The sequence below is a fragment of the Amblyomma americanum genome, chromosome 4 (assembly GCF_052857255.1).
Source record: "Amblyomma americanum isolate KBUSLIRL-KWMA chromosome 4, ASM5285725v1, whole genome shotgun sequence".
Taxonomy (NCBI): Eukaryota; Metazoa; Arthropoda; class Arachnida; order Ixodida; family Ixodidae; genus Amblyomma; species Amblyomma americanum.
The window spans coordinates 109745832-109806779 of record NC_135500.1 but is presented as its reverse complement, the minus strand read 5'-3'; the positions used below and the strand labels follow the sequence as shown (position 1 = coordinate 109806779).

The following is a 60948-nucleotide window of genomic DNA, read 5'->3' as shown; positions in this document are numbered from 1 at the left end:
GCCGCCCCCTGCTACGCATGCCTCCTCTTGGATTCTCAGCTTTTTTAAGGTGATCTTAATAGCATCGCCTACTTTTTAGATAATCATGCAAAGCTATATCGCAAGTATCTAAGGTTTTTTTTTTTACATTGGTCAGAAGATGTGTAACATGCATGATTTTATTGGCTGTATCAGAAAATTGGCACGAAGATGTGATTATTCATACTGTCTCCATATGCATGCATTTTATTGCGAAAGCAATACGAGACTCGTTACTAGAAAAACCAGCGACGATTGTATGCGTGTGTGAGTGTGTACTCAGATTGTACAGAAAATCCCAGCGATGGCAAAAAAAAATAGTAGGACGTCATCAAGCGGCCGCGTGACGCACACAGAAGGCCGAGAACCAGCAATTCAGACAATCCTATACATGTCGTTCATCTTATGTACTCGCCACTGGCCGACCTCCATGTGGCGCTGGTTTTCGCGACATTCGTATGAAAGTCAAGTGATTTCTAGTTGCATAGAGCTTACATGTGCTAGTGAAATTGGAGACTATCTTGCGATCGGGATTCTAGCCGATGACATATGCACTTTCAATTCTATGCTTTCCCAGACTTTCGCATCAAAATTGTGATGCAACCGTTCATTGTACCGAGTTCTGGGTGGTGTCATACGCGTGTGTGTGCCATCTCAAAGGGAAAGGCGTCTCCCACATCATCCTATAAATAACTCGACTCCCGCTCCCAGAAGCGAGTGCAATCACCATGTACAAATCTCAAGGAGGAACCTACGATTCCGTCATATGATTCAAACAACTCTAATGCATGTAGAAACATTGCGCGGGTAAAAAATGCATCCAGGTACAATAATGCTTTCACATTACCACGTGCAATGAGTCTTAAGTGTCTACGCATTTATTGGGGTCTACAGAAGGCGGTGCATACTACATGAAGCAACCGGAATTATCATTTCATTTTTCATATTAGTACACAACTAGTAAGCAGTAAGCCAAGCCATTTGCTCTTTGTCCCAACAGAAATGCATCTAGCCGCCCAAATCACACCCTTCGTGAAGGCACACTTCAAATTGCAGGGAAAGTCTAATTGTGCATTTAAAAAATGACTCAACTCGGTAAGGAAATGAAAATTGCGAAACAGGACCACCAATGAAATCAGTCTACAACCTTTTTTTATTACGTGTTCAGCTGTTTGCAGCCGCTGCAGTCCTCTTCACGTAGGCTTCGGAGAGCTGCCGGCGCAAAGGCTTCCCAGTCTCTGTAGCCGGAAGTGTACTGAGAAATTCAATGCCGCCGTGTAGCTGCTTGTGGAATGCTACCAGCCCTGTATATTTAAAGCCAGAGAAAAGATAGTTTTATTTAAATCCCTAACGTTCTACACGCTCTTTTTATTCAACATTATTAACGTGGTGTTAGTTATTACTCTCACATATTACTTGTGGACTGCTCGATTAAGAGAAAATATGACAGCCTGTAGCCATCTACAAGGAGAATTCATGCTACAGATCTGCTGTGCTCAGTTATAGGCGCTTGGATAAATTAGTATTAAAAAAAGGCCGGCACTGTCTGGAAGACGTTGAAGTAACGAGCGTTAGATGTTTCGTTTACTACATAAAGAAAGCGAAGAAGAACACGCCGCTCGTGTTGAGAGGAGGAGGAGGGGGAAAAACTTTATTAAAGCGAAGGGGTGTTGTGCGAGCTTATGGGTGGGGCCCTCATTCCAGGGCTCCACTGGCTTGAGCTGCCCTGCGAACCTGTTGTATGGGGGCCCGTTGTTCCTCCAGGTTATCGCTGGTCAGCAGCACCTCCCACCGCTCAAAAAACGTGTTTTCCGTCTGTAGTGTTTGGTTTGGCCCACATCTCCACGAAATGTGGAAGAGTGTAGGGCGGGCCTGGCACCAGGGACAGGTGTCGCAGTATAATGTTGGGTGTATGAGATGTAGTCTATAGAGGTTTGTAAATGTGTTCGTCTGTATCTGCCGCCAAGAGACGGCATCTGGGGTGCCTAATTTACTACAAGGCGGAGGGAAGTGTCTCCTTTGAAGACGCTGAAACTCGAGGCGTTCGTTATACCCAGAAGGTAGAGGGGTAAAAGCGAGCACGGTTTATGGCCCCGATCGGTTGATGATGCCTCGAGCTAGAGCATGTGCCTTCTCATTTCCCTCCACTCCCTCGTGGCCTAGGGTTCAGGTGATTTGGTGGTGCTTTGGTGAGGGGTGTAGTGCCCATGAGCGCGGTCTCTCAGGAAGTTTCGACACGCGTGTTGCCAGTCTGTGATCACATGAGCGCTTTGCCCTTGGGACTCGTCATGCCTAATGGCAATGGACACGGCGGTGGTCTCCGCGGCCGCTGGTGTTTCGGCTCTTGCAGAAGCAGTGAACAGAGTGGAGAAGCGGCGAGCCACTGCCGCCACTGCGTACTTGTCATGATCCGGGTATGCGGCGGCGTCAACATAAACTACGTTCGGGGAATTGGCTAGGTGTTGGCGTAGGTAGGATACTCGCGCTCGTCGCCTGCCTGTGTCAACGTCTTTAAGCATATGTTTCGGTATCGGGGCCACGCTGATGCATTTCCCATGTTGTTTTTCTAGAGAGGATTGAGCACCTAGTGCGCGGATGTCCGCAACTGTGCCTACGCTGCGTAGGATAGCTCGTCCGGCTTGGGTGGTCTGAAGTCTTAGTGTTTGAGATGCACGGATGGCTTCCATTAGTTCCGCAAAGGTGTTGAAGCCTCCTAGTACGGTCGAACGCTCCGTCGAGGTGTTTTTAGGAAGGTTAAGGGCCGCATTATATACTTCCCTATGATGGTGTCAACTTGCTGCTCCTCTCCCTTTGTTAGCGTGTGAAAGGGTACTCCGTATGTGATTCGGCTAAGTACAACTGCTTGCATCAACCGAATAGTGTCTTCTCGCATTCCTTGGCGGTGCTTGGTAATGCGGCTGATCATGCGAGCTATCTGGCTTGCGGTGGTTTTGAGAGTCTGGATTGTGTGGGTAACACGGAGGTTGCTCTCTATCCAAAGACCAAGAATGCGGATCAGGTTAACTTTCCTGATGGCTTAACCCTCGATCGTGAGGGTGATGGGACCTGGAGAGACGTATCTCGGGCCATGTACTCGTATACCTTCGATTTCTTCAGTGCAAAAGTGGGAGCCGCTTTGTGGGGCAAAGTCGTCGACGATCTGGGCTGCTGATTGTAGAGTGGTTTGTTTTTGGCCCAGGGAACTCTTTGTGGCCCATATAGTTATATCATCTGCGTACATGGTAAAGCCGGCATGTGGAAGTGCTTGTAGTGCACGCCATAGCCTGAGCATAGCAATGCTGAAAAGCAGGGGAGAAATAATAGATCCCTGAGGTGTCTTTGTGTGACATATATTGGACGTCGGAGCGGGTCTGTCCGATGCATATCGTGGCCGTGGGGCCCGTGAGGAACGCACGCACGTAAGCAAAAACCTTTTCTCCGCCGTTAAGGTCATTTATGGCTTGAAGGATCGCCTCGTGGGATATGTTGTCGAAGGCGCCCTTTAAATCTAAGGTCAAGGTGAGATGTTCTTGACCTGTGGGGATACTGGTAAGCACTTCTCGCAGAAGCAGGAAGGCATCTTGGGCCGAAAGCCCTGGCCTGAACCAAACCATAGTAGGGGGGAAGAGATCATTGTCTTCAATATAATTTTGGAGGCGGGTGTGGATAACCCGTCCATAGAGTTTTCCTAAACATGATGTTAGGGAGATGGTCCGGAGGGAACTAAGTAATGGCCGCTAGCCGGGCTTGGGAATGGTAATAATTTCGGAATGACGCCAATTCTGAGGTAAAATTTCGTTCTCCCAGAGTTCATCATTGAATTAGGCAGTGGTGGCTCTGATATGCGCATGACTTAGGTTACGAATAATAGCGTTTGTGATTTTATCCGCTCCAGGAGCGTTGCTGCGCTGTGATCTACGGGTTGCGGCTTGCACCTCGGCTATTGTTAATGGGGCATCAAGTGTGGGGTTTGGAAGGCCGCTGTAGGTCGTTGGACAAGGTGGTACTGGAGTGTCGACAATGTAACGCGCTCACAAAGCGTCCCTGAGTTCCTTGTCGGTCCCATGGAATTGTTGAGCTATTGTTTAGAGTGTACAACTTGTGGCCGATTTGGCTTTGTCGGGTTCAAAGAGACTGCGGAGGATTAAGCAAGTTTGAGCAGTACTGAGGGTTCCTTTCAAGGCGGCACTGAACTGTACCGAATTTTGTTGAGCAAGTTGGGTAAAATATTGCTGAGCTTCCTCCGTGATGGAGGCAATACGTAGGCGGAGTTTATTGAGTTGCTGCTGTTTCCAATGTCTTATATGAGTTTCTTTCTCGTCTCCCACAACTGTAGTAGATGTCGATCGACTTCCGGAGTAGCGGCCGTGCGTGTTACGGTTTGATAGCAAAAATATGAGTATCTTTTATGTGTCGTGTCCACTCTGTTATGCACGTGATCCTTCCTTCGATAAGGGGGGAATTCACTAAACGCTTCCCAATTAGTGAACTTCGTATCCCAAATGAAACGTCTGAGCTTGGGAGTGGAGATTGCTGAACTCAGGATGTAATGATCACTCCCTAGGGTCTCACCGAGATTGGGCCATGTGACGTTAGTAGCGTTCTTTGTAAAAGATCGATCAAGAGTGGTGTCTCTGCATACGCTGTTGCCGATTTTTGTAGGTGTCGTAAAGTCCGTGGCACCCTGAGGCCTTCCTTGTCTGCTGCTTCCAGCAGGTATGTGTTTTTTCTAGTGTCCTTTGTATACCCCTTGGCCGTATGGGGCGCGTTCAGGCCGCCAAATACTACAAGCTGGTTTTTGCCTGCCATTCGAGCACATTCCTGGAGTATGTTTCCAAACTCTTCTTGTTGCGCACGAGGTGGGCTATATAGGTTCAATATAAAGGTGCTGTGTCTCCCCTGGTTTTGTGGAAGGGCTTCTAGTAATATGTAGTTAATCCCGGTAACTGAGGTGGAGTGCGCCACAGAGGCTATGAATTTTGGTACATACGCAGCGACACGTGGTGAATCCGAATTGAAAATTCTGTAGTAGCCTCTTAGGGTGACGGATTGCGTTCCTATTTCTTGAAGGGAGATGACGTCTGGTGGAGTACGGGAGGTCTGAGTTAAGAGTTGTAAAGAGGGTCGTTTTTTATGGAACGAGCGACAGTTCCACTGCCATATTTTCAATTGATTTGGGATGTCTCGAGAGGTATTAGTAGTTGCTGCCATCGAGGCTGCTTTCTGCGTCACTGACGCAGTTTATGTTGTTGATGCGCTTGTGTACCTTGGCTCATGGGTTGTTTATGTCGTCCACTCTCTTGCGTGGGCCGTGTTCCAGGACGCGGACGCTGCGTTGGAGCTCAGCTACGGTCTTACTTCACTAGTTTGAGTCCCTGGTGTCTGCTGTGGCGCTGACATCGCGGGTAGTTTTCGTTGTGCTTCTAGGCACTGAAGGCGCCGATTTAGGTCATTGACTTGTCCCTTTCTAGTTGGGAACATTTAGAGCAGGTGTTTAAGGGGTGAGAGACGCTTAAAGCTGGCAAGCTCACCTGATCATTAATGTTGGGCAATGTCTTTTTCACTTATTTCTTGTGGTTCTTCCCGGTAGACTTTGACGTGATGGACGATCGGTCCTCTGCATGGTGCAGGTCCGCCCTAGATCTCTGGTGGGAACGTGATCTCGCGCGGGAGCGCGATTGGGTTTCTTGATCCGAGCTGATCCACCTGACTCGTTGGGGGGATTGTCAGCTCTGCTTAGATGTTGAGATGATTTGGTCTGTTCTGGTGGATTCTGCTGATTTTCTTACAAGTTCCCCGTTTTATTGGAGAGGAAGGGATTCTTTTGGCGGCGCCGAGTGTCGGGTTTAAGGCGCCTTTGGTACTCCTGGGACCCCGTGTTGTGAACCTCTCCGTAGGCTGCGCAGCGTGGGGAGTAGGTATGAAGTTCATCTGGATCCCTCGGCCACAGTTGCGGCAGATCTTGATGTCTGGTGTTGGGCACACGTCTGACCGGAGTCCGATGCTTTGGCATACCTGGCAGACTTTTCGGGTGGGTTTTTAGGGGTAGCATGCCATTTCTTCCCAGTAGTAATAGACCCAACGGGGAGGTGTCGGCGAGCTGAACGTGATGACGGCTGTCGTTGATTTGCCGAGCATGCGGGCTTGCAGGATTTAAAATCCTTGGCTTCGAACTCTGACATGGGCCATGAGATCGTCCGTCGGGGTGTTGGGACCCAGTCCGTGTACGACTCCTCTCGATACTGCGTCTGGTGCCGCCACGTATGTGTTGACGAGGTATTTCACGCCTTCAAGCGTTATCTGAGTGATTTTCCTTAGTATTTCGGCTACCTCTTGGTGAGGGGTGCTCATTATAATGATGTTAGAGCCCGGCCACACAAGAACCAGGGATTTAAAATCTTCTACTTGATTTTTACAGGCTTGAGATAAAGCTCGGGATTTTTGGTCGTTGGTAAACGTCTTGACCAGGAGGCCTTTCTTCGGCCGTATTACGATTTTGAAGTTGCTCTTCGGAAGAGGCGGAAGCTTGCCTCGTTTTATAGACGGTGGGTTCGGCTTCTGCTTGATGAGCGAAGGCGACGCTAGGGTGTTAGTAGGCGCGAGAGGGGTACCCGCAACCACGACTTGCTGACCTTTTTACGAGACGGCGTTTCGTGCGCTTGTAGAGGTTTAGCGTCCAGTTGGAGTAAGGGTCCTCCGGCGGCGTACCCAGCGTTGGTCTCTCCTCCTTCGAGCGTTGCTCGGAACGCCCGGGTGGAATGTCCTAGACTTTTATTTCGGCTGAGTCTTGACTTCTTTCGGCAGCGGCAGGCAGCGAGCACAGCCCGCTGGGGCCTGGCTGGGAAGCGATGCAGTTGTCCATATGCTGCGTTGCATTACGCGTGGCCTCGCCGTGCGCCGCCAGAGCGGCGTTAGGCTTCGCGCATCGGCGCCGCCTCGGATGTCTTCAAAGGCAGCTTCAAAGGGAATAAAGGGATAAGAGGGCACAACCAATTTAATGGCCGCCATCTTGGCTACGAGAAACCGAAACTATGCCGCCATTTCGTCCCCTGATGTGATACTCACATAGTTCCACCTCTATCCACGATATTGTACGGTGGCGTCATCATAAGCACGTAGCAGGTGGCTGTTTCTGCATGTTATTGTAGATGGCGTTACAAGCCTCAGTGCGAGATGCGCTGTTTTCTAGATGCAGCCACAGGTGGCGCTTTGATTTCAGGGTGGTAGGAGACCTCACGAAATCTCGAAACGTGATGAGTAGTTGCTGCCACAGATGGCACTGTGATCAAGGGTGGTAGCAGACGCCACGAAATCTCGAAACGTGATTAGTAAGAGCTAACGGTCTTAAAAGAAAAAGAAAAAATTGACTAGTGACCTGTGGTCAACACATTTGGACAATATGGACAATTGAATAAAAGCAGTGGCAAGTTTGTTCCCCGTTCAGAGCGCGTCTGTTTCAAGAGCTATTCACAAATTACTTGCAGAAAGTTGGGCATTTTATCTTTTAGCGAATCGCATATGTTTAAGTGTTCGCACTGCGGCCTCTACAAACTATCTCGCCGTAAACAGTTTCTTTTCAAACTGTTTTTTATTCCCTTCAGCCGTTGTAATCCTCCTCGTGTGCCAACGGACAGCTGCATCTAACTTACCTCGGACAAACTCCTCCAGGCTCTCCTGCATGGCACTGTCTCCGCGTCGTCCGTCACGCAGCACAGCAAAAGCCCTGGCTGCTTCTCCAAACTCTGCGTGAGGCACCCCAGCCACTGCCACCTCCCTGACGTCGGGGTGCGAGAGGAGCAACGTTTCCAGCTCCACAGGAGCAACTTGCAGGTCCATGCACTTGATGAGATCCTTGATTCGGCCCACGACGTGGAAGTGGCCGTCTTCCGTGTAGTAACCCGTGTCCCCTGCGTTAAAGCGAGCAAGGTTCCACGCGGAGAATTCTTAGCGTATGCTTCTCAAGTTTTTTAAGCAACAACACATACGCGCAAGACCCCCTTCCACACGAGTCTGTGATGCTGAAAAAAATGCGGGACGTTTACTTTTGAGCCAAAGCAAAATTCCGTGCCAGCTGGGCCGATGCGAAGATTCTGATGCTAGTTGGAGCGCGTCGTAACACTGGGCAAATGTACGGGATTTCTGTTTCGTTATGCCGCTGCGCTCGTTTTATTATCATCACCAGCCTGACTACGTCCACTCCAGGGCAAACGCCTCTCCCATGTATCTCCGTTTAACCCTGTCCTAGTTGCCAGCGGCGGCCACCGTATCCTTGCAGACTTCTTAATACCATCCGCCCACCTAACTTTCTGCCACCCTCTGCTACGCTTGCCTTCTCTTGGAATCCACTCTGTTATCCTTCAGGACGAGCAGTTATCTTGAGTTCGCATTACATGCCGTGTCCAAGCCCATTCCTTCCTCTTGATTTCGACTAGGATTTCATTAAACCGCGCATGTTCCCTCACCCATTTTGCCCGCTTCCGCTCTCTTAACATTTTTTAAGTGAGAGCTTCACTACACTAGCTAAAGCCGATTCGCCGTGTTTTACTGGTTGACCTTCAAGTGAGCCAGAAGTGTGCCTATTGGCCTTACCATATGGGCCCACTATGGTGTCGCACCACTTGAATTTGGCCTTTCGATTAGCCGGTAGAGGGTGGAGGCGCAGTGACCGTTATGATCGTGTGGAGCTGTACGGGGAGGGGCGTAAAGTGCCGCGCACGGTGTGACACATGGTCGCGCATCCGTCCATACGGCGCAGGAGTCCGGTGTAGCAGGGCTTATGAGGGAAATGGGTAGACGTAAAGGGGAGGAAGCTGGCATGGTGCCAAATGCTGATGCCAAACAGAGTGGGGTGTTAGAGGGTCAGCGAGGCGTGTATCACGCTTGCAACCATTTGTCGCCCACTGACGCCAATCCATTCGTAATCCGTCCATATACTGGCCCGTTCACACTGGGGCAGTCGGCGGCGAGAGCAAGCGGAATCCGCCAACGCGGCAGAGATTCCGCCTAATGCCCAGTGGAAAGCTCGATCGGTCCAGGAGCGATTTCCGCCGGAACATATCTACCGATTCTTATTGGCTAATAGGACGGCGAGTAGTAAGTTGCGTTCCCGTGGCGAGAAACAAGGCGGCGCCTTTCGATGAACGATCCCTCACCGCGGACTCCAATTCGTCATTATTACTGCCCTTTTCAGTGCGTTCACAGGCCAGAAATGGGGCACCGGTCTTTCGCTCCGTCTCTTTTCGCCTACCAGAAAGAGTACGAGCGATAACTTTTCTTTATATTTTTTTTTGTATATTGAAGATTCTGCACCTTCTAGGCTTCTAGGCTCAAGAGGGCAGTGGGTTTTATGACAAAAATGGTTTCCGTTTCAACAACTAGATAGCGCCACTACGCCGCAAAAAAATTTCACCCTTCATGTTGTAACATTACTGACAGCCCCCTTCCAAACTCTTATTTTTTCTTGTTCTTTTAGGACGCACTCAGCCTGTTAGCACCGGTAAAGCACCCACGCACTCTTCAAAGCGTACACGTGCAAAGGTGCGGCGGCAACTCATTCCGGTGCAAGGGTGCGTAAGGGCGTACAGGCGTTCTGTTACTTTTTGTATAACTTTGCTGTAGTTCAATCAACCGTTCTTTTAAAATTATGTGATCTATTCGAGCTTCCTATTAAAGGAACGTTGAAGCATTGAGGCGTGGACCTAATCACTGCGATTTGTGCCCTCAATATGCGATAATTAAGTTAAATACTTTAGCTGAAATGCTAAGCATCGCTGACCCCAACTGAGGGCTCGCTGAAATGGCATATAGAAACCTGTAGTCTCCTGTTTTGAACTCTGTAACATCAGTAGCTTTTATGACTCATTCCACTGACGCGTATACCTGTTTATGTTCCTCTGGAAAAATTACGTGGCGCATGCTAGTAATGCGTTATTGTGCGAGCGGGTTTGCTGAAGGTTGGCCTCGTTGAGCAGCTCTTTTTTTCTTTTTAAAATTAGACAAAAATTATGTCATAGACAATATGCAGGCATCATAAATGTGACTGCACCGGAAACACGTTCAGACACACCATTAAAGAGAAATCTTGATAAGATAATTATAGTTGGGAATGCAGTAATTTGAGTGTGAAGTTATACATGTCGTCGGCAGCTTTTCGTAGGGAATGTTAAGCTTCTCTCAAAGAGTTCACGCAGAAAAAAAGTTTACCAGCCTCTTTTAAACCAATCAAAAATTATGAAACTCTAAAGCAGCCAGAAAAAGGTGCAACTGTAACCATCACACCGAATATACGACGACCAAATACCACTGGCCAATAGGCTCTAAGTCCTTGAACTCTATATAAAGGACACTTTTCATGCAACCCCACTCTACTACTCAATTTAATTCAATTTATTTCCCCATGTACACATGATGAGGGTCGAGGGAAAAAAGCCAGAAATTGGAGCTTAACATGCCCCTCGGCCTCTACATTGCAGGGCAGCAGGCAACATGCAAATTACATATACAAGTAGCGAGCAAAAATGCAAAACAATAGTTGTCAAGAACGGTTGGCGCATCATTAGAAAAAAATAAGGAATGAAGCGTACACAAAAAATGATAACAAGAAAAGCAATGGAAAAATATACTTCATAGAAAAACATGTCTTTGGTTATTCAAAACAGGTGAACACTTTATGGAACGAAAGAGATAAGAAGCAGTGAGAGCATGGCGAAATCTAAAAAGTAGCGCATACATTCTGTATATCTTGGCGCCATGCTCGTGATACATCAACTTTTGCAGCATGAAACTTATTTAAAAGACGGGGCAACGTGTTTGCTAGGCTGTATGTACCATATAGTGTGCGGCATGTTGGAATATGCCACAGTTCGCTGTGTCTGCTAGGATAAACTTGTACATTTAACGAAAGGTGTGCCGTGTCACTCAAGTAAGTCACATTTTGTTTTATGTCCTTATATCATTCAACCAGCCTAGCATTATACATTTGTGATACATTTACGACATTGAAGTAGCAGAATAAGTCGCATGTGTTTATATCAGAACCAACGTTGAGTATTCACGTAGAGCCTTCTGTAAACCGTAAATCTTATTTTTTTATTGGTACCTGTAGTTGTTCTCCAAACTAAGTGCGCATAGTTTACTTGGGACATAAAGAGCGAATTATAGAGGAGAAGTTTAACTTTGCATGGAAGTAAGTGACGATGCCTGTTAATGATACCTGTGACACGAGAAAGCTTACTGACGACAGCGTTAACATGATTGTCCCAGCTTAGCTAGCTGTTGAAATGTACCCCTAATATCTTAATATTGTCTACAACCTGTATCGTTTCCAAAAATAGCTTAATATCGCATGGTAGAAAATTTTTTTTATTTTTTGTTTGAATATAATAGCCTTAGTTTTGGTTACAGTAATTTTCAACTGATTATTAAGGGATCACTGATGGAGTGTACTTAGTGTCCTATTTGCCTCCTTGATCACATCTTCACATACGCTTGATGAGAAGAACAGTGGGACGTCATCTGCATACATAACACACTTCGCGTGCAGGCATTGGTGAACGATATCATTTTGTATATAAGCTAAAAAGAAGCGGTCCAAGGATACTTCCCTGAGGCACGCCAGCAGTTACTTTTTTTACTGAGGATCGACATACAGCTATTAATACTTACAAACTGAAGGCGGTGTGTAAGATATGACGAAAGAAGCGCATGAGCACGACCCCTAAAGCTGTAGTCGAACAGTTTTGCCAAAAGTATATAATGACTGATGCAGTTCAAAGCCTGCGAAAAATCTATAAAAACTCCATGGGCAAGTTTCTTTTCCTCGAAACACTGTAAGATATACTCTTTTTGGCTTAGTAATGCTGTCTCGGTAGATTTATGTGTGATAAAACCAAACTACGAGTCTGTTAATATGGCAGACGTCCCCATAAACAGCCACTTGATTATAACCTTCCTTATCAATTGCTCAAAAAGCGCTACAAGACAAAGCTGATATTCTTATTAGAAAGGCGGCCACCTCAGCGCTCCGCCTGCCACAGTCCGTAAGCTCGAATCACTTACTCGCAATGGGCACTAACAATACACTCTGGGAACTACTTGTAAACCAATGAAGCAACAAGATACTTCGACAATCCCGCACAGAAACCGGCCAAATTTTCTCCTCAGCAAAGGGCACCCACGCTATCTAGTAATATTTACTTTTCTGAAAATAGAAGCATCTTTTCGCACGCAAAAGCTGGAATAATCGAATAGAAACACCGCGCTTTATTGAAATTGTCCTTCCACTACCCATAGCAAAGTTACGGAGTAAGCATGTTCTTGCTTCCGCTCACGCTGTGGCGGCAGTCACGACGTGTTAAGTGGTAACTCTTACCCGTGAGAAAGAATCCGTCTTTATCGAAGGCCTTCTCTGTCTCTTCAGGCATGTCCAAATAACCCTTGAAGGTGATTGGTCCCCGGATGCAGATCTCGCCGCACTCATCTGGGCCCAATTTTTTCTTCGTGATCACGTCCACCACCTCCGGGAAAGAGTAAAGCACCTTAATCACATCAGTTACTTTTGTACCAGCCTTGTCTAGCGGCGAGAACATTGGTAAGTCGGTGGATACTCAGAAAAGATAATCGCCAAGATTTTCACAAAAGACGTGATGCAAGATTGGTGAGAGCAGGGGTGCTCAATCAGAAACTAGGTATGTGTACTGGTAACGACTGCAGTGCTATAGTCCATAAATGTTTATTGCTTTGAATTAAGAATTTTCTGCATGGCAGATAACGCTTCCTCTATCAGTAAGTCAATTTGGATCTTCGAAGTAGCGGAGTCGTTTCTTTCCGAAATATAACATGTCACAGAGGATGGCAAGCATGGTTGGTTTTCTTTCAGAAATTGCTCAACTTTCGCGACTATGCATAACAAAATTTAGCACACGTTCGTAAATTATTCTTTGTTGAGTATTGCTAACTACAATTTCGCTCCCTCAAGGAAGCGTTATATTTTGATGTGTATCAAAATAAACAATTTGCATTCCTCTTTTCAGACTCAGGCATCTCCAATATGGGTACCTTTCATCCCTCTGAATTCAGCATATTTTTTTCCCGGAACTGCAGTAAAAGGGACAGTTGAGCTAGTCGGTATAGTTTTCCTGTGAAATTTCGCTTTTTAGCTTAGTTGAAAATACGCACAGATAAAGCAATAAATCTATACTAGAAACTTAGGGTCATTTAAAATATGCACACTAGCCGCTACTGCGCTAAAAGACCCCAAGAAATTACTCAGCGCTCATTTACTTATTTTTGGCGTCTGTTATAAGTGCATGTTCCTCGCACGAGAAAACTTACAGGTAATGCTGATTTTTTTTTTGCTACTGTTGTCTGAAACATCTCGAAGAAGAAACAGTTCCGGACCTAAATTGTTTCTTGAGGTTAGTTGCTTTCTTGCTGACGCAGAATCAGGTAAACCTCATTTGTACGCAGACTTTAATCAGCGTCACTCACTCTGCTATATCCAAGTAATTTTAGATGCGTACTCTTCACTGCGTTGAATGGTAAAAGACAAATTAAAAAGAGAATGAGCAAAATCCAGCAGCGGGCTGCGCAACAGCGTCGTTATTATTGCAGCTTTGTAACAGCTGACTCGTGTCTCACATGAACGAGTTCGTTCCACTTCTCAAGTACGCAGGACTGCTAAGTTGGCTGTTTTAGGCTATCGAGAGCACACGCCGTCAGATCTCCCAGAAGGCGCTCCACATCGGCTCGGTTTTTTGCGTTACCGCTGAAGACGACGTTTTAAGTCTCATAAAAACCGTTGGAAAAGGGCCTTAATTTTATTGCTCGACCTTGGTGTGGCTTGGTCTCCGCAAAACGTATTTCTTGTCTACGAGAAACACCATCGGAGAGCAGCATATTTGGAACAACGCAGTAAACAGGCACTTTTATTGTTTTTCTTCTCTATAGAAGCGCGGGCAGTGGGCCATGATTCAATCGCAAAATGGAGCACATAAAAAATGCACTGTCATTGCTACGGTTTCGAGGACGTTGTAAGATTTAGGCATCGCTGCCCGTAAGAAGTGGCTGATTAAAAATCTATAGGAAACCAAAAGTTTCTTGCGCGTTTTTACAACCCTTTTCATTCACTCTCGGAAGTCCGGGGCTATACACAGGCAAGGGCGCTGTTCAAAAAGCCGAGCTGGGTAACCCACCCTATATTCCCTTCTTTTTTTATTTACCAATACACTTTGTCGTAGTGTTACTGCGATTTGAACGCCTTTGCCGGGCACTTTTTTTACTTTTGTAGGGGTACTACTTGCACGCAGTGAACAATTTTTCTCCAGAGTTGCTGCGGGAACGGGCCCGGACGTGAAGCCGCGGGTCTGGGTCGGGCACGAGCCTCAAAACGCGGCCCTTGCAGTGCCCTAGCACGGAGTCTCGCTAGTATCGCCGCGCCGTCACCGCGTCGACTGTGCACTTCAGACGCAAAACGAAATTTCTATCCGGCGCTCAGTCGTGTGACGAGTCGTATCTCCAGAACATCGGTGGCCGTTCTGCACAATGCTTAAACGAGTCGTTGTCCTGCGCTTAGACGTCGGAAAAATTGTGAAAGTACGACGTCATCGATAAGTGTGTCAGATAGGGATACGAAGAAAAGTAGCGAGAATTTAGTCCCGCCTGCAATAGCGACGGCAAGCTTTCCGTACACCTGAAGCCGATTTCTCTCATTAGCGTTCGGCATCGGTGGCTCTAGAAACGTAAAGAGAGTGTGTCGAAGTTTCACAAAACGAAACGAAGGTCTTTGAGATCGATGCCTTCAAGTCGCGCGTATTCTAAATATTTCCTCGGCACGATGCGTCAAATCCACGCTCGGTACGCAAGTGCGCTGTATCCGGCGAAGAGTTTCTGACTGATCAGTCGCTGCTTCGATATGTGTTGATCGGTATTTTTGGCTCGAAGCTTGCGTTCGTCGTCCAATGTGGCATACAAAGTTTGTTTTATTTCCGTTTCCTGAAGTTGAGGGCCGACCTGCACGATGCATCAGCCAATATGCGGGTAACTAGGGCAAACTCTGTTTTGTCATGGCGTAATATCTGGTTATAACGTGAATATACGGTTATAACGCCAGGGTTGACTTTTCGCTTCTATTTTCGGAAAAAAAAAGTCACGTCAAATTTGTGTAAACGCATTACATTTGTTCTGCTTCTAATATCTTAGCGTCACCCTCACAGAACACGAAGTCCTGTGAATAGTACATATCCCCGCTAAAAGTTCGATACAGTGAGTAATCTTCATTTACGCTAAAACTGCCCGATCCCGCTTCCATACAGCCAGGATTCACCTTCATGTCCAAGTCAGGAACGGGAGGACCGGAGCAGCTTGCGTCGCTACAAAGGACTCTGCAGTACGTAGCAGCAGCAGCCACTTCTGTCAGTCCGTACCCTGACGAAGAAATAATTTGCAAACATGCAAATATAATTATGCGTGCAACCACTTCAGAAATGCATTGCCACGAACTGCCTTGGGAGCATCTGTGCTTTATCGGGTGTACTTCGGTCATTGCCCTAATCTTCCTAAGAAAATATAGATACCATGCCCCACGACCAATGAGGTCGTGTACACAGCTTCCGCTACGCGTGTCCAAGTATAGCAGTGTGCGCTTTCAAAGACTTCGTGATCGCCGTTGTTGTCAAGGTTAGCTTGACTTTTCTCGGTGGCTTTCGGCTTACAGTCGATTACCCGGAGCTAAATGTAGTCAAGGGCAGCAAAGAGTTTGAGAGAGCAATAAAGTTAGAAAACTTGATTTAATAGGCCATTCGGTGTGCCTGGCAGAGAGCAATATTCAAAGGCCATTTTAAACAGCTTCAGTTAACAAAGAATTGCAACCACACTGTTTCGAGTGAGCCTTTTGGTGAAAGATCTCCAGACGCATGCTTTTCATCCCATACTTTCACCTCTAAAAATTGGCCTCCTTGCAGACGTTTGTAGCCAATCTGCACGAAGTGCAGCTGCATTTTCTTGTGCAAATTCATGTCTGTATTTTACAGCGCACATATCTTAACATAAATCTCTCAGTACTGTGGGGTCATTTCCACAAGCTAATTTTTTCTACGGCCGCCGTCTTTCTCATGCGCTTGAGCTTCCGCAATATAATGCTAAAATAGCCAAAAAAATGACGGACAGGAAGAAAGACACAGGACGAGCGCCGTCTGTGCCAACTCTCCCAGCAGAGGTTTACTTAAGAAATATATTTGAACCCATCTAGGGTATTTCTGTTAGAAAGGTACTTCTCCGGTGTCTTGCTGTAGTTGCACTTTAATTCAGCACAGCTCCGTCCTACATATGATCATCATCATCATCATCATTATCATCATCATCACCATCATCATCATTATCATCATCATCAGCCTAACTCCACCCATTGCAGGGCAAAGGCCTCTCCCGTGTCTCTTAAATTAACCCTGTCCTTTGCCAGCTGCGCCCACCCTATGCCTGCAAACTTCCTAATCTCATCCGCCCACCTGACCTTCTGCCCCCACTGCTACGCTTGCCTGCTCTTGGAATCCACTCCGTTACCTTTAACGACCAGCTGTTATCTTGTCTTCGCATTACATGCCCTGCCCAAGCCCATTTCTTCCTCTTATTTTTAAATAGGATGCCATTAACATGCGTTTGTTCCCTCACCCACTATGCCCACTTCCGGTCTCTTAACGTTACACCTATCATTTTTCTTTCCATGGCTAGCTGCGTTGTCCTTAACTTAAGCTGAACCCTAATCGTTAGCCTCCACGTTTCTGCCCCGTAAATGATTACCGGTAAGATACAGCTGTTCCACACTTTCCTCTTGAGGGATATTGGTAAACTGTTAGTCATAATCTGAGAGAACCCGCCATATGAGCTGTACCCCATACTTATCCTTCCAGTTATTTCCGTGTCATGATCCGGATCAGCTGTCACTGCCTGCCCTAAGTAGACGAATTCCTTCACTTCTTCCAGCACCTCGCTGCCAATTGTGAACTGCTGTTCTCTTGCTAGGCTGTGGAACATTACTTGGTTTTCTGCAAGTTAATTTTTAGACCCACCGTTCTGCTCGGTTTGTCTAACTCATTAATCATGATTTGCAGTTCATATCCTGAGTGATTCAGCAAGGCAATGTCATCAGCGAATCGCAGGTTATTTAGGTATTCTTCATTAACTCTTATCCCCAACTGTTCCCAATTCAGGCCTCAGAATACCTCCTGTACACAGGCAGTGAATAGCACTTGCGAAATCATGCCTCCTTGCGGGACGCCCTTCCTTATTGGAACTTTATTGCTGACTTTATGGAGGACTATGGTAGTTGTGCAGTTTTTTTATATTTCTTTCAGTATTTTGACATCAGGCTCTTCTACACCCTGATTCCGCAATTCCTGCATGACTGCTGAGGTTTCCACTGACTCAAATGCTTTATCGTAATCAGTGGAGGCTATATATAGAGGTTGCTTATATTCAGCGCATTTCTTTATCACCTGATTGATAGTATGAATATGATCTATTGTTGAATACCCTTTACAAATGCATGCCTGATCATTTGGCTGATTAAAGTCTAAGGTTGCCCTGACCCTATTAGCGATTGCCTTAGTAAATGCCTTGTAGGCAACGGACAGTAAGCTCATCGCTCTGTAATTTTTCAAGTCCTTGGCGTCTCCTTTCTTATGAATTAAGATCATGTTTTCGTTCTTGCAAGCTTGTGGCACGGTCGAGGTCATAAGGCATTGCGTATACAGAGTGGCTAGTTTCCTGCATATGTCTCCCCTCTTTCCTCTGCTGCAGCCTCCTCCCTTGCGCTGTGAACAGCTCTCAATTGACAAGTTAAATGTTAGGTTTTTTAGGCAGCGTACTACGCAGCCGTTCCACACAACATTTCGGAAGTGCTTGGCCGCGGTGAGGAGTTAACCGAACTCTTCCGTGCTGGTCATTTTCTGAAAGCATCGCGTAAGAACTGACTGTTCAGACAATCAGTGCCGCATGACGGCTCGAAGCAGCAAAAGGCCAGCCGACAACAACCACCCGCTTACAGCGACGCAAAGAGCTAGTGCCGCCTGTCTTTCTTGTGAAATGGATCGCCCAAGGGTAATTTGTATTGGATCACATAATACCCCACCCCCAAAACAAACACACACATGCGCCATAAATGCCTCAAGGAAAGCAAGCTTAGATAAATTCTGACCATTCCACAAGTAATCACGCGTTTTTGCACAGTGTGCCAGAGCGGCGATACCTATAATGTGGCTATTGCAACGAAAAATATGAGCTGGAGCGCGAAAGGAGAAGCGTGTTTGCTACATGTCTGAAGGCCTTTGCTGGAAGCGATCAGGGCGCATCGTCACAATGCTCGCTAAACCGTTCTGTGCCTGCGTGTCAAACACATGGTGGTTTCTAGGTTGTGCCTTCCACATGCGTTTATAGCAGTTCAAAGACCACGTATTTTGGCTCTTCTGCTCTGCCTAGTTCCGCCATTTATCGTCACCATGTGGTGCTGACCAAAGTAATGGTCCGGACTATTATGATATTAAAAAAAAATAAAGCCCTCTGGAGAAAAAGGTGCGCCATCTTGGGAGACGCCGGTGGCATAGTGAGTAGTCAGGATACTACTTCTAAAAGGAACACCGCTGACAACTCCATCCAACTGCTGCAATGACTTGAAATTGATTCGAGGGCTTTTCAGGCTATATTCATGTTTTTCTAGCAGTAAAAGACCCAATTATCGGCTAGAAAATTGAATTTAAAAATCTTCCAGCCAGTCGAATCAAACTTGTGGCGTCCTTAGCGAAAAGGACGGGTTGCCACCCTTTAGAAGACAACGGCTGTGCAGCGTAGCCTCCGAGATACGTGCCTTATAAAATCAACGTCAAAGCACACATTTTACTTTCAGCGCCCGATGGTGACGACACCTTTATCTCATTTTGCGGTCTTTTCTAGCTTATAGCAGCTGCTTTTTTATACTAGTTGTCTCTTTTTGATAAGAATGTAGTATCCTATCGATACAGTCCAACCCCTGTTCACCGTTAGTGTGGCTTTCACGCCTTCTCCACTCTTTCTTATGTTCCACTGTTACTAGCAGCCCTATCCTTTCGATCACATTTCTCCTTTTGATGTGGCCGCGGAAAACTTCTCAAACTCACCACACAGAACGTCGGCACAGGGAAACATCTCGGACAGTCGCTCTATGTGCTTTGTCGGAATCGAATTTCCACCGATGAGGATTGCCCGCACTCCGCTCAAATCAAGCTTTTCCGGCCGAGGGACCTCGATGAGGTACCGGACGTAAGTTGGATACAGCAACAGCATCACGTTCTGAAATTAAAAGCGTCCGATAGGGTGTGAAAATGAGACTTGTAACCATCTTGCCATAGGAATTGTGAGTATATATGCTCTGTTTCTCAATAAATTTGGTAGGTTTAAAAATGTACGCTCCCTTTTGTGAAATACCATCGAAATATATACATCGAAGTATACGCCTCGTTTAAGGAAACCTTTTTATTTTACTCGACGTTTCGATCGGAGGACCGATGTGTGTATATATATATATATATATATATATATATATATATATATATATATATATATATATATATATATATATAATGTTCCACGTCACACTCGCGGTAATACAGGATGTGTTACGTCCGCCTCTATGGACGAGGGTGGCGCTGGTGAACACTCTCAAGATTCGCTTACACCCAATAAACATAAATACCCACGAGAGCAGCAGATTGGACAGCCGTCGCCGTAGCTCAGTTGGTAAGAGCACCGGACGCGATATACGGAGGTCGTAGGTTCGGTTCCCACCGGCGGCATGGTTGTTTTTTCGGCTGCTTTTTAAGCAATCTTCTTTAGGCGATAAATTAATATAAGTATTATTATCCCACTGATCAGCACTACACATTGAAAAATTTTTTAATAAACATTCCCCTATGCACCTTCGTTTCGGTGACTGTTGGCTTCTTTCATACATATATATATATATATATATATATATATATATATATATATATATATATATATATATATATATATAGATATATATATATATATATATATATATATATATATATATATATATATGTATATATATATATATATATATATACACCCATAAGCCAAACCATAAAATATGTCTATTTCACGTTGCAGAATGTTTTACGTGGAAAGAAATGAGTTTTTCGCAAAGAAAAAGTAAATAATTTATGTCTCGACAAACCAATGTCAAAAACTTAAGTTGGAGCGTTCAGAAGATCATTACGTTCACATTGTAATTCGAATTTCGCGCTCTCGAGGTTCACAGCATTTCACATAATCAATCATTTTAATAACAATAATAATAATAATAATTGGTTTTTGGGGAAAGGAAATGGCGCAGTATCTGTCTCATATATCTTTGGACAGCTGAACCGCGCCGTAAGGGAAGGGATATAGGAGAATCTTTTTAAGCAGACGAGCGCACTTTCTGAGTGCTAGTCAGTTCTCGCCAACAGCCACCTGTTGGCCGCCTATAGTTTATAAGTCACCTGAAGTCAACGCCAGGCAGCTGCGCAACTGTGGCAACAGAGAAATATTTTTTAAGTGAAGAAAGCTGGGGGAAGCATTGTCAATTTTTCATGCGTATTGTGCTCTATATGACACAACCTTAAGTGTCAAATATAGTATAAGCCAGCAATGACGCTGCTTCATAAATGTAACGTAGTGAAAACGCTCAATCTAGCGTCCTACCTTATATTTCCCACATGCTGCTAGCAAACTGGCGATGCCCATAGTGCGTAGCGCGACTGTCATAGCGCCGTTGACCATCTGGCAGCAGGTGACACATAGACCTAGCGGATGAGCGAAGGGTAGCAGTCCCATGTACACATCCCTCTCGAAGAAGGTAGTCTTTTCCGACCTGAGAAGAGGGTGATAAAGAAACAGAACACTTCATTATAAACCTCACATATAATTGTCTATAAAATCTCAATGATTTTGTTCAGGTCCCTAAAGTAGTTGAAAGAGCATCTCATAGTTTATCGGCAGTAAAGTCGAAGCATCGACCGCTGGTGAATCGTTTCCAGGCTTACTGATTGAGCTATAAGTGCGAGAGGACACCAAGTGCCATGCTGTATATGAACTTGAAGTTTCTAAGATATTATGAAAATTTTTCAGGAGTATAATTGTGGCCTGCGAAATAAACGTGACCTGATATTTTTGTGCCTTCCTCTGTGAACGACACAAAATTTACGCAGCGACCCCTCACAAGAATATTCAATTTTCTCGCATATTTTCACAAAAGAAGATTGAATAACAGAACTATTCCTGTGGTGTCATTTGATCATTAGTTTTTAAAACATAGCGCTGGCATGAGATCAAAACCGATGTAAAAAAAAATCGCCGCGCAATAAAGAAGCTGGCACGGAACAAACAAAAGCCCGCAGGAGCGAGCTGCAGGAAAGAGGTTCTGCTCGAAGAACCAGGTTCGAAATCCAGCTGTGCCTTATATAAATGCGCGGCCAGATTCATTTTTGACCTTCCACTTTTTCGGGTTCAGTTTGCCCAGAAATATCTGTGCCAACTAAACACAACTAGTCGACAGGTATGCACGTTGTAGATCACACCTGCAGAAGAAACGCGGTTCAGCCGCTACTGAAAAGATGTGCACTTCACGTAAAGAAGCCGTGCTATTCTGTTGCGCAACCTTTCCCTAGTTCAATTCTCTTTGCACAAAACGACGCAATATGTAATGCAACGCTGTGCCAGAGACGAAGGAATGCGTGTATTTAAAATAGAAGGGTAGACTATTACCGGTTTTTTTTTTTTAAGTTTCCGGCTTTTCGGTGCCGGATCACTCTGCTTCGCTTATATTAACCGGTGTGAGCTTCGGAGATGCCGCGCTGCCGAGCAGACCGCTGGACGCAGCCCTGGTGTCAAATCCACCAAAAAGCCAGCAGGTGGCCGGTCCGCTAGAGAACGGATTGTGTTATCTCACCGGTGTGGGCTTGCAAGCGGGTTGCTTCGCTTATGTAATCATGAGGTGAGGTATTTTAGGCCGAATTGATAACAAATAAATCCCTTTTGCAGAATAGAGAAGCGCGAAAGTCGTGTGAGAGTGATGTCAATGGGAACTGCACTTTTAAGCATTTTAATTTTGCGTATCGAGAGAGATGGAACGCACTAAGAGGACTGCGATTTCACTTTCGCTCGCGGTTTTTCTGATTTTTGGTAATCATGCATTGCAGGCACCACAGCCAAAAGATTGAAATCGCAGCATGTTATAGAAAGTTATTCTATATAAAATTGTCAAATTTAAAAGACGGGTCTAAGGGGTACTTCCTTTGATTTACTCGCCCAGTGCCAAAATCTGGCACAACTAAGCAAAGCCATGCCTTCAAAACACGCAGCGAAGACTGGCTTTAATAGTTGCCTTGCCACGGTAGCCCACAGCCGCGCATTTTTAACGGCGTCGTCACTTCCGGTTAACGTCGGAGAAAACACAGGGAAGCTAGGCTAACAAAGCAAAGGGAGCGTCTTGATGTTGAATTTTAATCCCTTTGGCTTAGGTACGAATAGAAAGCTACTGCCAGTTTTTCCCTTTTCTATCTTTTCACACCCCACCTCCTAACTTGGATTGGTCTTCACATTTTTTCCCATGAAGTAGTGACTAACTTTTTTCGATTCCTTCTCGGTATAAGCAGTTTGGAACTTTGAAGCGAAGTGCAAAGGGTAGCTCCTGCCATTCATATTATTTTTCGTTCGCTTTTACTACTTCTTGCCAATTTCTTTTTGTCAGGCATACGCATGCAACGCCTAGACAAATACTTTTCATTCCTTTTCCATGGGTAACAAATTTATGTTTAAGCCGCACTCCCAAACAATCAGAAAGGCAGCGCCCAATCAGGCTGCTACATCATTCGCGCTTGCGAAAATTGACGCTATGTTTCGACGCCAACAACCCAAAACAGGCATTTCTGGATCCGATTAAAATATGAATGCACGGTTTCGGCGGCCTCCTTCGGCCTATAGGCACCACAATGTTCTAGGTTATGCACACAAAGAATACGAGCCACATGCCTGAATTGCGCCAGAGGAGCCCTTTATACGCCGTAGCTCCGCTATCAATATGTTCTTCTCGGGGCCTAGACACGCTCACTTGCTTCTCAAACCGGCTTGAACTTGGTTAGCGGAGAGTCCGGACAGTATTAGTGCGGTCCTTGTTGTGATATTGTACATTGTACAAGGAAATAAATTGCCACAAGTGAACACCGGCCGCACCTTAGGAATCGCGATACGTGGCGCTGTGATATACAGAAATAACTAGGGTGAGCCTGCCTAGTCCACTCTGGCTTTATTGTGACATGAGGTGAGGTGAGGTGAGGCTACGCTTGCCTTACAAATACTTATTATTAGCAAAAATACCTTCCAGAGCGGCGCTCTTCACGTTGTACGTAGTCATGTGCGAGAATGAGCTTGTCAGGGACTGGAACGTGCAGCTGTTCCTCGTGATATAAATACAACGGAATTGTTATGCTCTCGTACATCGATACATTTCTGTATCAGTCGTGCAAGTTAAGCGTTTTGATAAATCGTTGGCAGTAGCGAAACACTCACTCTGAAAGTAGATACGACTGCTCCCGACAAGCAGGAAAGACATGAATTTGTATGCCGTCACGTATGGCAAGTGATTTGCGAGTTCAGAACTGCGACGATACACTGCTCGCCAGCGAGCGGCTGTTTTAAACCGAACTCCCTTGAGGCACAGTCATAAGCCCTGCCTGACAGTCCGGTCGCCGGTTCGCTTGCGGGACAAGAGCGCCTAGTGTGCCTCTTTCCCCGTACCAAGGAAACTGCGTAGCTTTAGGCAATTTCTTTTCGTGCGCACTACACATAGTTGTATGAATTTAATCTGACGTAATGCATTCAAAAATGGAAAGTTTTACAGTGAGATACATTGGAAAGGCACAGCCGAACAGCTGAGGCAAGCATATTCCATCTCGAGCAGCCACTTCACCCTCTTTTTTTCCAAGCCTACGGCCACGATAATACAAAGCATAAATACAGAAAACAGAGCACAGTTCCTGTCCTTCATGAAAGACTTCAAAAGCCGCAACATTTCGGCAAGAAAAACTAAACAATGCTTTCTACTCCTGTGTTAACAAAAATTGCACGCTCAGATTTCATAATAGATTATCTTCAGCGCACGTATTACCGAGCAATACCAAGCCCCCTGACAAGACTTTTTGTGTTTCTCTACTAGTTCACTCGTCACTATTAATCAGCTTCTTACATCTGGTGTACATTGTGATAAATTCGCAGTCAAAATAACACTGTTATCATTGCGGGCTTACTCTAAAATGGCTTTCTCTACTCGGCCAATTGTCTACTTTGGTGTTCTTAGCCTTGCGTTTTTTGCTTATAGATGAGGCGTAACCAACTGGGGTCAGCCACTTACGCGACACCGGTGACTTGGGCGACGAAATTGCGATGGGTGATGAGCGCGCCTTTGGGTTGTCCTGTGGTGCCACTCGTGTAGAATACGAAAAGCACGTCCTCGGGGTCCCTTGGGGCCGGTTGCTCGGTTTGATCGCAAGGCCCGTTCTTGAGCTTCGAAAACTCCAGCATGTCGTTGCACTTCCCGAATGCCACGAAAGCCTTGGACAGGAAAAGAGAGAAAACGACATTAGGCATCCCAAGTATACGTTTTAGAATTAATTGGGTACGCTGAGACAAGAGTTCGCGGCAGTACGATCGCTGCCCAGCACATGTTCTGCGCGTGCCACCAACAACGGCCATAACGTTCGATGGAGTGCAGCAACTGGTGGTTGCCGGAGCAACAACAAAAGCGGGGAGAGTTTCTCTTCGCCAACTCAGCACAGGCAAAGATCAATACAATAAAATTGCTCTTACAGTTACGCTTCGGCAACGTACAAAGAAACTTGGCCATGCAAATGCTATCGGCGCTGCCATTGACAACGATGCAGCAGCATTTCGCTCATATGCGACTTAACCGCAAGATTAGTTATTTGATATTCGCGCACCAAAGCCGGTCACTGCCCTATGACGAATGCTGTCGTTGCGAGATGTGGATTCAAGGCGACCGCCTGCAGCGTTTTGTGACGTGCACGGAATTCCCAGTATACACGCACATTTCATGTCGCACTTCCCAAAACGTGGCCGCCGCGGCCGAGTTGTAAGTTTGAAGATCATCGGTAGCAGTATGCATCATCCACTGAGGCAACACGTCGCGTGCAATGCAAGACTGTGCACAGTGTATGTTGAGAGCCGAGCTGGCTGTGAAAACTCACGGCTCGTATCGAGGAGGACAGGAGTAGTCGTATGACAGGAGCACAGCACTGCGCAAGTGAGTCAAGGGCTAATACACTGCCGTACGTGGCCTAAGAGTAGCACAAATCATTCGATTTAGACTCTGCTCCACCGCATTCGCACGGGCCCCGCTCGCACACCAGCGTGGATGCATGAGACAGGCCTTGCAAATTAACCACTGTGTGCATCATGTGGTGTACGCGGGGATCCAGACCATTACCTTATCTACTGCCCAGATTACAACGCGGACGGGTGTCTTCTGCTCACGTCCCTCAAAGGGAAGGAGTGCCATACGGTTGATTTCGAAGACATTATTTACACGAGAGGAAACGAAACATTTACGTAGGATGCTTCCCGCGTTTTTCAAAAACTGCGCCAGGACACTGATCCTGACTCAAAAGGGTGACAGCAGCAACTGATGATGATTATTATTGGTGTCTGTGTGCATTGCAGTGAAGTCATGCTAGGTCAGAGATGAATGCCAAAACTCTTGCTGTCAGTATTTAAGATCAGCTATGATGGAGCAATTGCCGGAACAATAATTGGAAATCTAACCCCAACATTAGCTAAGAAACAGTAGACTCTGCTCTAAGACTCATTCAAAAGACGCTTTTTGTATCCGTGACCTTGCTGAAATCAGATGCGAATTATCAACAGCACCACCCTAATTGCGTTCTCTGCAGGGCAAAGGCTTCTCTCATGTCCCCCCGAATAAGCCCGTCCTGTGGCAGCTGCAGAAGCCTTATTCCTGCAAAATTCTTAATTTCATCCGACCTTCTTTCTTTCGCATTACATGCCCCTCCCATGCCCATCTATTCTTGATTTCGACTCAGGTGTCATTAACTCGCGATGTCAGTATCAACCATAAAATGTGGGGCAACAATAGTCACAGAACGCCGCACGCCATTGTCAAATAACAAAGCACAAAATACCGTTCACAGACACAGTGTGAAACTGTTACAAATTCAGTACTACCACGGCCAAAACCTCTACCGCCGTAGTAAATTACTGCATGCCTGCAGGGATACCAATGAGCACTAACTGCACGCACCGATCGATGGCGTAGGTTGTTTAGCAAACACTGAGTACTTGTATAGGCTCTATACGGGAACGAGAATTGTGCATAGGCCTGCCACGTTGCCACCGAAAGCAACCAAGTTGTGAGGGAAAGCCGCTGCTGTAGCATCTGGGAGCCACTTTTGGCACAGCGGTTATATCGGTTGCTTCCTTATACCCTCATTTCTAGCTTGCCGACATGGCTTTATTGTAAGAAAAGTAATGTGGTAGTGAGTGAGACAGCTTTTCGTTTTAAGCAAGCTGCACAAAGACCTATCTCAACAAGTTAAAATGAGAACATTCGCCATTTGGATGCTGGGCTCCATCTGTTGTGAACGGCACGAGCCAGAAACGCTGCCATTTCAAAGATAACTAGAAATGTGTTATAAAACGGTGTGGTATAGATACAAAAGCAGCTTTCCAGAAACTCAGAAACGTGTGTTTGCAGGCCAAAAAAAAAAGCGTGTCAAACGTTACAACGGTACGCAAACTAATGCAATTAAGGCAGCATTCGAGTGTAAAAAAATCGAAAGTGTTGATTTCTCTGCACTGCACCGGCGCTTTGGAGTCACTTGAGCGCGGGCGGCGAGTGGAAAGCAATAGCCTTACTCTGGGACCCGCAGAAAGCCTCTGCCGTGTCCGCTCCCGTGGAGTGCATGGATGCTTTGCAGCCACGTGGTGAGCTTGCCTAGTGGAGGCACGAGCGTTGTTTATAAACACACACAACTCTTGCTCCCATAGGAAATTATGCAAAACCACTTAGCGAGAACTTGAAGCAGCTGCCCTGTGCTTTATGCACGGCCTTAACATCACCGGCAAATTTTGAGCTATCACAAGAAAGCCTTCAGCATTTAAAATGTGGCTCCTGTGAAGCCTGCGTTCGTCTACGCTCTTTAGAACTGAAACTCGATAGCGGTGCTTAAACGACGTGAATGAAAACAATTTTTCCCCAAGCTGAATTTCTCAAGCATCCAGAATGCACTTTGTGGCCGCAACGCACAACAAACACCTAATTCTCAATTGTGCCTGACACATCTCTTTAGTAAGTTTAATCTAAATAATAGTTCGTCGTACCGGGACTACGTGAGTCCGGGTATATACCCGAGGCGCCAATAGATCACGGTGGAACGGAGCTTTCAACGTCCGGCGCCTCGCTCATGATATTTCCTACTAAGTATGGTGGATGGATCGACGACAACGGTGGATGTAAGAGACGCTGTCTAAACGTCGAGATAATGGCATCTAAACAGCCAGATGAACTTTTACGCCGAGAAGTAACTTGTTTCTCATTACATCTTTAGATTCCATGACGCGAACGCGATGTCTCTACGCAGTTTTTCATCCTTTACGATTTGCCGGCACTTCGTAAGTCTTCCATATCTGCAGATGAAGAGTAAACGGAGGCCTAACCGAGCAAGTGGAACGAGGACAAAAATTATGCTCTGACTTCGAAAAACGAAAGGAAAAGCACTAGGTTCCGGCTTGCCGAGTTATTGAGAACAGAATGAGGACAAGCGCTGTCCTTGTTCTATTTTTGGTTGCTATTGCTCGTATTTCTAATTGCCCTGCACCTGGGGAAAGCCACCGCTGCCATGGCCATATTTATATACTGCTGCAATTTTTCGATCTGACAATGCTTAACCATATCATTCATTTTGCTTAAGTATTGTGAGACCGAAAAAATGCTGCAGTATAGAAACATGGCCATGGCAGCGGCCCCCTCTGCAGGTGCAGGACAATTAGAAATACGAGCAATAGCAACCAAAAAGAGAACAACGACCGCGCTTGTCCTCGTTCTGGTCCCACAAACTTCATTTTGGTACTCAGTGTGTTTTTTCTTCCAGTTACCCTCCGTGCCTTTCCTCCTCCTCCTCCTCCTTGGTAGTCAGGATCTGCAAGCTTTCTACCTGGCATTCTGTTAGAAATTCAAGCCTATTTTAGTAATGGTCCGGCTACATAAAGAATGTAAATTTTGTGCCTTTGATTAGACCGGTGACGTGTCCTCAGAACATCAACAAAGCTACACGTTACATTCCGTCGTTTCAACTCCTGCTCTAAGGAAGCCAGTGCCCTTACCTTTACGGTTGTCAGCTTCTTGCTTGCTGCGCTCACTTTCTCGGAGTTTTCACTGTCACAGAATACTACGCTCGGAGACATTTTTGCCAGCTGACTTTCGAGTTCCCCTGCATTCAGGAGAGATAATGTAACTGTCGGAACCGTATTTGTCATCATGGTACAGTTTTCCACAGATCAATAAGACATAGACAACCTAACATTGTTTTACAGATTATGTTATGGGCAACGTCTTTCATTCGATGGCGCAGTTATAAGGCTGGCTCTGTTTTTTCGTTAACACCCAACGCTCTTCTGAACATGTGCACTTGCATGCCTTCTTTTGGGGCCTCGCGTGAACTTTGGTTTTAAACCCTTCCAGGCTAAAGAAGTCGTGACGTGAGTGCGCAAAAGCGCACATCACTGTAAAGCTACAACGTGTTCACTGCGACTTGATGCTCCGTCAAATAAAGACGCCGAGCAAAAATCTAGTTACAGCTCTGCAGCTTACTTACGCCTGCCGGCGACACATCGCACGCGCTTAAGTCTCTTAAAGTTGTTTAACTCTGTGTAGAGGACAATGCCTTTCACCACATATTCTCCCTGGCCAGCATAATTCTACAGACGCCCCACTGAATGTCTTTTTTTTTTGTCAGAAAGCAGCGAATCAATATTCTGAGTGCGGTTTAGGCTCACGGCATACAGGAGAACAGCCAACACCGCCAGCCTTGGGAAACTTTGCTCATACCGCTTTCTCCGCAAAATAACAGCCCACTAGCTGTCATGACTACTGCTTGGTAGTGTTGTGCATAGTCCAGATTCTCTCGTAACAATTGTTGATCTGTAAAGTTGCTGACCTTTTCTTTCAGGATTTTACGTCGCACATTGTACTCCTTCGCTCGTCCGCAGCAGCAGATACTATCCTACCAGAGAGCTAATCACTTACTTCCAGTTAGGCTAGTCTTCTCGAACGTGACCTTCGCTCCGGCAAAGATTGCTCCAAAGAGAGCCACCAGCTGGTCGAGGCTGTTAACGCTAACAAAAGTCGCCACATCGCCCGGCACGAAGCCCAAGCTCTTCAGGCCAGCGGCGACGCTCCTGCCCTGGCGATCCAGCTCTGCGAAGGTGCAGCTCTCTCCCGAGGTGCCGTCCACCTGTGTTCGTTGGGGAGAGAACGCTACAGTGTTGGCAGACTGCAGGGAGAGAGTGAAACTCCGCTGTCAGAATGTAACATAACGAAAACCGGCTGGTTCTTTCCAGTTGACGTGAGGACCCTCCAACGGACTCGGAAGGTGCCCCTACCCTTGCTATCCATTAGGAGACCTCTACCGAGGGTGGAGGCTTCACATACACAAACTTTCACTAACAGTCCACGGCGTTTTCGCCGAAAAATAACTATACTTCAACCGTAGTAATATCAGGTAAAAGTCATTACTTGGGTTATCGCTTTGTTTGCGATGCAAGACGCGACCCGATTTATCTCGATTGACAGCATTCAGGCAGAGCTAATTCTACGTTGTTCCAGAGTGCTCTAGTAACTTTGCACGCTTTATCTCGAAAGTTCGCTGTCAGCTTTAAATGGAGCACGACCGAGAGCGGCGCGCATTCTGTTCGATGACCGCCGAGCACGCTTGTTGCTACGTCGCCACCAAGTGATTCAGTCCATTGTGGACGTAAGTCAGCCCAAATAAAGAGTTTTGTTTGGACACCTTTTCGCAGCCATTCTGCTCTCTGGACTGCAGTCACCACTTCGAGACATCTGGTGGAGGTGCTGGGTGGCATTCCATGTAAAGAAAATTTTGAGGCAAAATACACATGACCTGCACTGTCTCGAAGTAATTCAGCCAGTCTGTGCTTTCTGCTAATGCCGAGCTGCGTGTTGGCAGGTGCTGCCTTAAGTTTTGAGAGATGCGAAGTTAATTGATAGGTGTAACGTTAGGAGACAGAAAGAGGGCGTAGTGGGTCAGGGATCAAACAGAGGTCAATGACATCTCTGTCGATATCAAAAAGAATAACTGGGCTTTGGCTGGGCATGTAATGCGAAGGAGAGATGACCGGTGATCCTTAAGGGTAACAGATTGAATTACAAGGAAAATTAAGAGTACTAGGGGGCGGCAGAAAGTTAAGTGGGTGGATGAGAATTATAAGTTAGCGGGGTAGGGTTGCCGCAGCTGGCACAGGTCAGGGTTAACTGAAAAAAAAAATATGAGAGAGGCCTTTGCCCTGCAGTGGGCATAGTCGGCCGATGACGATGATGAAGAAGCTATCCTAGTTTGCGGCACTGATGCGACAGTTGTGGACAGAAAGGAGATCTAGAACGGGTCGCACAGAGCATTCTTTGGTGTCTTGCGTGAATTTTTTTCCTTAGTTTACAGATGCGGCTAGGCTTCGCAGACACACAGCAGCCAGCTGTCAATATTGAATTTTCATCAGCTGTCCTGAATGCTCATACTGCTACGCAGACATAAAGCAAACATAAGATGGCACTCTTAACCGGGATGGCAAGCTTATGGTACGGAGAGAGGGAATTGATCAATAACTCGAAGTGGGAACAGTGCTGGTCCCGGTTAGCGCAGTTGACAGAGCAACTGCTCGAGTGAAGCGGTGGTCCATGGTTTGAACCCCGAACCAGGACGCATTTTTCTTTAACTGCAATGTTTCTGGGGAAGCTGTATAGCTTTCCTTTGTAGCCGTATGGCTGCGGTTGGGCGGATGCAAATGAGTAATTACTCCCATATTATAGCAGCTTACAATTCTCGAATGTTCACAGTTTTTGTCTAAGAATGTTGGACTTGACTCCTGTAATTCAAGCAAACCTCAGTTGCAATGATTAGTGTTTCTTGCGTAAGTGACATAAGGATCAAATGAATGTTAGGTCGGAAACACAGCACATCTTCCAAATAATCGTCTATGGGCACCCGTTAGTGTATACCATGCCATTGGTATCGATCAATCCCGACGCGAAAAGGACATTGCAAAATAAATGAATTCGTAGTGCATCCAGTAAAATTGTTCGGCTTGATTAGTCATGGGCACCACAAGATGTTAACGTCATCTGCACACTTACTATTGCCGTTTTTTCTTCGTGCTGTCTCCACGCGTTTCTCATGAATGTTCCGAAATCAACATTTGGTACTTCGAAAGTGCTCGTCAAATACCTTACGACTCCATCTTCAATGACAATATGATCGGATCCGGCAGATAACTTCTGGTTGTTCTGAAAACAAGAAAAAAATCGCGTATGAGAAATGTTCTTTCCAATCACATAAGCGGTAAATTTGGCGACACATGTATAGATACACTACTCTGCAGAGGCTGGCAGTTATGATAAAGCCACCAGTTTTGCAAGACTCTCATAAATTAATGTACGTTTGAGATAATAATAGCCAAACTTACGTTAGTGTTTGCCTCATTATTCAGTCAAAGGGCCAAAGCCTATTACTTCCATCGTTATTATTTATTCACAAAAATTATGATATCTAGGTTGACGACTAACATGGGTGCGGGCCTTCTCTTTTTAAGTAAAGGAAGAATGTCCCTAGAAATGGCACCTTGATTCTCAACACAACAATTAGAACAATTATAATCTCAACAAAGCAATTAGAACGCGCAATAAACAACATACAGAATACAATGCACAAGCCAAAAGGGCTAATATTGATGTAATATGGAATATAAGCACTAAGCAAAGAGCGAGCATAGTCGCAGAAAGTGCTAAATTTTTAATGAACACAATCAGACGACAATACAACATTTTCAGGGACCATAGAACGCCCCGCAGTATTTTGGCATGCGTTGCGACCAAGCACGGCTTCCATTTACTCTTATACTGACTGCTATATACAAACTTTCACCGTGCTCCAAGATATGGCTGCAGCGCACCACCTACTTCTGCGGCTCATTTACATAGAGTGGTGGTAAGGACATCTGCGCTATTTCGAGCGCACATATCCTGTTTATAATCGTCATCTTATATTCACATAACCTGTGACATTATGTAGTTTCTGAATATCAATATACCGCCATCTAAATATGTCTCCACGAAGCGGCTGCCGCCTGCGTATCAGCCCTGTTGAAAGATCTGCAGGGAAGCCTATTACAGTCGAAATTGGCCCCACGCACGGCTCCGACGCTTCGTTTACAAATTCGGGGCATCTTATAAAGCTACGTTAAGACAGACACCTATGATTGGAATGTACGTTGCACAATCTAATGTGTTGTCACAGTGGTCACATTCGTCGGTGCGTGTGATTAAGAGCTTCCTAAATTTATCTATGTTTGAAGCCTATTTCTACATTCACGTGCGACCTTAAAACGCCTTTATAATGCTAGCGGGATTTGTCAGCTGCCTTCTATTTTTCAGCTCCAAGGCCAGTTCTTTTGCGGCTTTAGTTATTTTTGGACATTAAATAACACTGTGAACAGATTTGAGCTGATCAAGTCTTAGTACCCACTATCAAAAGCTCGCACAACTACAGCTTTCTTTTCGGCATTACTTATCACGATTTGATAAAGGTTCTAAAGTTAAGTATTTTGTTTCGACAGCTTCTGTTATACCAAGCAAATTCTGAATCTATGCAGTGTCGCCTAAGGTGGCGACCGATCATTAATGAAAGCAACATGTGTGTTTAAGCAAGGCAGCAAAGGGGGCTAGTTGGTTGTACATATTGATGGAAAAAACGCGCTACAACGTAGAAAGAGTGTTTAAAACAAAACAAAGTACACAGGACAAGTGCGCACAAGGGACAAGCACGCTTGTCCTGTGTGCCTCGTTTTGTTTTGTCATTTCTTTCTAGCGCAACGAGTTTTTTCTATCCATGTGTGTTTGTCTGACCTGGTGCTAAGCTTATCAGGGGTGTTGCGCTTGGGTAATGGGTCTCTGACCAGACATTGGGTAAACGCAATTACCTTGTTACATGGCGCGTATTGGCCACCGCTGACCGTACGCCCAGGACGAAGTCAAGACGGGCGCTGACTGTCTGAAAAACTGCATCGATATTAAGAGCTCGTGCTGTCATTTACCTGTGGGCTCATCCCATATGTCACGCTCAAATTTAAGATTTTCGAGCATTACATTGCTCTCGCGTTCTACTGGTTAATAATTCAAAGTTATCTTCTTTCTTATCTTATATATCGCTAGTTCCTGTTCAAATTTTTTCCTGCTCATTGTGAGCTCCCACTTAATGAATAGCGCTTAGTGTGACAGGCCAACGTGTTTTGGGCGTATCGGCGTGCATAGAAATTATCCTAGAACGGTATGAACGGAAAAGTTCAATCATTAGAATTTGTTTCCACTAAACAAATCTTTAGGTCATGGCACTCAGAAATGCAAGAGCTAATATGACCAAACGTTTATCTTCTTCGCAAACACACTATGCAGAAACTGAACTGGAGATGTTATTGTGTAATAAAATCCAACGACATCTAAATCCTGTCCCGCTTACGTAAGCAATCATCATACTCATAGAGGAAGAATTTCTGCACAATTCTATTCTTAAATTTGATGGTGACCTCTGTGTTTCGTCTACTGATGCATATTCCCCACTGTAACATTCCGGATGTGCCCGAGGTAAAGCGTTTGCTTTGACACCAGCAACTTTGAAATATAGCCCAAGGTGAGCGACATTTTGAGTTCCTAATGTGAAAATTATCATGATCACATGGGAGCCCAGTTCTGACTCCTCGGTGGTGATAGTTTATCAGGTGGGAGGATAAGGGCCGAAGCGTGACTAAAAGGTTCGCGAACACAAAGCTGTGTCACAAATAGAGGGCAGTCTACAGACGGCAGCACTATCTGCGACGCGAAAGGCTTCTAGTTCACTCGTTCGAGGAAGTTCACTCGTTGCCATAACAACTAACATCGGTTCATTTTTTGAATCACTTTCACCTTGGAACTCACAGATGTGTCTGCATCTGCACTTTATGACACCTTAAATTATGTGTGCTACCACCCACCGAGCGCAACGGTGGAGCTTTCTCGCGAGTTGTAAACCCTTCTAAGCATTCCATCTTAAACCTTAAACCTATCATAAGCACCACCGTCTCTGGTAGGGCAAGTTTATTTTTGAGAAAATATCTTCTGTTCACGAATTTTATTACATTATTCAGTGGCAACTACCTTAACTTCCCATCTATTCAACTTACCACTCTATTTGCCAGGACTGGTGCTGCGAATTCTAAGATGCTTTCTCAAACCCTTCCCACTGGGCCTGACCTAGTGCACTCCAGCAGAGTTAGGTCTTTCGCCAGTTGGTATTCTTGATTTAAGCTCATAGTTTTTTAGCACAACGGTACACGGCCAAATACAAAAAACAGATGGGCGAACACACCGCTGTGTTCGCCCTTCTTTTTTTCTTTCCTCTTCCCTTCTTTGGCCATGTACCGTTGCGCTGAAAAACTATGTGGTAGTGCACTCCTTGTGCTGTTCGCCCTTCTTCTCTTCCTTCTTCCCTTCTTTGGCCGTGTATCGTTGCGGTGGAATACTATGAGCTAGTTCACTCCTCGTACTGCCTTCCTGGGTCAACACCGGCTGTATTCTACATCTCGCGGACACAGTCAGGCGCGAAGATTTCCGCGCTGCCCTTAACCGCCAATTTCTGGCTGAGTGGCGCCATGTGAACGTCACCGATGACGTGATGGCACTATTAGGCTGTATCACGTGATATTGGAAACAACGACCACCCATGTGATCAGCGCTGGCCATGTGACCCTTCATCATGATATCCCCGCGAGCATGTAGCCGTCCGTTTGTCCGTCCGTGACTGTGTGTGTGTGTGTGGGGGGGGGGGGGGGGTGCCTGTGTTAAAGTAGTTATTAGTTACCCGAGGTTGCTCGGGAAGAGCAGCATGCATCACACAAATTTCACGGGTGGCAGATCCTGTTATCCCAGAGCAGTGGCGCATCGCTTAACCGCTGCACCACTGCGCCAGGAGTGGTATGAGGACTCCCAGGGATCTATGAACGTTAAGAAGAAGAACAATTCCGTATATACAAGCATTATCCGATTACATATCGCGTCATACCCTCAAGGCGGAACGCGGTTCGCGGTAAGGCGGCGACTGCCTTCACGAAGTTTGCGCGCAGATCAGAAGGGGTGCGGCGGCGTCGCGGCGCCTGCTACGCGGAGCCATACAGAGGTAGAATTGCCAGCTACGTGGCTTCGGGTTACAACTCTCAGGAGCGCGCGGTCACTGCGTTCACAAAGTAAGCAGGAGGGCTACGCCTTTGACACGTTAGCAGTCTCAAGTGTATCTGCCGACTTTTTTAGTAGTACCAGCATCAGCACAAAGTGTTTTTTTTTTCATTTCCTCTTGTATACGACACGGATAGCTTCTTCGATCACACTGTCCAGATAAACGGGAAATTCTTCAAAGATGAAGTTGACATATTTATTTAAAAACCTGTTAGCAGGATAGAGTCAAACTTGGTTCACAAAAACGCTAAAACACACCAGGAAAAAAATAACCACAATGTTGCCGGCTCACTTGTTGCAGCAATTATTCTTGCTGCTGGATTACTTCGTCTTCTTATCGCATTGCTACCAAGAAACATAAGCAAAAATACCACGGCACACTGCTTCCGCTTTAGTGCAAGTTTACTTTGAATGTTTATTGTATCAGATACGACGTGTCTCACGAAATAATGATTGAACGACGATCACTGTGTGGCAGTACTTGCCATGTTCTACGGATTTCAACGGCTCAGTACATGAAAGAAGAAGAGAATCTCGGCAAAACACATACCAGCAACCTGCCGGGAATCTGCACCAGTGCACGTCTCCGCAGGCTAAAAATAACTGCATGATTCATGTTTGTGAATGTAAGTAATGAGTCTGCTCTGCAAGGAGCCAACACGGTTCAAGTTGTTTACCTTTTATTTTTAATTATGAGGCTATATTTCATGCAGCCTCAAGTTTTTCACAAATAATGTCCTACCACATGACCACATGATACAACAGAATAGGGCAGAAGAGTTGCATGTGCTACACATGAAACGCTCCAAATTTAAACACGAGCTTCCACCGCAGGCATAAACCCAAAGAAGAAAAATGATAAAACCACAGAGTTCAGCCTTCACCCATAACAGAAGGTGCTATCTACCCGCTGCAGCGGCAACAATTCACGTGCCCTCATTGCAAGTGTTTCGACCTGTTTAACCGCACCTCACTGTAAAAAGCAAATTTGAGAGCACACGCGGTTAAAAAGGCCGCCAGTAATCCAGATTGCGTCAAAAAAATAAGTATGAACCCTTCAGGAGGTATATAGCAAGCCAGAAATTTCGAATATAATAACAGAGCTGCAGATGCTATGCAATGCTGGAAGCCTTCACTGACGCACTGGCGTGCGCATATGTGTCTGCTGGCATTTGAGCAAGTAGTATTATTGCCACGCAGAGGGAATGGCAAGCAGATGGAACATCAAGCCCATTCAAACAATTCAGGCAAAAAGTAATTATTGAGAAAAATGTAAACAGAGCTAAAAAATTGAGAAAGAAATGAACCCCCGCCAAACTGTGACGCAGGAAGATATGCGGGGAGCTCTTTACTACTTGCGTTTCTTGCGACTCTGTCCTTCAACGAAGTGATCGAGAAGCGTGCACCCCCCCATACAATGTAATAAGCATGTCCAACATCCTTTCAAAAAACTTTTGAATATTGCAAAACTGGAAAGTACTGGTTTAGGTGTATTTAAAGCAATAGTCTATTCTTTCCATATGTAGCAAAGTCTTGTTTTTATAGCGTTTCTATAGCTCGCATCAAGCAGTTAAGACCGCCTTAGAAAAGCAATAAGGAACTCTTTTGACGATAGCAAAAATGTTAATAGCAAGAAAATGAAAGCCTGCAGACGGGAGATCTGCGGATATATTGATTGTTGTTGCGATGTCTTACAATATGCAAAAAAAATGCGTTCATTAACTATTTTCTGTTCAAAAATGTTTTTGAATTTTTCGGTACGAATAACCCAGCCTGTTAGCTGGGTGGGGATCCCACGCTTGGCCACGGACCATTTATCACAAAGTTTGCTCTATCAGCAAATTCCGTTGACTACAAACACAGCAGAAGTACTGACGGCGAACACCATGAATGGTCTGTACATAGTGAAATGACTTCAGTTTTGGATCTCAGCAGCACCGACAATATGACAGCGGATCAAGGCAACGACTCTTGGTGGAATTTCTGGCATCGTCGTGTGCCCGGGCGAAATAATTTTGTACTTAGAAACGTCCCAGCAACACAGTGAGCGGCTTGAGCAAGTACTGTCAAGATTGAACAATATGGGTGCGCGCTTTGAAAAAGACAAATGTCGGTTTGGGGCCATCAGTGTGGAATTCCTAGGAAAATGCATTGATGTCCAAGGTGTGCATACAAATGGAGCGAAGGATAAGCCCATCATAAACGCACAAGAGCCTAAAACCAAAGCTGAGCTCCTGGCATCATTAGGGCTGCTTGCTTTCTACGACCGCTTCCTCAAGGACACGAGACATTGGCCACAACACTCTATATGCTATTCCACGAGGCAACGCAATGGATATAAAGGAACGAACACTACAAGGCTTCAGAATAGCTCATGGAGCAAATTAAACGTTGCACAGCGCTTGCTCACTACGACAAACGCAAGCCTTTTCTCCTAACATGCTACGCTTAGCCCTACTCAGCTGGCGCCGTGTTGTCACAGATTGACGAGAGCAGAAGGAAAGCAACCATCCTTGAGTGTCCCGAACGCTCTGTAGAGCTGAAAAAACTTATGGACAGTTAAATCGAGAAGGACTTGCAGTAATACTTGCTGTTGATTTCTTCACGAAATGTATAACTGGAAGACCGGTGACAACCATCACGGATCACGAGCCATTATTCAGCATTCTGTTGTCGAGAAAACCGCTTTCACAAGTCCTATTATCTCACATTACGAGATGTTGCCTGAAGCTGTTCGCCTATGACTACGACCTTGTTTACAGAGAAGGCCATCGCAGTCATAACGCAGATGCGTTAAACAGTGCCCCTGCAAGAAGACGACGAGGATCCATCGCCTCCTGCGATGTTCTAGTACTAGAATGTGCGGTTGATATCCAACTTTCACCTCAACGCAAGGCAGGGTTAATGAGCGAAGACAGTACACTGTCAGCGATTTTTCAATCCGCCCAGTAAGGAAAGCAGCCAGCACTGAAAAGCTATGACTGCCGACACTATGTGAAGCTAGCGCCCGAGCTGTCAACTCTTCATTGGTGCTTACTCAGGGTCTCACGAGTGATAATTTCAATGCAGGATGCCCCGAAGCTCTAACGATTATTCACTCAGGACACAGAGGCATCGTCGCAAAAACGGCTTATGATAGAGCTTACCTTTGGTGGTCTAGTCTCAGCAAGGACACAGAACAGGCTGTACAGGAGTGCATACCATCCCAGTACAACTTAAGGACGCCAGCGAAGACGCCGCTTCCAGAATGACCAACAACAACAGAACCAAAGGATACAATTCAAATAAATTTTGAAATGCTCATCGAGGGCTGCATGTTCTTGCTTACCGTCGACAAATTCAGCAAACCCCTTGAAGTACGAGAAATGGCGAGCATACATTCGCAGCACCTAATTAGAGTGCAAAAACATTTTTACAACCCTCGCTGTATGTAGAAAAATCGGCACCGACAACGGAACGCAGCTTGTCTCAGCGGAAACAGAAGACTTTAAAACGAAACTCAGTGAAAAATATCACAAGTGCTCCATGCCATCCTTCCTAGAACGGTCAAGGGGAACGCATCGTCTTCTAACTGAATCATGTGCTTACAAACGAGGAACGTAGCCCTACCGCCTGTCAACAGTCACGATTTCTACAAAAGCAGCACACAACAGTACATGCCGGCAAGAGGAAAACACCAACCATGGTGATGCTTGGTCGTGAACTTCCGACCGCATTAACGTACCTGAAGCCGTCGGACTCCCACCAAAAGAAGGCGGGAAGAAATGACCGACTACGGATTCATAAACATCACATCGTTTACGTAAGGAACTTCGCCAGCGACCCAGCTTGGTTAAAAGAAAGAAACTTTCATCAAACAGGCCGGCAGTCGGCCTTTGGTCAGCATGAACAGAGGCGTCACGCGACGACACAAAACTGAGGTTCATACGACGAGGCAGCAAGCAACTAATGACAACGCTACTGCAACAGTGCCACCGAGCAACCGTACTCAGTCTTCGCTGCTGCCGTTGTTCCAACTGGACAGTCGCACTCAGCAAGAGGCACCCTCTACAAGTGTTCCATACGGCTACGATGCACTTGGGCAAGTTCCATTCATTGATTTTCTGAAAGGGCCACCTATAATAAAATAAGGTGCTGCGCAATTCGTAGGCATACTCACATCATGAATGTCAGTTTAATACTATCGCTCGAGAGGACATTATGTAACGGCTGTTTGTTACCACAATTAACCAATGGGGCCGAAACGCTGACGCTGACGAACACAATGGAACATAAATTGAGGACAACGCAGGGAGCTACGGAGAGAAAAATAATGGGTTTAACGTTAAGAGACAGGAAGAGAGCAGGATTGGTCAGAAAACAAACTAAAGGTGGTTATATCCCAGTCGAAACCAAAAAGAAATGTGCATGGTGTTGTGCTCGCGCTTCCTTCCTAGTGTGGAATTCGGCGAAGTTGGGCATGGGGAGGATTCCCTGAAGACCACCGGGAGGGTGGCTGAACCCTCTGGGGGAGACGTGACTGCAGGACTGCCAGAGGGAACGACGACAGTAGCGTCCCCACTTGTTCGAACAGGAATGCCGGTAGCAGTGACGATAGCGTTCCCCTGGCGACGATAGCGTTCAACAGGAATGCCGGAAGCAACGACGATTGCGTCCCCATAGCGACGATAGCGTTCAACAGGAATGCCAGCGACGACCATAAGCGTATTCGTTCCGGTCCTCGCAACGACGAAGTGCGGTATCAGTGTGGTCCCCTTCAGTCACGCTGTATTTGAACAATTGCCCAAGTGCCGCACCTTCGACAGAGCTTCCGCGTTCCGGTAACCAGTGCAGGATATTTCAACACCTGCTGGGAGACAGCCTGCATTCCTGTGTCATGCAGGTGCCCCCCTGGTCATCATGGGCGCGGTCCGGGCGCACGTGCGCGGCCACCTGGAGGCCGCGGGGACGACAATGTGACCGGGTCCTGTTCCGTTTCCCTCGACCGAGCTGCGAAGAAACATCAGGATCGCCCTGCCGTGGGTGGTACCATCAGTGCCATCGTGTGAATGGACATCATTCTTCAAACTGTATTCCCCAGCTAGGGATCCGGGGAATACGAAGAGTATTTAAGGAGCTGCTGGTTTGATGCCAGGGGAGAGCCCCCTTCTTGAGAGGTATCAGAGACTCCCGACTCCTAAGAAGCTCTCTTTACTGAGAAGCACGCTCAGTTGCCCGTACTTGTACATAATGTAAATAGTCCTTGTATAAAGTTTTCCAAGTTTTCTTCCTCCGATCGTCCTCGTCTCTTCTCCGGCCCAGTCACGCTACCTGAAGCCCAACAACTGGTGGCAGCGGTGGGATGTGTACGTGAAGTTACCGGCTCCAACGGACCTCGGCAGCTACGGGACTGACAGGCGTCAGCTATACCTTGGCAGGGTGAGTGCCCAATGTTTTCCGTTCATTTCGCCAGACTGTACTATCACAGGCAGATGCTAGGTGCGGATTCCTGTTGTCTGGGAAATTGATTTAGGGAAACTGCTTTGTCCACTTCAAGCTAGGGGTATTGTTTCAGTGGGCTTGCTAACGCAGGGTAGAACTCACGATCGAGAAGTTAAAAGTGCAGGACCTGCTCGAAATTTGCCAGGAGCTGGGGATTTCGCTACGTTCTGCGAAAAGAAAAAAAGAAATTCTCGAGGTTACGTGGCAGGAGGAGGTGACTACTGAGGAGGTCGACGAGGCTTTGGAAACGATTGTTGGACGAAGAAAGAAAAAGAAGAGCTTCGGTTGGCTCAAGAAAGACGGGAATTGTGTGAGCAGAAAGAAAAAGAAGAGCTTCGGTTGGCTCAAGAAGGACGGGAATTGTGCGAGCAGAAAGAAAGAGAAGAGCTTCGGTTGGCTCAAGAGAGACGGGAGGTCCGTGAGGCAGAGGAAAAAGCGAGAGAACATGCTCGAAAAATGAAGGAGCTCGAAATCGCGTCGAACGGAGGGAACCTGGCGCGTCTTAGCCCTGTAGCTTCAGTAGAGGGGCAAGGGAGGCAGAGATTGCAGAATCTCGTGTCACCATACCGCGTGGGAGGCGATATTGCACTCTTTTTGGTAAATTTAGAACGCGCATGCGGGAACGTGCACATCAACAAGAGCGCTTGGTCTGAGAAGGTACTTCCTCTCCTTCCGTGCGAGGCGGCCGAAGTGGTGGCTCGCCTCTCGCGGGAAGAGTGTGATGACTACGAGAAGGTAAAGAGCGCACTGCTTAGAAAGTACCGGCTTTCTGCTGAAGCCTTAAGGCAGCGATACAGGCTGGCAAAGAAAGGCGGAGAGTCGCATACTGACTTCGCGTACCGGCTTAAAGTCAACTTAAACTAGTGGCTTAAGACCGCTGAGGTGCACGGAAGTCATGACAAGGTCCTGGAGTGCATCGCACTAGAGCAGTACTATAGCGCGATTCCAGAAGATCTGAGGATATGGCTGCAATATAGGCTAACAGATATAGACCTAGACAAAGCAGCACAGCCCGCAGACGAGTATTACGTTCGCCGAAACCTCCAAAGCAAGGCACGGTACGATAACAGGTTAGGAAAGGGAGAAAGCTATTTAAAGAGAATCCCCGACCGAAGGGTACCCCACAAGCACGCCGAGATCGCCGAACAGAGGATGCGGGATCAAAAGGAGGAGGTAGCGAAAATAAGATGGAGTCACCCAAATCTGCCGATTCGCCGAAACAGCAGGCACTTGGAGCTCGCGCGTTTGAAGTGCGAAAGCCCATTGTCTGCTATAATTGCAACAAGGAGGGTCACATCTCAGTGAACTGCAAACAGCAAAAGATGGCATTCGCGTGCATGCGAGAGTCGGAGGAAAACCTTAAATATCTGGAGCCATACATGCGGGACGTGGTTATAAATGGCAAGAAATTCAGGGCACTGCGGGATTCAGCGGCTACCATGGATGTTGCTCACCCGTCGAGTGTTTCCTCCACGGACTACACCGGCGAATGCGCCTGGATTAAGCAGGTCGCCGAAGAACAGAGTGCATGCTTGCCTATAGCGAACGTGACCCTAGAGGGGACTTTTGGCAGGCTAGACACAGAAGCGGCAGTTAGCGCAAACTTGCCCACACACTTGCCCTACCTGTTTTCGAACAAATGCGAGCAGCTGCTGAAAGAGAAAGGTCTCTCTTTCACCTCGGGCTTGGCTTGCATGGCGCTAACACGTTCTCGAGCGCGAAAGCTCGCAAAGAAACCCGACTGCGCTCCGATAATTGAGCAGGCACCGAACCACTCTCCCGACCAGCCGGGGGATCCTTGCAGAAAAACTGATCCGTCTAAACCACATGAGCATGACCATGAAGGTGTTCCCGAACAAGCGGTAGCTCATGAAATCCAAGGAACTGCCGATTCCGTAGAGATTGGGGCAACAGGAACCAACGCGAAGGGTTCGATATTAACACCTGCTTCGACTTGTTGGGAGGAGTTGACTAAGGTTGATAGGAAAGCACTTATTGCAGAGCAGAAAAACGACCCATCGTTAAGAACTCTAAGCAATAAGGTGAGCGAGGGAGTCGCTAGAAAGAACATCAGCTTTCATGAGAAATCAAGCCGTCAGTACCGGAAATACTGCGACTCAAAGGGACGCGCATATGAGCAACTCCTAGTGCCTGAGAAGTACCGGCGGCAGCTTCTAGAGCTCGCACACGGATATGCATGGGCGGGCCACCTGGGCATAATGAAAACAAAAGCTAGATTGGCCCTCGAATATTACTGGCCTCGCTGCTGGAAAGATGTGGAACAGCTTGTTAGATCTTGCGACACCTGCCAGCGGGTCGGCAAGTCGACGGATAAATGGAAAGCACCCATGACACTAGTTCCCATAATTACGGAGCCCTTTCGGCGTCTTGTAATAGATACTGTCGGCCCACTGCCAGCGTCCAACTCTGGCTGTCGCTACATTCTGACCTCACTGTGCGTGGAAACCAAATTTCCCGAGGACTATCTCTTGAAGGATCTGAGTTTCGCATGTGTTGTAGACGCCCTTTTGGCAATTTTCTCTCGTGTGGGGTTCCCTGCAGAGATACAAAGCGATAACGGGAGCGTGTTCACAAGCTGCTTGACAACAACGTTCTTTGAACGGTGTGGGATTAAAATAATCTGCAGTTCCATTCACCACCCTCAGTCAAATCCAGTCGGGCGTATGCACTAAGTGCTAAAGCGGATACTTAGGTCTCTGTGTTTTGAGCATAACGTAGATTGGGAAGGCTGCATTCCAGCAGCACTCTTTGCAATGAGATCCGTCTCCCACGAAAGCACAGGATTTATCCCCGCTGAACTAGTCTACGGGCGTGACTTGAGGACCCCATTGCGCATGCTAAGGGAGTCATGGGAGGGTTACGGAGAAGATCCCTGTGTAGCGGAATACGTCCTGAAACTACTGGAAAGACATGCGAAAACCAGAGACCTCGCGGAAGCAAATGTCAGAGCAACGCAGTCACTGTCTAAAGTGTACTACGACAAATCGGCACGCAAGCGCACCTTTCAACCTGGTCACCAGGTGATGTTGCTGCGTCCGTCAAAAAGGAACAAGCTTGAGGTGCAATGGGAAGGGCCAGCTAAGGTGGTGTCCAAGCTTTCGGACACCAACTATGAGGTCAAATTTAAGAACAAACACAATCGGATAATCCCAGTAATTTGATGAAGCCTTATGTGCAGCGTCAGGCCATGGTTAACATGGTGCTGAACATGCCAGAGGAAGAGATCTCGGACATACCTTATGCCCCTCATGAGGACGAGCAAGCAGCGAATGCGCTACTAAATTCAATCGACAGAGAGCCACGTTTGTCGGAAAATCAACGAGGAGACAAAAAAAGCGTCGTCCGCGACTTTGAGGTGGTGTTTTCAAACAAGCCAGGAAAAGCAACCCTCGTCGAACACGACATTCAGCTGTCAAGCGAACAGCCAATCAGGAGCAAACCGTACCGTGTCTCTCCAAGACGAAAAGAAATCATTGACACTGAGATCCGCCGTATGTGCGAACTTGGCGTCATAGTGCCCTTTGAAAGTGACTATACGTCACCAATCATTATTGTAGAGGTTCCAGGCAAGGATCCGAGACCTTGCGTGGACTACCGGAGACTGAATTCAATCACAGTGGACCAGACCTACCCCATTCCGAACATTGAGGAGAGGGTTGAAACAGTCGCTAAATCAGAATATATATCCACACTGGATTTAGTTCGTGGTTACTGGCAGGTGCCACTCACTGAGCGTGCCAGCAGGTACGCAGCATTCGTGTCCCCCGCGGGCACGTTTCGCCCTGTAATGTTGAGCTTCGGCTTGAAAAATGCTCCGTACTGTTTTTCAAAGCTAATGGACCAAGTACTGCGGGGACTTGCAGATTTAGCTCTCCCCTACCTTGACGACGTGGCCGTTTTCTCACAAAACTGGGAGGAGCACATTGAACACCTGCGTATTGTGTTGAGTCGACTGCTTGAGGTTGGTTTAACGGTAAGGGCGGGAAAATGCCACCTGGGGTGCGCCGAAGTGAATTATCTTGGGCACGTGGTTGGACGAGGCCAACGCAGACCTGCAGAACTTAAAGTGGCTGCCGTGGTGGAGTACCGTCGCTTAACCACAAAATCGGAACTTAGGGCTTTTCTTGGCCTAGCAGGCTATTATCAGCATTACGTAAAGGGCTACTCTGATTTAGCCAGCCCCCTGACCGACGCGCTGAGAAAAAGTGAGCCTGCCAATCTTTCTTTCAGACCAAAAGAAAGAGAAGGCATTTCAGAGTCTGAAAACGGCTTTAAGCGAGCGCCCAATACTGGCTGCGCCAGATTTCTCGAAACCCTTTATCATACAATGTGATGCCAGCGACCGCGGGTTAGGCGCTATTCTTTGCCAGGAAAGCGATGGCAGGCGCACACGGCCTGTCCTTTACTTGAGCCGCAAGCTCAGCACGCGGGAAGAGGCGTATAGCACGTCTGAAAAAGAATGCGCATGTCTCGTTTGGGCGATAGACAAACTGGCATGCTACGTCTCCGGGTCCCGTTTCTCAGAAGAAACGGACCATTGCCCTTTGACTTGGCTGCACAATATGTGGCCCAAAAATGGTCGTCTACTGAGGTGGAGCCGGACACTCCAGCACCACAGCTTCGAGGTTCGCTACCAGAAAGGCAAGCTCCACACAAATTCCGACGGGCTAAGCCGAGCCTTTTATCTAAGAAAGATTTTACAAAAGGGGATGTCCCCCAAACTTGTAGTTTTGGAGGTTTATTTCAAATTCTATTCCTAATGAAGAGCGCATATCTCCCACTTTCTTCACAGTAATGTTGTTCATAATCTGGTAACATACCTAGGAGTACGCTTCCTTATTTGGGCCAAGGATAAGTAAGAGCGAGTGGTGTAACGTACCATGACTCTAGGTATTGGGGCGGGCAAAATTGAACGCCACATCGGCCAAATGAAGTCACCTATTCCCGTACCGCGTGCCCTGTAAGCACCAACCTGATTTCATTTAGCGAATTTTTTTTCCTATCCAAGTGCGCCTCGAGCGGGAGCACACGCCTTGGACATGTGCCCTGTCAATACTACCCGTCGGGAGACACCATGTGTCATGAGTTCGTTCAGGCAAAACATTTGATCTCTTCAAGTTTTAGTTGAAGTTTCTTCCTAAGTGCAATTTTGGCCCTGAGTTTTGGTCTGGCGGGATCAGTGGGTTCTGAGGGCACGTGCTTTTGTCAGGTGTGGTTGGGCGTCTGTGATCCCTTTTGGCTAGCATTGCAGAGAATTTCCCAAAACGGCCATCTGACGAGGGAAAACGATGCCGAGTTTCAGCACTGAAGGTCATCAGAATACCCCCAAAGAGCATCTGATTCCTGGCACGCCCAGTCAGACGAGCTACGTGCGAGCAGTTCCTCTTCTGGGCGCAGTATCTGGCGGCGGGTGTGCTGTTGGGCTCGAGCTTCCTTCCTGCTGTGGAATTCGGCGAAGTTGGGTACGGGGAGGATTCCCTGAAGACCACCGCGAGCGTGGGTGAGCCCTCTGGCGGAGATGTGACTGCAGGACTGTCAGAGGGGACGACGACAATAGGGTCCCCACGTGTTCGAACAGGAATGCCGGAAGCAGCGACGATAATAGCGTCCCCACGTGTTCAACAGGATTGTCAGCGACGACCATAAGCGTATTCGTTCCGGTCCTCGCCACGACGAAGTGCGGTATCAGTGTGGTCCCCTTCAGTCACGCTGGATTTGAACAATTGCCCGAGTGCCGCACCTTCGACACAGCTTCCGCGTTCTGGTCACCAGTGCAGGATCTTTCGACACCTGCTGTGAGACAGCCTGCATTCCTGTGTCATGCAGGTGCCCCCCCCCCCCCCCACCCCGGGTCAACATGGGCGCGGTCCGGACGCACGTGCGCGGCCACCTGGAGGCCGCGGGGACGACAACGTGACCGGGTCCTGTTCCGTTTCCCTCGACCGAGCTGCGAAAAAACATCAGGACCGCCCTGCCGTGGGTGGTACCATCAGTGCCATCGTGTGATTGGACATCATTCTTCGAACTGTATTCCCCAGCTAGGGATCTGGGGAATACGAAGAGTATTTAAGGAGCTGCTGGTTTACTGCCAGGGGAGAGTCTCCTTCTTGAGAGGTATCGGAGACTCCCGACTCCTAAGAAGCTCTTTACTGAGAAGCACTCGCAGTAGCCCGTACTTGTACATAATGTAAATAGTCCTTCTATAAAGTTTTTCAAGTTTTCTTCCTCCGATCGTCCTCGTCTTTTCTCCGCTACAGTCACGCTACCTGAATCCCAACAATGAACAGGGCATGCAATCTGAAGCCATCATAACCCATGGTCCCTTAGGGTTTCGGACTGTATTCTAAGAGAAGGCAACTGTAGGAAGGATAGTTAGAAGATAAAGTGGGCCCGATGAGTTTAGGAAGTTTCCGGTAATAAGGTAGCTGCAACTGGCACAGGACAAGGTTAACTGGAAAGAAGATATATGTACTATGAGAATCACATTCACCTTGAACCACGTGCAGATTGTTTCACCTCATGCGTAGCTTCTTTGCTGTTTTCACAATGACATACTGTGCCGATGAAAGCGGATTCCTTACGCCTGATATCTAAACTGTGACCTTCTTGGTCATATTGGATCGCTATTGCCGGAGTTTGAGATGGCCCCTTAGCCCATGTGCAAGGAGCGTAGCATGCGCATCACGACTGTTCTGTTTTGACCGACCTTCGTTTCTTCTCTTGCATGGTTTCTCATGAACACGCGCCGCGAACTTTACGCACAGTCGTGAGCACGCTTGTCCCGGTTATCAAGCCTGCGGAATTTAAAGCAGCTACTGAGTTTCATCGAAAATGCTTGCATTCGAGCGCTGCAGCACAGGCATGCACGCCGCACAGGCACAGGCACCGTGCAAATAAGAGAGTAGATAGCTGCGCTGAAATTTTTGTTCGGACGCCGCTGCAGGGCTCTACACAATCCATGTACCGACTACACTCTGGGAGTGCAGCAGCTATACCACGCCGCTTAGCGAGCAGCCACCCAGTTTTCTCACAAATCACTGGTTCGGTGATCCGCACATCACAGCAAGACTCATCTAAACCTAAATGCAGGGCCCTAAATGGGAGGGCGGCTGCAATTAATGTCCGACATTCTACGCCTAGTGATGTTTCTCGGTACGGTACCGAAAATCCCATAGTTAACTAAAAGCTGGTGGGCTTCTGTGAGGAAAGGGAATGGTGAGCCAAGTTTCTCATGGATGGTGCGGGCAATAATCGTGAATAGGATGTGTGGGAACTGTGATACAGGATAACTGTAGTCTGTTGTACCCAGAGAGCGATTTCAACGTGACTTACGGCCCTAAGTGTTTCGCACCAGGCATCAGTAAACAGCTCTTGCACAGCGATTCCAACCCAGCCTACGTTTAGTGGCTTAATGGCTTCTGAGGGATCTTGACCAGGAGGAGAAACTGAGCAGTAAACGACGGCAACACAAGAAATTTGTTTATACCACGCATTCGGACTGCTCTGCTCCGTTTGGTCGCGCCACTGCAGAGACAAGACTCCGGGGCCATACTGCCAGCGGCGGAAAGATTGCGACCGACGCCACGGTCTGCTCCCAGAAGCTGGGATCCAACATACGAAGTGCTGGGCCGCATGCGCGTCTCATAAACAAACCCGCGCCAAGTTGCCCTTCGTCCCTGGGCGGTCCTCCTGACCCTCACCCACGGCTACGTAATGTGACGTGAAAACATAGGTACAACGTGTAGGAACCTGGGGAACTTTTACTCTATTTATAGAGAGCACCACCATGTATCAGCTCTCTTCTGTCGACAACCCGCAATCTGTAAACTTTTGCATAAAGCTCTTCGTCTTCCCGCAAGTTCGTATCTCTGTTGACTCGGGCCCGACACCACGCCGGAGGCGTCGATGTCGCTGACCAAGCCCCAGCAACAGTGGTGGCAGCGGTGGGATAAGCCGGCGTCAGCTATACCGATCTGGTAAGTGCCGCGTGTTTGCTTCTCGATTCGCCAGATTTCTCTAACGCAGAGGGTCGTTAGTTGAGTCTGGTGCATTTAGATCACTGCTGAAAATTTTCCACAGGCCAACAATTGGGTGTTCTGTGTACAAAATTTAGCGGAGGGCATACGGCACAGAGCTCCAAGTCAGAATAAACAGGCTTAAAGTCCAAGACCTTCTTCAAATCTGCCAGGAGCTGGGCATTTCAGTTGGCTTAGCAAAATGCAAAAAGCAAATTTTGGAGCTAATGCAGGTAGAGAAGGTGACTGAGGAAGGAGCCGATGAGGCTTGGAAGGCAGTTCTAGACAGAAAAGAACGCGAAGAGAAAAAGGAGCGGCCTGTAGAGCTTGAGCGGAAAGCGCAGAGAGAGCAGCTCGATAGAAAAAAGGAAGCCCAACAAAGAGAGCATGAACCGCAGATGAAAAAAACTCGAGATAGAAGCTCCTCGAATTTCTACGGGGTGCGCTGTTTTTTTATGTAGACAGCCCTAAATGAGGGACCTTCTGCAGCCGTTTAGGGTGGGCGAGTGCATAGCACTTTTTCTCGTGGACTTCGAACGCACATGCGAAAAAGTAGGCTTTGAAAACCACGAGTGGCCACAGAAATTGTTGCCCGTACTTTCATGGGAGGTTTCCGAGGTAGTCGCACGCCTTAGCAACAAAGATGCACAGGACTACGACAAGGTGAAAGCGGCGCTGTTGCGGAAATACCGTCTTTCGACTGAAGCGTTTCGCCAGTGGTTTAGACATGCGAGGAAGGGGTACAGAGTCCCGCCAAGGATATGCTTATCAGATTAAAGCTAACCTAAAAGAATGGCTGATGAGCGCCGGGTGCATATGAAGATCACGACAAAGTGGTCGACTGCATTTCCCTGGAGCAATTATATCGAGAAATTTCGGAGGACACTAGGCTCTGGGTGCAGGATAGAATAACAACTAAATCTGGGAAAGCAGCCGAACTGGCTGAAGATTACTACACTGGCAAACATTTACGCTCGAAATCGGGAAAACCGGAAAAAAATCGGCAGAACAGACTATGATTCCCGCAAGCCCAAAGGAAGAAGACTTCCTTCTTCTCATAAAAATTTTCAAAGGAAACCTCCGCAAATACGGGAGAGATTAATAGAGTACAAAGATGAATCTACCAAATCAGCAGAATTATCTGGGTCACGTGGTGACAACACAAGCCCATTGGAGGCGCGAAAGGCAGTTATTTGTTCTAACTGCAAAATACGAGGCCATTTGACTATAAACTGCAAAAAGAAAGTCGTTTTCGCGAGTATTAAGAACTCTGACGAAAACCTGCGGCTTTTGCAGCCGTACATGCAGCACCTGTTAGTAAGCGACAAGAAAGGCAGAGTTATCAGAGATTCTGCGGCCACCATGGATGTGGCTCATCCGCTGTGCGTTTCTCCTGAGCACTTTACTGGGGAATGTGCGTGTATCCGGCAACTGGCAGAAGAGCAGAGTGCCTACCTGCCGCTTGCGAAGGTAGTTATAGAACGTCCTTTCGGAAAATTGTACACTGAGGCGGCAGTTTCCGCTAGCCTACCTGTTCATTTTCCTTATCTGTTTTCTAACAAATCTGTGCAGATGCTGAGCACGTACAGGGCAGTCGTTCTCCAATAATATAGCGTACATGGCGTTAACCCGATCAAGGGCACGCAAACTGTCCGGAACGCTAGACTGCACACCGCTAGTGGCATCGTCAGTAGATGCAACAGCGGAACCAAGGACTGTTTCGACAGGCGTTCAGCCTCGCGCTTCAGATGCCGAGGGTAAGTCGAGACAGCGAACGGAGAGCAGAGAAGAAGCTATCGCTCTAGCTGGAGAAAAACCGAACGTAGGCTCTGTGTTGACTCCTGTAACCAACAGTGTGAAGCACCTCGCTCAGCTAGACGAAGCGACGCTTGTTGCCGAGCAGAAAAGTGACGCTTCACTGAGTACTCTGCTAGAGAGTGTCAAGCAAGGGTGCTCAAAAAAGATCATTTCGTTCTATGAAAAACAGGGTCTAATGTACCACCGATACTGTGAAACTGAAGGACGAGTGTACGACCAGTTGTTGGTCCCGCTGAATTGTCGTGAACAGCTTCTCGACATTGCACACAGCAATGCTTGGCAGGCCACTTAGGCATCCTAAAAACGAAAGCGAGGTTAGTACAGTAGTACTACTGGCCCGGTTGCTGGAAGGAAATCGAGGAGCTTGTTCGCTCGTGCGACACGTGCCAAATGATTGGAAAGTCCACTGACAAGTGGAAGGCGGCCATGAAATTTGTCCCCATAATTACTGAGCCATTCCGTCGGCTAGTTATTGACATCGTATGGTCGCTGCCTGTATCAGAGTCGGGTTGCTGCCATGTTTTGACAGCGCTATACGTCGCCACAAAATTTCCAGAAGCAATCCCCTTGAAAGAGTTAAGTTCAACCTGCGTTGCTGATGCCCTATTGGCGATATTTTCGCATGTCGGATTCCCGTCAGAAATCCAAAGTGACAGCAGAAACGTGTTCACTAGCTGTCTCACGACGACATTCCTTGAACGATGTGGAATTAAGGTCGTGCACAGCTCTGTTAACCACCCGCAGTCGAACCCAGTTGAGCGACTACACTCCGTCTTGAAACGCATTTTAAGGGCTCTTTGTTTCGAGAACAAACATGACTGGGAAGGTTGCGTTCCCGCGGCAATGTTTTCCCTGAGGTCGGCTCCTGACGAGAGCAAAGGTTTCAGTCCGGCCGACCTTCGTCTACGGAAGTAACTTGAGAATGCGCTCCGATTGTTGCGAGAATTGTGGGAGGGCCAAGGAGAGGATCCTAACGTGGTTTCCTACGTGTTACAACTGTTGGAGCGCATGGGGAAAACCCGTGAAATGGTTGAAAGCAATATGACAGCGGCGCAGACGCTTGCTAAGGCGCGCTATAACAGAACAGCCTGAAGGCGAACTCTCAAAGAGGGTGATGAAGCCATTTTGCTTTGCCCTTCGAAAAAGACGCCGCTAGATGTCCAATGGGAAGGGCCAGCCAAAGTGGTGTCCAAGCTTTCAGACACAAATTATGAGGTGAAACTTGAAGAAAACATTCTAAAGTGTACCACAGTAATCTCATGAAGCCTTCCATTCTGCGAAAGGCGCTGGTAAACCTAGCACTTAACCTACCAGAAGAATAAATTGCTGAGATTCCTTGTATGACAACTGGAGACACTACAAGCAGCGTCCTGCTGGCCAAGATTGAGGCAGAACCAAATTTAAATAAACCCAAAAGGGCCACTTAGGACAGGTAGTCCGAGATTTGTAGTCCTGTGTTGTCTGTCTTTCTGTGTCCTCGTTTCTTTGCGCTACGTTTTTCACCTTGAAGTTATGAACCAACAAGCCCAAGCATATACCCTTCCGAGATTTTTCATTCGTCTTTTCAGACAAACCAGGCAAAACAAACCTGATAGAGCATGACATCGAACTGACGGAAGAACTAATCCGTCCCAAGCCGTACCGCGTATCTGCAAAACAAAGGGAAATAATGGAGGCTATAATTCACAGGATCTGCGACCTGAGTGTGATAATCTAATCTGAGAGTGACTTCACATCACCATTGATATTAGTTTAAGTGCCACGCAAATACCTGAGGACTTGCATAGATTACCGGCGTTTACGCTCGGTAACAGTTGATCAGAAGTACCCTATACCCAATATTGGACAGGGTGGAGACAGTATCCAAGGCCACGTACATTTCAACCTTGGACCTTGTTCAAGTTCCGCTTACTGCGCGTGCGAGTCGCTATGCAGCTTTTATTTCACCGTTACGGACTTTCCGCCCAGTGATGCTTAGGTTTGGGCAGAAGAATGCTCCTTGCGGATTCTCCCGTCTGATGAACCGCGTTCTAGACGGACTAGAGAAGTTCGCTCTTCCGTACCTCGATGATGTAGCGGTCTTTTCCAATACCAGGGAAGATCATCTAGATCACCTGCGAATTGTGTTGGAAAAGTTTATGGAAGCAGGGCTCACTGTGAGTGCGGAGAAATGTCACTTGAGCTGGGAGGAAGTCAGTTACCTGCGGCATAATGTTGGGCGGGGTAAACGCCGACCATCTGAACTCAACATAGCGGCCGCGGTCGACTATCCCGGCCTGACAAATAAAACTGAAATGAGGGCATTTCTTCGCCTGACTAGTTATTACCAACGTTACATCCAGCAGTATTCTGAGATTGCAATTTCCTTGACAGACTCTCTTCGAAAAACAGCATCGGTCGCTACGGTGATTCACTTATTTCTAGACGTTCACTTAAGGGCCAAGCAAGTCAAATGGCGATCTGCAGAAAGGGCCTTGAAGGGGGTTCAATAGGGTTCAGAAATCCTGCTGGTCGAGTGGGAGGGGTCCTTCGTCACTGACAATCTCGGCAGGACCTCACATAATGTGCGACATCGGCAGACAGTAGGGGCCAGTAATACGTGTCTTGAATGCAAAGAGGGTCCGAGAAAATCCGAGCTTTCTTTCTGTAGGCTCGTCCTGTGAAGCGTGTAGAACTTCTTCACGCAGACAAGCAGGTACAAGGAGGTAGGCTGTTTTCTTCGCTGCGAAGTTCTTCATCTCGAGGACATAATTATGTACGCATAAGCAAGACAGTCCTCGCTTGACTGAAGCGGGGGGTGAGGAAACCTTGCCTTCCAAGTACTCGGTGAGGCGTTTTAGGCCGGGGTCCGAGAGTTGCTGCTGTGCAAAAGAGCTGCGGCTGATAGGTTCGAGGAAGGCGTCCTCATCGTCGCCCGGCGGTGGTGCAACTGAAGGGTCTCGCGAGAGGCAATCAGTGTCAGAGTGCTTGAGTCCGGACTTTTAAACGAAGGTGTCGTCAAACTCCTGGGGGCAAAGACTCCATCGAGCGAGGCGGCCAGAGGGTCCTACAAATTGGCAAGCCAGCACAGCGCGTGGTGATCGCTCACCACCTTGAACGGTCGTCCGTACAGGTACCAGCGGAATTTCGACGTAGCCCATCTGATGGCAACGCACTCCTTCTTAGTTGTCGAATTGTTAGCCGTGGCCTTGGAAAGGGAACGGCTAGTATATGCAATGACTTTTTCCAGCCCGTCGCTTTCCTGAACAAGTACGCCGCCTAGCTTCCAGATGATGTCAGGACGGCGCCTTGGCCCACGCTACTTGCGTCGGTATGATCTTCAGTATCGGTGTTTTCATCAAAATGCGTGATGATCGGTGGGGACCGATACGTCGGTACGGGCAGTGACAAAGAATATGGCCGGCCTCACCGCAATGGAAGCACAACGGCCGCTTGTCGGAAGTCCTCCAGGCGTCGCACTTGCTGTCGCTTGAGCGCCGCTCATAGACTGAAGGGGCGGGGGCAGGGAGGAGGCGTTCGGGAAGAAGTTGTGCATGTCGGTGAGGACGTAGGGGTTGTCGTTGGGGCTGTAGAGTGTGTACTGCAGCGGCTTAGGTGATGGCCTGGGGTTCTGTGGCCGTCGGGGGGCCAAGTGCCTGTTTCACTTCTTCCCTACCGCATCCTTGAGAGTCGCTGCATGGGGCTTTGGGGAGGACGGCATTAATCGGCGTAGCTCCTCGCGGACGCTTTCGCGGGTAACTTCCCGCAAGTTATCGCTGGTAGTGGTCGTCGTGTCCGGACGGATTGCACAGAGAGAAGGGTGCTTATACTGCCGAGCCCAGACGTTGAGGGTCTTCTCGACCGTGCTGGCTTCTTGCATGAATTCAACCAATGTTTTTGGCGGCTGGCGGACGAGGCCTGTAAAGAGGTTGTTCTTTTCCGCCGCCCATTAAAAATTGAGCTTTCTTTTTATCGTCATCTCGTGGTCGGCGCTGCGAAAAAGGCGCTTCATCTCTTCAACGTAACCGCGGACGGGCTCGTTTGGAAGCTGGATTCTGGACTCTAGGAATCGTTCGGCTTTTTCATCACGACACTGGTGAACACCTTCAAAAGTTCCTTCTTGAATAGCTCCCATGTCGTTAGGGGCCACTCGTGGTTTTCCTACCACGTACGTGCTCAGCCCCTCAGTGAGAAAAATACCTGTCCAATTTTTGCCGCATCATTTCACTTGTTGAATGATGCCACGCGCTCAAATTGGTTCAACCATTCTCCGGGGTCTTCGCCTAGGGATCCATTGAAAGTGGTGGCACCCGCGGCTGTTACAGTATGATCGGTGTCGACATCTTTTGCGAGGTTGTGGTGCTTGTAGCAGAGTCTTTTAGTTGTCGCGTGCGGTCCGGCAGGTTCAAGAACTCAGGCTGTTCTCCCTGGAGACGTCGGCTTGTTAGGTGAATTGTGTGCTCCTCCTCCGATGCGAAACGAAGCGGGCTGGCGTCGCGACATGAAGGGGGCGTCCGGAACATGGAAGGCTACCCCGCACCTCCACCAGATGTCACGGAGTGGTGACGCTAATGAGGAGGGATGTAGACGGCCAAAATTTCTTCTAAAATAAAACTGTTTATTGCGGCGGACCTTCGCCCACAATAGACTGAATAACTCGGCGGCGTTGAACCGGCAAGCATGCTCGGCGGTCGTCGAACCGAATGGCCCGCCGCTGTCGACCGTGCTCAATTTAAAGCTGATAGCGAACTTTCGAGATAAAGCGTGCAAAATTACTAGAACATTCTGAAACAACGTACGTAGAATCAGCTCTGCCTGGCCGCGATCAGTCTAGATAAATCTTGTTGCGCCTTGCAACGCAAACAAATCGGTAAAGTGGTGTGTCGTCAGCTTTGAAGAATGAACAAACACTGCAAAGATTCGCTTCAATATTCACCCAGCGCGACAACGAACACGAATAGCAGGGAGACTTCCTACCGGCAAGAAAAGCGGTTTTGTATGCTGTCTACTGTGGCGAATGGGTCTGTTTACAGGGAGGAGTTTGCACAGTGCACAAAAGGTGGCGCCACTAGGACGGCTGCCATTTCTGGCCTTCGGAGCAGTCGTTAAGAGGATTGGTGTGTAGTGCGAGCCGGTGCGCCGCAGATTGTGTGCTAATGTCTAGTGAGATGCTAACAACGCGGCTTCAATTCGGACGTGACGTCTTTTTTTGAAGCAATGTGTGGGAAGTAGAGCTATTGCTCTTGTCGTCGATTGGGGGAAAAATTCACGACGCTCTTTACATCGCTTCGTAGCACAGGCCGCCGTTTTTCATTGATAGTACAAAGGGGAAGCGAGAGGTGGCGACCGCCACCCAAAAGTTCTTGGCCGACATCAAGAAATTTTAAGCCCTTCCTTCAGGATCTGATGAGGGTGATGAATCTTGATAGCGCTCAAACCCCGGACGCCAGCTTGTTGAGGAGCCGGCAGTAGACGCGGCAATATGAGAATGAGCTGGGGATCTTCCCAGCAGTGTTGTATGGCAGCGTAGTTTTGTCGCCGCGTTATTCTCAGAGGGTATCAAAAATTATGCGAACAATTATGAAAACAAATTATGCGGTCAACAATGATCATTGCACACTACATTCAATAGAAACGAAAACTGGCAGCAGGCTATGTTCGGGCCAATGCCAGTGGTCAGAAGAGTAAATCAGGTTAAGTAAAAACTTTCCACTTTCAATGCACACTATGCGCATTTACATGGCCTTTGTTCCATCCAGCAGCTCGCTATCCACCACAAGAGCCGGAACAGCGACTTGCTGCAGATCGCTAGCGTGCTGGTAGCCGCCGGAACCAGTGCGCCCAAAGGATAGCGATGTCGGAAAGATCAAAGCAAATCAAATATTTTGTTTTCTTTCTAGCGGGCAAAGAGAAAGCCGAAGCAAAAGGCGTGTGAGACCTGACGAGGCCTCAGCTCCCTTGTACAGTTTGGAGTACAGTGCACTTGAAGAAAGTAACGCGTTACAATGAATGAAAGGTACGCAGCTGTTTGAAAAATGGTCAGAGCAGAGTAACTAGGCATGAAATCAAAAGATATGTCTACTGTACACAGAAAGAAATAGATGAAAAATGCATGACTGTGTTACAGTATAGTAATACAGATCTCAGAAAAAGTGCAGTAACTGTCAAATATGCTATTGTCTTATCAGAACATCCAAGCACTTGAGCTTATGGATTATGCGTGTCATTTTTCATCACGTAGCCTTTGATAAATTTATTACATATTCTCAGAGAAATACTGAATGCAAGAACACTTGAAAAATTATTTATGGAGTAGGTGCTCGCTAGTTAATTCTCTCTTTGTTGTAGTTGGTACGAGTGCTAGGAACCAGTTTTTTTGTATGTTAGAAGGTGGTACTGTAATACATAATTGTCTGGAACGGTAGTGTAGAGTCGGGTTTTGTATATATGTTGGAACAAATAATAAAGATATATTTGATCTGCTTTAAGCAAACTGTGAGGAAGAGAGGCGCTGTAGCCAAATATTGAGGACGACCGTAATACTCTTCGATTGCTCGTAACGCCTTCTTTTGTGCAGTGATCAATTCGTTGCAATTGTTTTCAATCGTAGTGCCCAATACAAGAATACAATAAGACAATTTAGTATAGAAAAATGGAGAGTACATAACTTCAAACATTCGGGTATGACATGAGCGATCTTATAAAGACAACCAACTGTTTTACATTACTCACAGGATTACAAACATGAATATTCCAAGACAGAGTCTCAGAAAACCAGACACCCAGAAATTTATAATTGTTAACTGTATCAGTTGCTGTGCATTCGCACTGAATATCAATTAGATGGCGTTCTGTGGTAGTGATAGGCCGCAATATAATGTTGATAGCTTTCTTCAGATTTAGGGTCTGGCTGTTTGACTGCAACCAGATATTAAATCTAAGTAGGTAAGTATTAGTAACAGTTTCTATGGCAGGCAGTCAAGAGGCATTAAAAAAAGGTTCCTGTCGGCGCACATTAGAAACTTGGGAGAATCTGATATCTGGGTTATGTCATTATTTCACACTAAGAATAATAAAGGTCCTAATATGGAACCTTGGGGAACACTTTGGGTAACTGCTGCTTTATCAAAACACTCCTTCTTTGTGCGAACATACTGTAAACGGTTTTCTAAATAGCTGGTAAGCAGATTAAGGGGCATTCCGCGTACACCGTAGCTCCATAACTTCTTAAGGAGAATAGTATGCTGTGCACAGTCGAATGCCTTTAGAAAATTCAAAAACAAACCTAAGGTGTACCTTTGCTTCTCAATATTGTCGATGATTGTGTTTTTAACAGTGAGCAGACCTTGTTCGGAGGACCTGTTCTTTAAAAAACCCGTACTGTGACGCAGACCTGTGACGCAGCAGAGGGTGCTAAGAATCTCTGGTTCCGGACAGGCCGCCATTGAAATCGGAACCTGGCAACATTTCGCGTTAGGACCTTATCTAGTGAGGCTAGCCTAGCAGTGCTGTTCGAGGAACTAGGGGGCATTAAATGGGATGTCATAGGGCTTAGTGAAGTTAGAAAGACAGGTGAGGCGTATACAGTACTAAATGACGGGCATATACTGTGCTATCGCGGATTAGCGGATAAACGAGAAGTAGGTGTGGGATTCCTCACTAATCCGGATATAGCTGGCAACGTAGAGGAGTTCTATAGTATTAATGAAAGGGTGGCAGCTATCGTAATTAGGCTTAATAAAAGGTACAAGCTGAAGGTGGTGCAGACCTACGATCTCGCCGATGCTATTCAGCGCCTGTTTACAGGAGGTATTCCGAGGTCTGAATTGGGAACAGTTCCGGATAAGAGTTAATCGAGAATACCTCAATAATCTGCGATTCGCTCATGACATTGTCTTGCTGAGTCACTCAAGAGATGAACTGCAAATCATGATCAATGAGTTAGACAGACAGAGCAGCACGGTGGATCTAAAACTTAACATCCAGAAAACCAAAGTAATGTTCAACAGTTTAGCAGGAGAACAGCAGTTCACAATTGCCAACGAGGTGCTGGGCATGGCAAAGGAATACGTCTACATACGGCAGGTAGTGACAACTGATCCGGATCGTGGGAGGGAAATAACTAGAAGGATAAGGATGGGGTGGAGTGCGCATGGTAGGTTCTCTCAGATCAGGAATAGCAGGTTACCAGTATTCCTCAAGAGAAAAGTGTACAACAGCTATATCTTACCGGGGCTCACCTACGGGGCAGAAACGTGGACGCTAACGAAAAGGGTTCAGCTTAAGTTAAGGACAGCACAGCGAGCCATGGAAAGGAAAATGTTGGGTGTAACGTTAAGAGACCGAAAGAGTAAGTGAGGGAACAAACACGTGTTAATGACATCCTAGTCAAAATCAAGAGGTAGAAATGGGCGTGGGCAGGGCATTTACTGCGAAGGCAAGATAACTGCTGGTCCTTAAGGGTAACGGAGTGGATTCCTAGAGAAGGCAAGCGTAGCAGGGGGTGGCAGAAGGTTGGGTGGGCGGATGGGATTAGGAATATTGCAGACACAACAGGCGCAGCTGGCAAGGGAAGGGTTAATTGGAGAGACATGGGAGAGGCCTTTTGCCTGCAGTGTGTGTAGTCAGGCTGATGAGGATGATGACTGTGAAGAAGCTATAACGTTACATTTCTTGAAAATTTCTTCTAATCTGCAGTTAACTGCACACTAAAAGACTGAATAATACTGGCAATACTGAAATACGGCTATATTTGGAGTTTTAATTCCTGTCGCCATCTTTATAGATTGGACAAACTCGTGCATTCTTTAACTCATCAGGGAGCACTCAAGTTTCAAACATAACATCTGTAATGTAAGCCAGTAAGTCAGATATGGATACAGACATATTTTAACGGCACACCTGCTCTGTGGTCGCACCGCGGCGATACGTTATCTTAATGGTTTTGATTAATGCTTCTAATTCATTCGGAGTGGTTTGCAAATACACTGCAGAATTTCACAACGGTGTAATGAGGCCCGTGTTCTCGGGTTTATCAATTGCTGGGATGCCTGCATTCACGAAAAACTCGTTCATAGCTTTTGCCAAACCGGAATTTCATTCAACTCACATACCCGGTTTTTATTGATAAGGTTATTTATTTCTTTCCACACTTTTCACTGCTCACTTTGAGTTTTCGAAAATCGCTTGATGTACTTGTTAGTCTTGGCGGTCTTGAGGTCTTTATTTAGTTTGTTTCTGAACTTCTTAAATTCTATAAGTAAGGCTGTGTCACGGCTCTTAACAAAGGCATGGTACATGTTATTTCGCATCTGGATACACTTATAGGGTAATTTAGTCATTCAGGAATTTTTTTTAACTTCTTTCCATTAAGCTTTCTTTCACGAAGGCGAAGGCATCAATATAGCACGCCAGGAAGTGTATGACAAATGCGGTATACGCTTCATTTACATCATGAATCGCAAAGGTATTCCATGCTGTGCTATGAATTAGTTTTAAATCTGGAAAAGGCTGGATTCATTAATGGCTCTGTAATTATATGTAAAATCATATTGAGTTCTCTTCTTTTATTTGACGGAAATAAAACTGAATGCAGGCCGGTGATCGCTAATATTGGAAGCGGCTCTGGGGAGATCTGATTTCTTATGCATACATCCACCAAAGCGGTTGTCTCCGTAGTCATCCCTGTGGGCGATGTTTGGTAGTTGTAGCAAGCATAAGACTAGAAGATGCTTTTAGATTCGCATGCCTTGTAATCAGCAGCCGTTACATTAATATATACATCGCCAATTAGTATAAAAGGAAGTTCTATGAAAGATAGTCTAGCAGGCTTTCTAGAAATTGAAACAAAAAACAAATTATTCCCCCTGCGTGGTCAGTACATGGCTACGATAATAACATGTGTCAATGATATCGATAAGAGCTGAAAATTCTAAGTTGTAATCGAAAACTCAATTACATTATACGTGTAACAGTCTTTTATATACATCGCAAGCCCACCACCTC

The 60948-nt window shown here is 46.9% G+C and overlaps 1 protein-coding gene across 1 annotated transcript; it reads right to left on the bottom strand.

Moving 5' to 3' along the window:
- Positions 1-1182: 1182 nt before the first annotated feature.
- LOC144129752 (uncharacterized) lies at positions 1183-54823 on the bottom strand. Its single transcript, XM_077663831.1, has 13 exons — positions 54620-54823; positions 54424-54574; positions 53772-53893; positions 31505-31654; positions 29384-29591; positions 28462-28568; positions 24458-24657; positions 20752-20920; positions 19164-19335; positions 15341-15441; positions 12389-12533; positions 7668-7925; positions 1183-1322 (listed from the first exon to the last, which is right to left on the bottom strand). Exons 1-13 carry the CDS (start codon positions 54821-54823, stop codon positions 1183-1185), a joined length of 2127 nt encoding a protein of 708 aa, XP_077519957.1.
- Positions 54824-60948: the final 6125 nt, after the last annotated feature.

Excerpts from the sequence above, each read along its gene's own strand:
- LOC144129752 (XM_077663831.1), bottom strand. The coding sequence starts at position 54,823 with ATGCAAGAAGCCAGCACGGTCGAGAAGACCCTCAACGTCTGGGCTCGG. Across the intron at positions 19,336-20,751 it reads CAGCATGTGGGAAATATAAG|AACGTGATGCTGTTGCTGTA; the intron begins GTAGGACGCTAG and ends TTTTAATTTCAG. Across the intron at positions 1,323-7,667 it reads CCTGGAGGAGTTTGTCCGAG|GGCTGGTAGCATTCCACAAG; the intron begins GTAAGTTAGATG and ends TTAAATATACAG.